Here is a 72,089-nt window from a genome sequence, read left to right on the forward strand (position 1 = left end):
CTCACCCACCCATCACTCCATCTCTTCTCTAGCCCGTGCCACTCACCCACCCATCACTCCATCTCTTCTCTAGCCCGTGCCACTCACCCACCCATCACTCCATCTCTTCTCTAGCCCGTGCCACTCACCCACCCATCACTCCATCTCTTCTCTAGCCCGTGCCACTCACCCACCCATCACTCCATCTCTTCTCTAGCCCGTGCCACTCATCCACCCATCACTCCATCTCTTCTCTAGCCTGTGCCACTCACTCACCCATCACTCCATCTCTTCTCTAGCCCGTGCCACTCATCCACCCATCACTCCATCTCTTCTCTAGCCTGTGCAACTCACCCACCCATCACTCCATCTCTTCTCTAGCCTGTGCCACTCACTCACCCATCACTCCATCTCTTCTCTAGCCCGTGCCACTCACCACCCATCACTCCATCTCTTCTCTAGCCTGTGCCACTCATCCACCCATCACTCCATCTCTTCTCTAGCCCGTGCCACTCATCCACCCATCACTCCATCTCTTCTCTAGCCTGTGCCACTCACTCACCCATCACTCCATCTCTTCTCTAGCCCGTGCCACTCATCCACCCATCACTCCATCTCATCTCTAGCCTGTGCCACTCACCCACCCATCACTCCATCTCTTCTCTAGCCCGTGCCACTCATCCACCCATCACTCCATCTCTTCTCTAGCCTGTGCCACTCACCCACCCATCACTCCATCTCTTCTCTAGCCCGTGCCACTCATCCACCCATCACTCCATCTCTTCTCTAGCCTGTGCAACTCACCCACCCATCACTCCATCTCTTCTCTAGCCCGTGCCACTCATCCACCCATCACTCCATCTCTTCTCTAGCCCGTGCCACTCATCCACCCATCACTCCATCTCTTCTCTAGCCCTTGCCACTCATCCACCCATCACTCCATCTCTTCTCTAGCCCGTGCCACTCATCCACCCATCACTCCATCTCTTCTCTAGCCCGTGCCACTCATCCACCCATCACTCCATCTCTTCTCTAGCCCGTGCCACTCATCCCACCCATCACTCCATCTCTTCTCTAGCCCGTGCCACTCATCCACCCATCACTCCATCTCTTCTCTAGCCCGTGCCACTCATCCACCCATCACTCCATCTCTTCTCTAGCCCTTGCCACTCATCCACCCATCACTCCATCTCTTCTCTAGCCTGTGCCACTCATCCACCCATCACTCCATCTCTTCTCTAGCCCGTGCCACTCATCCACCCATCACTCCATCTCTTCTCTAGCCCGTGCCACTCATCCACCCATCACTCCATCTCTTCTCTAGCCCGTGCCACTCATCCACCCATCACTCCATCTCTTCTCTAGCCCTTGCCACTCATCCACCCATCACTCCATCTCTTCTCTAGCCTGTGCCACTCACCCACCCATCACTCCATCTCTTCTCTAGCCTGTGCCACTCATCCACCCATCACTCCATCTCTTCTCTAGCCCGTGCCACTCATCCACCCATCACTCCATCTCTTCTCTAGCCCGTGCCGCGCCCCGTTTAGCCCCCTCGATCCGGCTAAACACGCACACCAAGATCCCCGTAAGAGACCGCTCGGGGCAAGTGCTGTTAGCGAGGGGGGCGGGGCGAGTACCGTTTGTCGCAGGTCCGAACGGGTGGTTGGCCAGCACCACGCCCGGCCGCCTTTGTCTCCCGAGTGGAGGTGTCGACCTAGGGGAGGCCCAGGACCGGTTCAGATAATCGTCACCGGTGTTGGCCGTGAGCGGGAATCGACCTCGGGTCGGCGTAGCGCGAGTGCGCTAACCACTGCGCCACCACTCCCCACACTATAAAGACAAAGATACCCGTATAGCCTAAACAGACTTGGGGCAAGTTCTGTTCGCGAGCAATTCTTATTGAGTGTGTGTGTTATTGTGTGTGTGTGTGTTAGTGTGTTATTGTGTGTGTGTTAGTGCGTTATTGTGTGTGTGTTATTGTGTGTGTGTGTTATTGAGTGTGTGTGTTATTGGGTGTGAGTGTTATTGTGTGTGTGTGTGTTAGTGTGTTATTGTGTGTGTGTGTTATTGGGTGTGAGTGTTATTGTGTGTGTGTGTTATTGGGTGTGAGTGTTATTGTGTGTGGGTGTTATTGTGTGTGTGTGTTAGTGTGTTATTGTGTGTGTGTGTTATTGAGTGTGTGTGTTATTGTGTGTGTGTGTTATTGAGTGTGTGTGTTATTGTGTGTGTGTGTTATTGTGTGTGGGTGTTATTGTGTGTGTGTGTTAGTGTGTTATTGTGTGTGTGTGTTATTGTGTGTGTGTGTTATTGGGTGTGAGTGTTATTGTGTGTGGGTGTTATTGTGTGTGTGTGTGTGTTATTGTGTGTGTTATTGTGTGTGTTGTGTGTGTGTTATTGTGTGTGTTATTGTGTGTGTTGTGTGTGTGTTATTGAGTGTGTTGTTGAGTGTGTGTGTGTGTTATTGTGTGTGTGTTATTGTGTGAGTGTGTGTTATTGAGTGTGTGTGTTATTTTGTGTGTTATTGAGTGTGTGTGTTATTAAGAGTTATTGAGTGTGTGTGTTATTGTGTGTGTGTGTTATTAAGAGTTATTGAGTGTGTGTGTTATTTTGTGTGTTATTGAGTGTGTGTGTTATTAAGAGTTATTGAGTGTGTGTGTTATTGTGTGTGTGTGTGTTATTGAGTGTGTGTGTTATTGTGTGTGTGTGTGTTATTGAGTGTGTGTGTTATTAAGAGTTATTGAGTGTGTGTGTTATTGTGTGTGTGTGTTATTGTGTGTGGGTGTTATTGTGTGTGTGTGTTAGTGTGTTATTGTGTGTGTGTGTGTTATTGAGTGTGTGTGTTATTGTGTGTGTGTGTGTTATTGAGTGTGTGTGTTATTGTGTGTGTGTGTGTTATTGAGTGTGTGTGTTATTAAGAGTTATTGAGTGTGTGTGTTATTGTGTGTGTGTGTTATTGTGTGTGGGTGTTATTGTGTGTGTGTGTTAGTGTGTTATTGTGTGTGTGTGTTATTGAGTGTGTGTGTTATTGTGTGTGTGTGTTATTGGGTGTGAGTGTTATTGTGTGTGTTATTGTGTGTGTTGTGTGTGTGTTATTGTGTGTGTTATTGTGTGTGTTGTGTGTGTGTTATTGAGTGTGTGTGTGTGTTGAGTGTGTGTGTGTGTTATTGTGTGTGTGTTATTGTGTGAGTGTGTGTTATTGAGTGTGTGTGTTATTTTGTGTGTTATTGAGTGTGTGTGTTATTTTGTGTGTTATTGAGTGTGTGTGTTATTAAGAGTTATTGAGTGTGTGTGTTATTTTGTGTGTTATTGAGTGTGTGTGTTATTAAGAGTTATTGAGTGTGTGTGTTATTGTGTGTGTGTGTTATTAAGAGTTATTGAGTGTGTGTGTTATTGTGTGTGTGTGTGTTATTGAGTGTGTGTGTTATTGTGTGTGTGTGTGTTATTGAGTGTGTGTGTTATTAAGAGTTATTGAGTGTGTGTGTTATTGTGTGTGTGTGTTATTGAGTGTGTGTGTTATTGTGTGTGTGTGTTATTGAGTGTGTGTGTTATTGTGTGTGTGTGTTATTAAGAGTTATTGAGTGTGTGTGTTATTGTGTGTGTGTGTGTTATTGTGTGTGTGTGTTATTAAGAGTTATTGAGTGTGTGTGTTGTTGAGTGTGTGTGTGTGTTATTGTGTGTGTGTGTTATTAAGAGTTATTGAGTGTGTGTGTGGGTGTTATTGTGTGTTATTGTGTGTGGGTGTGTGTGTGTGTTATTGTGTGTGTTATTGTGTGTGGGTGTGTGTGTGTGTGTTATTGTGTGTGTTATTGTGTGTGGGTGTTATTGAGCAAAGTGTTGAGTTCTCGTTCTCGCTATGAAGACGCCTGTGCATAGGCGATGGATACAAACAATGGCCATGCAGCTCGTGGTGGGGTGGGCATTACCTGGTCAAATAAAATAATAATAATTATTTTTAAATCCTTTATATTAAGTTCACTTGCTTGCTTGCTTGCGCGCTTACGACCGTGCAAATCTTTCGGTCGTTTTTTAACCCAATTCCCGTGATCCAATCGAGCTGACATTTTGCACACAGACTCGTTGTGCGTGACAATTTATTTTCGTGAAAAATTTTTCCCAAAATTTTACACTTTTAGGAAAAAAAAAATTCATATTTTATTTAAAATACCAATGTGATAAAAAATGAAACTCTTACTTAAGAAAAACAGAAATGAATAATAAAATAAAACCGATGCCACGCATATAAAGGATTTATAGTGAAAAACTTTGTTTTTACGGGTTAATTTTTTACAAATAATAAGTGGATAGCAACCCGATCGTGGCCACGAGGTTGGAAGCCGGCGAGAGGTGAAACGGGAGGAGAGACTCCACGACACTCCCTAGACGTCGCTAGATGGCAGCAGGGCCCCGAGGCTTCAATCTCAATCCCATCTTAGTGACATGTTCATAGCGATGATGGTGAGCCCACGATCAGAGGTGGGTTGTTTTGGGGGGGGGTTAAATCGCGTAAATATAAAATGTGTGTCGTTAAACCCGCCGCCGCCACCACCCGACACACAGATCGTCACGCAAAACCAAACGAGGCTAATTCGTGACACGTTCGGCACTTAACCGGTTGTGTGTTGGAGACTTAAACCCACAACATTTACAATCACCTGGTAAAATAAAACCCATTTCTGCGGAGGGAGCTGGTAGGAACGTTGGGTTGCTCGGTCAATGGCCTGCAGGGTCAACGGCGGCGTGGTGTATTCCGCAAATATGCCCGACTGTGAGGGCGGGCACAAGCCGGCGTGAGTAGGTTAAACGTTGAGTTTTATAAGGGCACCACGGGGTGACCAGCCCCTTCCCATCCAGCCCACCCCTCCCACACCCCACCCAGCCCCCACCCAGCCCCTCCCCACCCAGCCCCTCCCCACCTTCCCCACCCTCCCCACCCTCCCCTCCCCACCCAGCCCCTCCCCACCCAGCCCCTCTCCACCCTCCCCTCTCCACCCAGCCCCACCCCTCCCATTTTTGGATTCACGACGGACGGACGGACACAATAATCCCCTGTGGGCTGGTGTAACCAGGAGGTTCCTACCAGTAACAATTGAATAGCAACTGAGAAACATGGTGCGGTGTGCAATTGTCAACGTTGTCGTGGCCGCAGTCTCCGACGCACACCCGATTAGTGCCGCACGAGTAACGAGTTGGCCACCTCACTAATTGGCCGTGTCGGGTGGTGGCGGGTTTACCGACACATTTCTATGTTTACGCGATCTAACCCAAAAACATACCTCTTGTGGTTAATATTGGGCGCGAAAGCCTCTTCCTGCGTGTTAAGATGATGACGATGATAGCGGTGGTGGCGGCTGTCAACAGCAGTGGCGATTATATGAACCGGTCGTGGGTCTCCTCTAGGTCGACTCGGCCTCAAACGAGTACCTGGTGCGGTGTGTAGATCTCACCACTGGGGAGACAAAGGCGGCCGGGCGTGGCGTTGGCCACCCGCCCCCTCGTGTGCCGTGCCGGCCTTCATTGGTGCCGCTCGCTAACAGCACTTGCCCCTACAGTCTGGTAAAGGCTAAACTCATGGGGGATCTTTTGTCTTTGTACCAAGCCGTAAGCCGAGAGGCAAGTGCGGAAAACGTGATAAATATAAATAATTATTACGATTCATAATAATTGAATCTTCTTGGTTCTTTCGGTAAAGTCACGTAGAAGGGAAATAATAAAATAAAAATAAAACATAATAAAATAATTCTCACGACGTTTCGGCCACAACGCAAGCAGCCGTCCTCAGGTGAAGAACAGGTCTGTCAGAAAGCCTGGTGGTGTTTCATTCAGACGCTGTCTTTCTGACAGACCTGTTCTTCACCTGAGGACGGCTGCTTGCGTTGTGGCCGAAACGTCGTGAGAATTATTTTATTATGTTTTATTTGCATTATTTTATTATTTCCATTCTACGTGACTTTACCGAAAGAACCAAGAAGATGAATCCCTGCAGGCACGAAAGCTTTAAAATGTTTTTTGTAAGATATTTGTAAGATGTTTTTCGTAAAATATTTGTAAGATGTTTTTTGTAAGATATTTGTAAAATGTTTTTTGTAATATATTTGTAAGATGTTTTTTGTAAGATATTTGTAAAATGTTTTTTGTAATATATTTGTAAGATGTTTTTTGTAAGATATTTGTAAAATGTTTGTTGTAATATATTTGTAAGATGTTTTTTGTAAGATATTTTCAAGATGTTTTTTGTAAGATATTTTCAAGATGTTTTTTGTAAGATATTTTCAAGATGTTTTTTGTAAGATATTTGTAAGATGTTTTTTGTAAGATATTTGTAAAATGTTTTTTGTAATATATTTGTAAGATGCTTTTTGTAAGATATTTTCAAGATGTTTTTTGTAAGATATTTTCAAGATGTTTTTCGTAAGATATTTGTAAGACGTATTCAGCTCCTCCGCTTAATGACGAAGCCGCGTCATTCATCCGCGTGTGGTTGGAGGAGGGCAACCGGAGCACCCGGAGAAAAACCCCACGCCTCGCGCGAGGGAGCAACACTCAATCCCCCATACAACATGGAATACACAGATGCTACATTGCCTTCTGCCGGCGAGTCAGAGTGCGGGTCCTTTATGGGCCGTCCAAAGCGCGGGACCCGGGGCTGTCGCCCCAATTCACCGTACCCCGAGGGCAGAGGTCGCAAACGAGTTTTTATTCCTTACCCGTACCCGTACCCAACCACACCAGGGTCGCAAATGGGTACCCGTACCCGGCCGGGTACGGGTACAGGTTCCCTACCCGTACTCTACCCGAAATGAGTGACAAACAGTTACTCACCAGTGACTCACGGCCTACCCGTACCCGGCCGCACCAGGGTAGCCGGGTATCGGGTAGAGTACGGGTATCGGGTACCCGGTTGCGACCTCTGCCCGAGCGACGGCTCTGCTGTTCCTCGCCACCGACAGGAAGAGAGGTTTTGACCCATCTTTGTGTGACCCACCAACCCTCGCTGCTGCTGCTGCTACTGCCTCCAGAGTCAGCCACGTGCAGCACCACTGCCACCACCAGGCCGGATCAGAGAACACACGCAGGCTGGACACATGGGCATTGAAAACCGACAACTACTTATACTCTTTGCTTCTATCGGTAAAGTCACGTAGGTAAAAAAAAAAAATTGATCACTGATCTATTATTATAATAAATCACTGTTTTATTATTATTTTTTCTACCCACGTGACTTTATTAAAGAACCAAATAGTATGGATTCCTGCAGTCACGAAAGCTTCAAATCAAGATTGACAACAATATAAACTAACATTTTTATTTCACCAGGTAAGGCACCTCCCCCACTGAAATATGCAGCTCTCTTTCAGAAGCGACCTGGCCACGAATGATTGCGCAACGCAGTGGCTTGTCCTCGTGTGGAAACGTCGTGGCAGCCAACTATACTCTTAAACGCGGCGTGATGTTGATTCTAAATGCAGAGGGAAAAACCGGGGGACCCGGAGCAAAAGCCACGCGACCACGGGAAGAGAGATGCAAACTTCTAATGTACAGCAGGCTTCGGGGTCGGGATGGAACACACGAACTCCTGCATACCAGGCGAGGTAGTTAACATCTCCTAACCACCGTGATGATGATGAGAGAGAGACACGCACACTCCAAATATACAGCAGCAGGCGTCAGGGTCGGGATCGAACCCACGACCTCCTGTACACCAGGCGAGGTAGTTAACATATCCTAGCCACCGTGACTGCTAAGAGGGACTTGGGCAGCATAAGTCACGGCCAGAAGTGACGACGATGTGCAGTGGTGGAGACTAACAACGGAGTGACAGCCAAGGGAGGGAATGTGCCCAACACAAAATCCACCGAGATGATGGAGCGATGAAATTATGGGGCACCGCGGTGGCTATGAGATGTTAACTACCTCGCCTGGTGTGCAGGAGGTCGTGTGTTCAATCACGACCCTGACGCCTGCTGCTGTATATTTGGAGTTTGCGGTGTCTCTCACTCTCATCATCACGGTGGTTAGGAGACGTTAACTACCTCGCCTGTTATGCAGGAGGTCCTGGGTTCCATCCCGACCCCGACGCCTGCTGTACATTACAAGTTTGCATCTCTCTCCCCGTGGTCACGTGTCGAATCAACGTCACGCGGTCAGAGCAGTTGGCTTCTGCTCGAGATTCCCACAGAATAACCACGTTCAGTCCACTTCGCCGAGCCGTCATTCGTGGCCAAGGTCACTTCTCACCTGGAAAAATTAAAAGTACATCGTTTCTATTAATATCGGATGAGACCGATAATCAGCAGATATTTTACGAAATAAAAACCTTTTTCTTATTTATGTTTGTTGTTGGAACGTTCTGCAACTGCCCCTGCTAGGCATGTTAAAAAATTAACCCGTAAAAACAAAGTTTTTCACTATAAATCCTTTATATGCGTGGCGGCTAGAGTCCACTCGTCCTCTGGCTTGAGATGGCTGCCACCTATGGGTCAAGATGATTGCATTGCACCATTAAGCAATTGGTAATTAAATATAATATTTTTGTCCTAAAAAGTGTAAAATTTTGGAAACAATTTTTCACGAACATTAATTGTCACGCACAACGAGTCTGTATGGAAAATGTCAGCTCGATTGGATCACGGGAAGTGGGTTAAAAAACGACCGAAAGATTTGCACGGTCCTAAGCAAGCAAGCGAACTTAATATGAAGAATTTAAAAAAGCTTTGCATCTCATCGGATTCCTCCAGAACCTCCGATTTTGCACAGCTGACTACGTGCGGTGCGAGAGAAGTTCAACACACACGCAAACTAAATATTCCGATTAGGATGTAACGGGCATTCTTGCGACTGCCGTACCGAGCCGAGGCAGCATCGCCCAGGGAGGCTGGCACGGTGGTGGTGGTGGTGGTGTGGGGCAGCCGATCGGAGATTGCCATTCGTGAGGTCGCCGGTTCCAGTCAACCTCCTGGCGCGGAAGTTGACACAAATAGGGGGCAGAGTTTTTTGTCGAAATCGCGAGCCATGAGACGCGATCGTTTTTCTTCCAAAGACCGCGGGAAGAGAGATATGGCGATGAGGGGGAAGCCTTCTGTCAGCAGTGGATGGATCGTAACGACACCCACAGCCCCTGCAAAACCTGGGTTTGAATGCATGGTCGTGATTAAAACCGGGTCCTCCAGTACAGGAGATGTGATGGTCTCTCCTCGGTCAGCAACGCAGTGACTGCACACACAAGCTATGTTACATGATGAGACCTCCTTTGCCAGTAGCAAGATAGTGACATGTTTTTATCATTTTATCTGGCAACAAAACTGACTCCTTTTACAAGGGATAATGTTTGCCTTGTCTTTGAGTTGTGCGCCTTTTGGCGTCATCTGGTCCAACACCATGTGAGACTAGGCTCTAAGAAAAGCTGTCTCGGGTGTGGACCAATACATTTCAAGGACAGTGCATACATTATCAGAGTTGTGTTTTTTGTTTGCATTTTGACCGCAAGTGTTGTGGTTAATGCAAACATGATCCCTTGTAAAAAATGTCAGTTTTGCTGCCAGATAAAAACCTATTACTAGAAGCCATATTACGGTGAAGCGTTGCCGGTGTGAGCTTACCTGCGGCAAATCGAACTTACAATGGAGCACTCTGCTACCTGTTGCTATCATTGCTACGGAGAGCCTATCGCCTTTAAAAAAACATTTCGATAATAAATGTAGGCAATGGTGATCAGAGATAGGCCGCAATTCACATTTGGGGGCCGGACTCCCTGCCAAGGCGTTTGTGTGACGCGTGCAGGGTTGATGTCGGTGTGCGTCTGGTCACGATTGGAGGCACGAGGGTAGCCCTCGGGAGGGACACTTGTAAATCGAGCGTTGTTGCCGTTTCACAAATCTATGGTGCTCATCTCTCGTGGGAGGAGTCGTCCCACTTCTCGGGAGGACAGCACAACAACGCAGAGTTATTTACCCATCGTCATCGTCTCCGAACTTTTAATTTCAACGTGTCGCCCCGGTGAGGGTTCGCGTGAGGAGACGGGGCCAGGGCGGACCCGCTAACAAAAGTTGGCTCTGCACTTAAAATTGGCCAAATTCCGGCTCAGGAGAATAAAAAACAACAACAGTTTGACCAGCACCCAAATAAACACATTCCTCCTGCGGAGGGAGCTGGCAGGAACGTTGGGTTGCTCGGTCAATGGCCAGGGTCAACGGCGGCGTGGTGTATTCCGCAAATGTGGTGGGTGGTGGGTGGGCGGTGGTGTAAACCGGAGCGCCGGGCAAAACAACAGAATCCAGTCTTTTATTTTCTGAACGGGGGAGAAATACAATCGGTGACACGGCCGTTAATGAAGCGACGGGTGAGTGCGTGAGCGGGTGGCACGCGTGCGCTCAGAAATGAGAGGAAACTCCAAGGAAGCGTGATTATTTACACGGAACGTACGGGGGGGGGGGGGGGGGGGGGGGTCCGTTCCCCGCGATGGTGAACGGCCGAGCAGCCGAGAGCAGCGCCAGGACGGAAGATATCCGCGAGGACGCCGCGTGGCTGCGTCACTGCGACGGACGGCGATTCCACGAAATGAAAACTGAAACTAAAATTAACCCCCCAACCCCTTCATCGAGGAGTAAGCGGTCGTGTTAAATGAGTACACACAAACACACACACACGGCGCAACGACACGGGAGCGTGCGCAAAAAAAACATGCAATGATGTTTAATAATTGTTAATTACAAACTCTCCTCCTCCCTCCCTCCCTCCCCCCCACGGACGGGGTGAGCTACGATCGATAGGAGTAGCGCGCTACCGATTCACAATCGTCAGCAAATTTAGAATTTTCACCAAGTACTTAACACCACGATTAACAACAGCCAAGATTTTTTTTTTTGAAACAGCGAAATTAGAAATATTTTTTTTCACACCCCGGCCGCTTGTAATCCGAATGCGTTTTTGTTTTAGTGCGGAGTTTTTATTTTTCTCAACAATTATTTTTTATTTTGCCAGGTAAGGCGCCACTGAACTGCTATACGCAGCTCTTTCTCAGAAGCCACCTGGCGATCACAAATGATAGCTCAACCAAGTGGCGTTATCGTCATCGTGTGGAAATTTAAAAGCAGTAGCCAAATAATGTAAAGGCGTGATGTCGAACCTAAATGTGGAGGGGAAAAATCCGGAGAAAATTCCACGCGACCACGGGGAGAGAAAGACACACGCACGCAAATTCTAAATATACAGCGTCAAGGTCGGGTTCGAACCCACGACGTCCCGTATACCAGGCGAGGCGACACCTCGTCACTGTGGCCGCCGAATTAAAGATTGTTGAACCCGCCGGCGGCCGTCCTGCTACATCCACACGTGGACAGCGCAAAAAAAGAAAAAAAAATAATCTCTCCGCCCTTTGGAATCCAACCCATCGTTAAAATTCTCTTCGCAATCTCTTAACGATGGTGGGCGAGGGGGTTGGGGGGGGGAGAAGGCATGCAACGATATAACTTTGTTAAATCACACGCTTCGACGATCACAGTCATGCACCAACACAAAAGGATAAGCTTCTTCTACGGAGACAGAGCGAGTAATTCAGTAATTCGTGGGACGGCAGGAAAGAAATGGCACACCCCCCATTACAACGACGACACGGACACGCGCGCGTTACGTGGAACGTCGACTTTGCTATTTTGTAAAAACTGCACGCACTCACGCCACGAGGTGGGGGGGGGGAGCGCCAGCGGTCACGTGACCTCGCAGAGCCTCTTCCCCCTGGCGAACGGTGAGACCGTCCCTCCTCGTCACGAACAGCAGGCGTCGTGGATCCGGGGGGAAACACGTGCCGAGCTGCAACGCGCAGAGGTGCGCTGCTGCTGCTGCTGTGCCCACAGGGTGCGTCATGTGACCACCGCGCTCAATGTGCCTTGCCCAGATCACCAGGCTCAAAAGCCGACTGTGTACGAGACCTTCCCCTTCTTTATGCGGTCAGCGTAGGACCGTCGCGCCAAACGTGTGACCTTCTGCGACCGGATTCGCGTGAGCCGCCCTCCCGTACGAGACCCAACGACCGCCAAGACAAGCCCGGATGGTATAGGGGGGGCGGTAGCAGCAGCGGCAGCAGCGGGCATTCGCGAATGCCGTGCTTTATCGACGAGCCCGTTGGGGGGGGGGGGGGGGGTTGGCGGTCTCAACGACGATGCGGCCGGAAGGTTCGGCTCAGGGGCTGGTGGTCTGGACAAGGCCGAGAGGGGACCTCGGCGCCTGCGGTGTTGGCAATCGCGCTGCCAGCGTGGACGGGGAGTCGCACCTCCGCCCTGCGGCACGCTGGCGGCGGCACCGTCGGCGCAACCTTGGCGCGGTCAAATCAACGAGCGGCACCACCAGAACGGCTTCAAGCATTGTTCACCGACCGCTGGTCAGCGAGGGACCCCCCCCCCCCGCCCAAGTTCGTGATTTTCCAGACCCCAAATTCCTGCGAACGTTTTACAAAATGTTTGCAACGTAAAGGCCGAAGGGTGTGTTGGGGGTGGGGGGAGGTGTACCGAAGGAAATTGAAGGGCAAACCCTTTCCGCAGTCGCCGATTGCGATGGGAAAAAAATGAAACAAAACTCGTGTGCCTTCAAAAGTAACCTAGTAATGCTTCACTGGCCCAAAAAATGTTGAACGGATCCCACCGCAGCGATCCGTCGCGAGCACAACTGGCGATGGCAACTTTCAGCCGTGGGGCGGCCCAAACGATGACATCAAGCCCCATCCTCTCCGTTAGAGAAAGGGCCGATTGACGTCCGGTGCGTGCGATGTGGGCAGGTGAGAGCGAGATAGAAAGCCCGTCGTGCAGTGAGTTGTATTGATCAATCTGTTACGCTGGGTGGGATGTGTGTGTGTGCGGGAAAGGCAAGGGCCGATTGCCGAGACAGACTTTGGGGGTGGTCTGCACGGGGACCTGGGTCTCTACGCGAGTCCATGGGTCTCCGTTGGGAGCGCGAGTCTACGGGTCTGTCTCCTGTACCATTCTGCAGATTTCTACGGGAGTCTAAAGCCAGATGGTCGGATGGGCGAGTGTGACTGTCAGGGCAGACTGACGAGTTTGTGTGTGTATGGGTCTCTACCGGTGTGCGAGTCTATCGTCTCCGATAGGAATCTGCAGATCTCTATGCGGCAGCTGCAGCAGCCGCAGCAGCCGCAGCAGCCGCAGCAGCCGCAGCAGCCGCAGCAGCCGCAGCAGCCGCAGCAGCCGCAGCAGCCGCAGCAGCCGCAGCAGCCGCAGCAGCCGCAGCAGCCGCAGCAGCCGCAGCAGCCGCAGCAGCCGCAGCAGCCGCAGCAGCCGCAGCAGCCGCAGCAGCCGCAGCAGCCGCAGCAGCCGCAGCAGCCGCAGCAGCCGCAGCAGCCGCAGCAGCAGCAGCCGCAGGATCTGGTGGAGAGGGGAGACTTCGTTGGACAGGAGCGTGCGGGAGTGCCGTGAACGTCCTTAGTCGCGTTGCCGTTGTGATCTTGTACTGACCGAGCGGTTGACAATCCCCCAACGAATTCTGCTGCCCTGCCCAATTTGCCCATGGTTGCCCATGGTTGCCCATGGTTGCCCACAGTTGCCCATCGTTGATTCCTTGCCGGCCAATGATTGCCGTAAAACTATCCCCCACGGTGGGATCACGTTGTTAAGTTATTGCGCCAGTGAGCTAAACATGCTAAGCCCGCACGAATGCGCGCGAATAGGGATGGGGAGGGAACAAGACGTTTGGAAAGGGAAATAAAAATTACACGTAATACTCAAAATTAGAACGATTATCATTATTATTATCATCACACCTACACATACGTTCGTTCAATATAGAATTGTGTGCGTGCGTGCGCGTGCCCTCGCGTGTATCTTCGAAAGCAGAGGGTTGGTGATGGTGGTGTCGTTGTGGTGGTGGTGGTGTCGTTGTGGTGGTGGTGGTGTCGTTGTGGTGGTGGGTTGCCGATGGAGCTTTGAGCAGGACAGAAGCGGCTGCCACAAGCCGGGCAAAGGAGGAAGCGGCAATGCTAAACCTGGGGGGGAGGGGGGCGGGAGAGAGGAAAAATAACGGAGGAAATCGGAATAAACATTGGGGACAGACCTCAACAGGCACACAATAGCTCCAACCAACAGGACTGGCGTTCCCTTTCTATACCAAGCACAGATTCGGACGTAGCGTGAAATCCTGCTGCGGTCACATCTAAGGGGTGGATCACCCCAGTTAGTTCACACCTCTCACTGCTGCACCCGACAGGGTCCCGAGTGGAGCACCTCCGATCAGCACGGTTGGCTACGTACGGTGCGGAAAAAGTTAAACATACGCACTTGCCCATAGACTCAGCACTGCCCATAGACTCAGCACTGCCCATAGACTCGACACTGCCCATAGACTCGACACTGCCCATAGACTCGACATTGCCCATAGACTCAACACTGCCCATAGACTCAACACTGCCCATAGACTCGACACTGCCCATAGACTCAACACTGCCCATAGACTCAACACTGCCCATAGACTCAACACTACCCATAGACTAACACTGCCCATAGACTCGGCATTGCCCATAGACTCAGCACTGCACCTCCGATTAGCACGGTTGGCTACGTACGGTGCGGAAGAAGCTCAACGCACGTACGTACAACACACACAGGGGTTGACCGATGATCCAGCCCTCACCGATTCACTCGCGTCAGGGATGAAAGCACGTAGGAACGGACCCCTCCCCCCATGTGTGTTTATGTTGGGGCGATGGCGGACCATGAGAGCCGTTTCATTGTGAGGCAGATGGCAAGTTGTTTTCAGGGTCACCGCAGCTAGCGTCGTGTCCGGCAACTTGTAAACGGTGTAAAGGTGCTGCAGAGGACCTCTTCTAAAGGGGTACTTGGCCTAGTCTTCCGCGCAGGTCAAACTTCTCGTTATGCGTGCGTGTGATTAACTTCTTTCGCACCGTACGTAGCCAGCCATGCTAATCGGAGGTGCAGTGTTGAGTGTACTGGCAGTGATGAGACTATGGGCAGTGTTGAGTCTATGGATCGTGTTAGTATTTGTGCAGTGTTGAGTCTCTGGGCAGTGTTGAGTCTATGGGTCACATTGGTCTATGGGCATCACGTATGTGTATTGAACTTCCTTCGCACCGTACGTAGCCAATCGCGCTAAATCGGAGGTGTGGAGACAAGCCACCCACACTTCACCCCACGCAACCCGCTAATCGCAGCCGCACTGCGGTGACCCCGTGTGACATCGCTGGGTGTGTGGCCGGAGTGGGGCCGAGGAGATTTGAGAAAACCCGCTTTCATAGTTGACCGCTGGCGTGCCAGGTGGCAGCGTTAAACCCCGGTGTGACCTCTGGCGGTCCACCGTGAGAACCATTGGACCCCAACGGGAAGGGGGGGGGGTGGTAAAAAAATAAACTCGCGCATTTAACGCTCTGATAGAGTCTCTTATTTTTTGGTTGGAACGCTCCTGGCGAGTATTGTTGATACTAGCCGCCGGAGGGGTGGGTGGGTGGGATGATTCAAATCGCAAGACCCGCTTAGTGGGGGGTGGGGGAGGCACACGTCTGGCACACGGCTTGACAAGAGGATACAAAAATAAACTGTCGCTCAAACGTAAACACAAACGCGGGAGACGTTAAGCCACCTCGGCAACGCGATGAACCCCGAGCGGGCGGGCGGGCGGGCGCGGGATGAAAGGCGATCGCATCCCGGGGGCCCCACACTCCGTGTGCGCGTAAAGCGACCGCATGGAAAACCGCTCGCGGTCACCGCACGCCGGCGACACAGGATACCGGCGACGGTTAACGGCCACGACGGCGCGTGCGGCCGCGGTCATAACCGCGGCAAGCAGAGCGAGCCGCGGTTACGACAACGAGAGATGTCTGACGATCGGACATTTTGGCATTTTAATTCGTGTAGGAGAACGGTTGCGGTGTGGCCCCGACACAATCCCTTCATTTGCAAGCGTGTCCTCGCTTGCAAGGGGGTAGGAGGAGGGGGTTGATGGCCAGCATCACACCCCAGTGCCGATGTCTACCATACACTTAAATGCACCGGGTATTTGGTTGGCGGTCGAGTCAAAACAAGGCGAGGCCCAGGACCGGGCTCAGATACTCGTCACTCATGCACTGTCACTGTTGGTGGCGAGTGGGAATCGAAATTGCATCACCGGGTTCGTGACGCTGCGCCACCGCTTACACAAAGACAAAGATCCCCCGTGTAGCCTGGAACAGACTGTTGAGGCAAGTGCTCTTAGCGTGGAGCACCTATGAAGGCCGGCACGGCACACGAGGTGGTGGGTGGGGCCAAGCACTACACCCGGCCACCTTTGTCTCCCCAGTGGCGATGTTTACACGCCGCACAACAGGTACACTCATGAGGAGGCTGATTCGACCTAGAGGAGGAGGCGGCCCAGCAGGGGTTCAGATAATGGTCACCGATGTTGGCAGTGAGCAGGAATCGAACTCGGGTCGCCGGGCTCGGAGCGTGGCACAATGACCGCTTGACTACTGCTTCCTAGTACCAAAGACAAAGATCCCCCGTGTAGCCTTAACAGACTGTTGGGGCAAGTGCTGTTCGCGAGCACCTATGAAGGCCGGCACAGCTCACGAGGGGGTGGGTGGCCAACAGCACGCCCGGCCGCCTTTGTCTCCCCAGTGGTCATGTTTTATACAACAGGTACTCATGAGGCCGAGTCAACCTAGGGGAGGCCCAGGACCGATTAAGATAACCGTCACTGTTGTTGGCCGTGAGCGGGAATCGAACCTCGGTTCGCCGCGTTTGAGGAGCAGCGTGGCAACTGCTACACCACCGCTCCCCAAACACGCGCACACGCACAGGGGCGCCATGTCCACACTCACAATCTCACACACTGCACAGACAAACCCACCTCGCACACAGCCTTACCTCCGTATACTAAGTTAATTAGTATTGCGCTGACGAACCTTCTCCTTGTGATTGTTGGTGGAGTTGCTCTTCCTGCCAAGACAACAGGGACACAAAGCAGGAGTCACGCGCATGTCTGTGTGTGTCTGTGTGTGTCTGTGTGTGTCTGTGTGTGTCTGTGTGTGTCTGTGTGTGTCTGTGTGTGTCTGTGTGTGTCTGTGTGTGTCTGTGTGTGTCTGTGTGTGTCTGTGCGCGTCTGTATGTGTCTGTGTGTGCGACTACGACGACGAGGTTCAACTTAGCCGCAGTTACTATATTGTACATCAAGTACAGCCTGGTTCTCCTATAACGCGGTGGGAGGTGCCTTCCTAAAGAACACCGCTTGATGGAATAAAAAAAAAAACGCGTTATAATAAACAATGGAGGGGTAAAGCACATCTTCTTGGTTCTTTCGGTAAAGTCACGTAGAAGGGAAATAATAAAATAAGAAAAATGACTATAATGAAAATTGGTTATTTATTTTATTATTTCCCTTCTACGTGACTTTACCGAAAGAACCAAGAAGATGAATCCCTGCAGTCACGAAAGCTTTAAATCGAAAGGGTACGCGGGCCGAACAAAGACTGAGGGTGCGTGGCTAGCATCTAGAAGCATCCAGCAGCATCCCAATGCCTTGTGCGGATGTTATGCAGAGGCAGCCGTGACATCCACTCGTTCCTAATCGCGCGACGCTTTACATCAAATTCACGTCCCGTGTTACAGAAAAACCGTGTTCCATAACACAACATTCAACATCGCGTCATCTACCCAATTCGCGTTATGAAAACAATACGCTGCGTTATAGGAGAACACGTATGTTGAACTTCTTTCGCACCATACATATTGGCGCTCTCGTTCTCATACACGCAGCGCCGCTGATTTTCAAGAACACGACAAACGACTGCGGTAGCTACACGGCAGGCGCCCACGTTGCCTCGCGTGCGCGATCCCAACCCGAGACAAATTTGGCAAATGCGGTACCGTGACGCCGGCAGGCACACACGAGCGGAACCCTCCCCCCTCTTTCCCCAACGACGTCGCGGGGGATCTTTAACGTCCTCTGGCGCGTGGCGGCTACGATTAACACGCCACGCACAACGTTCACCAGGGCGGCCTGCCGGGATCGAATGGCTTGGCCCGACGTGCTCTTACCGCTCGCCACGTCAGCGCGGTGGTATGCACCCTTGGATGATATTGGTATTATGGATGATATTGGTATTAAGGAGGATATTGGTCACGAAGCCTACGTATTAAACTCACTCTCGGGGATCCTGATTACGATCCGAGATCGAATATCCGGCTAATGTCAGTGGTGAGAAAAATATCGAAAAAACGGTCCTGAGCCTCCCTACCACCATCATTCATCCAACTGCTACCGGGGATAAGATGTTGACTACCTCGCCTGGTACACAGGAGTTTGTGGGTTCGATCCCGTCCCCGACGCCTGCTGCATATTTGGAGTTTGCGGTCTCTCTCTCGTCGCCGTGGTTAGCGTGGAGTTTTCTCCGGGTCCTCCAGTTTTTCCCCTCCACATTCAGAGTATTTGGCTGCCGATATAAATGTTCACATGTTGGATGATCAGCCCACTTCGTTGGGATATCATTTGTGATCGCCAGGTCGGCTCTTGAAAGAGAGCTACGGAGCTCAGTTTAGGCCTTACGTGGTGAAACAAAAACGAGTTTAGTTAGTGTGGCAAAGTATGGTTAAAACAAAGAACCCCCCCCCCCCACGCCCACGCCACATGACCCCCCAAAACCGGGAAGTGCGACCGGAAGCAATACTCACAGGGGAGCTGGGTCGTCATCTGTTGAGAAGGCGGCCGCGTGGGCAAACGTCACCGTAGGAGAAAGGAGGAAGAGGAAAGAGAAGGAAGAGAGTTAGCACCGTCCAACTCGTGCGCGCGTAACGACATCACGTGCCACGACGACTTCCCGAAACAATTACAACGACGAGAGTCACACTCGGCACGAGACGCGGGGCGCGCGAACGACGCAGTCGTGCCGCCCGCGCGTTGCTTTCCGGCACGACTCCCGAGGTCTTCGCCGTGCGTGCCGGAAAGGGGGGAGCGGGGGCAGGGTGGAAGCCGATTCTTCGGAAAGTAAACTTCCCGAAGAAGCAGCGGCAGCAGCAGCAGCATAGCAGCAGCAGCAGCAGCAGCATAGCAGCAGCAGCATAGCAGCAGCATAGCAGCAGCATAGCAGCAGCAGCAGCAGCAGCAGCATAGCAGCAGCATAGCAGCAGCATAGCAGCAGCAGCAGCATAGCAGCAGCATAGCAGCAGCAGCAGCATAGCAGCAGCAGCAGCAACACGCGCGGCGGACCCGTCGGGACATCGCTCTGAGCAAGTGCGCGTAGCGGGTACGACACCCGAGACCGGCGTGGTACGACAGTCCAATCGTCACATCCACACGATTCGTGGGAGGGGGGGGAACGATGGAAAGGTCGCTGGGTCAGAAATGGATTTTGCTGTCAAATTTTGCTCGTTTAGGCAAGGCCACTTGTCCGAAACTGGGCAACGCAGGGGAACCAGAGGGCGTCATCGGTTAATACGTGTGCGACGCGTCACGGCGGGCAGGCCGCATGGGGGATCGAGTTGGATACCAGGGGTATGGGAGATCCTCGGGATTTATACCGTAGACGAATAACTCGGAGGTGAAATCGAAGAGGTGTGTGTGTGTGTGCGCGCGCGCGCGTGTGTTCCCGTGGCCACGTAGAGGAGAATGTAAAGGATGGGAGTAGGGTAGCAAGGAAGATCGGGAAGAAAGCCGGCAATTTCGAGATTGATTTATTTTAAAAGTGGCAGATGCCGAGCGGCGTCTTTCACGGCAATCGGTGGCGGCTTGACACGCGGTGACTTTTAGACGCTGCGGATTGTAATTGTGCCCTGTGACTGTTTAATTAGAATTTAATTGAGCTGAACGAGTTCATTAAAATTTAGGAACTTGGCTCAACTGTTCTTAGTTGATTTGTACAAATTGTTCTTAATTAATTTGTACAAATTTGTACAATAGATTTCGGATTCATCAGACTTTGGATTCATCATCATCAAAAGGCACTAGTGGATGTAACATTAGAATTTACATGGCTTCTAAAACGCAGCCGCATGCATCTCAGCGTAGCGTCTTGTTTTTTTCACGTACCGACATTCCGGGGTCCAACGATGGATAATTATAATAATCAACGACAGAGGCACCATCGCAATTCGTCCTTGGTGGATGCCCGTTGCTAAAATATTTCAGTTTAGCGGGACGATCAGAATTCTTGCAACGGAAAGTCCTCGCTTGCATGATACCCGGGGGGGTGGGGGGGTTCAATTAAAAAAATCGGGTCGTCACCAATTAATTACAAGAACAGTGTAGCCATCATTGGCGATTTCAACGGAACAACGTCACAGTAAATTTGAAGCATAATCGACCCCCGGTGTGATGTTGTTTGTGTGGCGGCAATCTCGGCGGCCTATTTGGGTTGAGTGCAAGTGGTGGTGGTTCAGGTTGGGGGCCTCGGTCCGTGTTAGCGCAGGGGGACAGATCGCAGGAAAGCACGGCATGATATTAAACACACGCAAGGACAAACAAAACCACAGACGCACACACACGCGTGCTAGCACACGCGCGAACACGCACGCACAGAGCCATAAGCAACGCGCAACAACATCCGTGCACACACACACACACACGCCGACACACAGAATAGATAACACGGCGCAAGCGCGCGCACACACACACACACAGACTCACTTCAGCAGTGGTTAACAATTCACAAACGCAGCTGTTTCGCTTGCTTTGCCTTAACTGTTGAATTTTCCCCAAAAGATTGCATCCCGATTGCATTGTCGGCGTCCGAATCGTCGCGAAAGACTAAGTGCCCGCACTGTACCCCTCGCAGAGCAGCGCGGGACCGCTGGGAAACCCACGGAAGCGGAGGTCACAGAGCTACTTCTGAGACTCCTTCTAGTAGGGTAGCACTGTCCCTCCCGCTCTGCCATACGGGAGGAACCTTTGCCGCACAACAGTCAAACCCGTACTCTAATTATCGGAGCCGGAATTTAGTTCAATTAAGCGCAGAACCCAATTTAAAGTGTTGGGTTATTTTGCCGTTTTTGTGTTGCTGTTCAGTCATTGGGGGACCGGCTGTGAGACCAATCAACCTCGCTAACATTTGAGACAATCCGGTGTAAGTCTCGGTCGGTGGCTGTAACCCAGATTGGAACCCGTGACCCTCAGACGCCTCCTGCTCGACGTCCTGCGACCTCCCGATCCAACCCGGCCACCTCCCTGCGTTTCGTAAACTTTGTGCGGTCAAACAAAAGCGACGCGGCGCGAGGGAGGAACAAAAACACAACCGGCGGCGGCGTCGCGCGGAAACAAAAACAAAGAACTCTCACAGCACTGGGCGCCGGGCCCACACACACACACATGGCGTGCGCACACACACACACGCACACACATGGCGTGCGCACGCGCGCACACACACACACACGGCGTGCGCACGCGCGCACACACACACACATGGCGTGCGCACGTGCGCACACACACACACATGGCGTGCGCACGTGCGCACGCACTCACACGCGGCGTGCGTACGCGCACACGCCTCGCCGTGCGCAAGCAGAATCGACTCATCGCCCTGGAATTGGAACTCAAGATGACCCAAAAAAACTCCCCCACACCCGATTGTGGCTTTTTCGATTGATGAGGGGGTGGGGTGGATAAAAAAAAACCCGGGGAACGGGCCTGCACGTGCGTGCTCGCGTGTGCTTTTTTTTTTAAACCTAATTTTGGTTTGTCGTGAAACCCGTAATAATTATAGCGGAGCTTTCAGAACCAAAAGCCGAATGCTTCCGACGGCAACGTCGGTAAATTGACCGGCGCCGTCTCGGCGATTCCAACAATTCCAAACGGGCATCAATTTCTGCTTTGCCGGGACGATGTCACGTGTAAGGCATTTGGGGGGCGGTGGTGAGACACGCACACACCACACAAACCTGGACAGGTGGAAAGAACACAGAGGACAGGTGGGTGTCAGAATGTTTATGTGTACACCAGTGGCGGTGGGGGGAACGGGCTAAAGCGTATGACTATCAACATTGTCGGCTTGAGTCCAAACGAAACGGGAGGCTGCGCAAGGAACCGAAAACCAAACCCCAAAAAATCCTCCGCTGAAATTTGTCGCGTTTTTTTTTTGTCGCTAAGGTAGGACGCCCCTCCTGCACCCTCGCGACGACGACGTAATTTACTGAATGCGAAAACGCACCGCTCGGGAGAAAGCGGGCGTCAGCGGCTCACATTTCTTAAGCCACCCCCTATCAGCGACAATGTGGAATGTGGAAATCCCAGTGGCGTAGGGGACGCGCCGGTTCGTCGACAGCCAAACGAAAAAGACGAAAAGGCACCGGTGGCGAGTGCGGGGATAATCGGAGATGATGGCCATGGAGTTTGGGGGCGGGGGTGGGATAAGAAACCTTTAAAAAGTTAAATAATAATAAAAAATGCCGTTGAACTGAACGGGACTCTCACGGTACGATACAAACGGAAGACAAACGACAAAAGATATAGAACCGAAAAAAAAAACGAGAAGAAAAATAATAACTTTGGACACTCCAGACTTTAACCACCACATCACAAACCGGCATGCGTTTGTAATAGGTCGCACTTACCACCAGATATAAGACAAGAGGCAATTGAGGGGAAGGAAGAAAAGGGGAATTTCATTAACAAAAATCCCAAGGCAATGGCATAAAAAAATATATTAATATTATTATATCTATGGGCACTTTTGAGCAGCGTTAAAATTTCACTTTTGGAAGAAAAAAAAATGTTTTTTCTTCTCCGCAACTAAAAATCCACGCAAGTCACAGCGTTCAAGAGTTGTATCATTTTGCACGGGTCTCGCGTGTGCGCAGAGTTAGCAGCAACTTCACTCGCGGGTCGCAGACGCCAACGCCTGGCGGACTTCCCCACGCGCGCACCAATTACCGGTAATCAGCCCGTGACATTTGAGCACTCACTCTTGGCTGTTAAGTATGGAGGAGGTTGTGGGTTCGATCCCGATGCCTGCTGTATATTTGGAGTTTGCGTGTCTCTCTCTCTCGCTCTCCCTGTTGTCAAGTGGATGTTTCTCCGGGTCCTCCGGGTTTTTCCCTCCACATTTAGAATCAACATCACATGTTTAGAGTATTTGGCTGCTATAAATGTCCACGCGATAAGCCACTTCGTTGACCTATCATTTGTGATAGCCAGGTCACTTCTGAAAAAGAGCTCATTGGGCCTTAATTGTAAAAATAAAAGTTGAGAAATTGTTTTCCCATCTTGCTGGTTGACACCTCGCCTGCAAAGCATTCTCGAAGATATTTTTACGTTAACGTTACCTGGCTCACTTAACCAGACATCGTCCCTTGCAGCACAAGAGCAAATCACATTTGCATTTGACGTACCCAAATTTAACACAAGAGACCCTCACCTCGTCATAGATTAACGTCTCGTTTACTCAACACCAACGACAATGCGTGTTTTTAGCTCGGGGAGGAAATCAGAGAAGCCACCAAAAACTCTTCCATCGCTACGACCACGGTGACGGTTCCCGCAAAACTTTGCTCGCCGATTCCTCCACTGCCCATGTTGAGGACAGTCTCCACCAGACACGGACTGCTTCATCTCATCTACCACCACACTACCACCATCCCCTGCACATCACAAAAACTCACCCGCCCACCACCTCACCTCCACACGCACCCATCCTCTCACTCACCTACTCGCAGACCCACCACCTCACCCACCTACTCACCTCCACACGCACCCGTCCCCTCACTCACCTACTCGCAGATCCACCACCTCACCTGCCCACTACCTCACCTCCACACACACCCGTCCCCTCACTCACCTACTCGCAGACCCACCACCTCACCCACCTACTCTCCACCAGTGCAGGTCACCTCACTTCTTCCATCACACTGCCCCACTCTGGAATTCAGCTCCCATGATCGTCTCCCCCCCCCCACGCCCCACCCCCTCTAAACTCTCATAACCTTGCTCGATTCAAGAAACCTACTATGCCGGTTGACCTATTACTCCTTCAAAGAGTGCTGTTTGTTGCTGACCGCTCAGCATTCTGGGCCTTTGCTCTGCTGAAGAGGTGCTGCTCTCTTTTTCTCTTGACAAATACGCCGTGAAATTGGCGCGAGTGGCAATGCCAGCGAGGTGCCGGAAATCCTTGACAAGAGGAGTGAGTGGCGGCGGCGGCGAAGATGGAATCGTTTATTTCCGGGGCCCTGTGCTGAAACGCAATTTAATTCAGTTTGGGCGCCTCCCCGCTCCCTGCTCCCCCCTCCGTATCCACGACGCCCCTACCCCACCCCCCCCCCTCCGTCACCAACGCCGGCTTCTACCCACAGGGAGAACACGGTGGCGAGATGTAACGAACTCGTCTGGTATACCCCGAGTTTGTGGGTTCGATCCTGACCCTGATGCCTGTTGTAGATTTGGAGTTTGCAAGTTCTTCCCGTGGTCACATGGCTTTTTCTCCAGGTGCTCCGGTTTTTCCCTCCACATTTAGAACCCAAATGACGCGTTTAGAGTGTTTGGCTGCTATACATTTCCACGTGGTGATGATGATAAGCCACTTCGTTGAGCTATCATTTGTGATGGCCAGGTGCTTTTGAAAAAGAGCAGCATAGCTCAGTGGGGCCTTATCCGATAAATAAAAAATATGTTACGCTAATAGTTTAGTTTAGAATGAGATCCCAGCTACCTAAACAACAGTCATGCTTCTAGAGCGACTGCTGTTGGCCGGCGTGGTGTTGGCCACCCACCCTCTCGTGTGCCATTCCGGCCTTCATAGGCGCTCGCTAACAGCACTTTCCCAAACAGTTTGTTGCCGGCTACACAGGAGATCTTTGTCTTTGTTTGTTGTGTGTGTGAGAAAGCACACCAGCCTTTTGCCAGGCACAACAACATTTCCTTTAAACATAAAACCGCTCATTTAAAAAAACCGTGTCTTCCACGCCTCTCTATCCTCCGCACCGTGCCAGGCGACAGACTAACGCATGCCAGGTGCGGCCGAGGGGCGGTCTCAGGCTACGCAGCGAGTGGCTATGGCTAAACAAACGGCCACTGTTTACAGATGCGCCACTGACACCTAAACAAAAGGTAAGAACACCGGAGGCCGTAGAAATTCACAACACCACTTCTTCGCCACGATCTCTCTACACTTCATCGTGCATCCCCAGCCGCTCACGGAATCCCTAATATACCACCCGATGCTAATCCCTCAAACCCCTCAGACGTTTTTTTAGGTGTCCGGGTGGGGTGGGGGTGGGGGGCAGGCTAACCAAGCGGCAGGATGCCACCTTCCACACAGTAAACAAAAACCCAACACAAAATGCTCGAGCGCAAGGCGGTTCCTCCCGGAGGCCTGCACCGGGCGCCGTCATGCGTTTAGCGGCGGCGCGTGGCGACGCGTGGCGACGCGTGGCGACGCGTGGCGACGCGTGGCGACGCGTGCGTACCGTCGGGCACGTCATCGGGCTTCTTGCGCTTCTCGTAGATGAAGATGATGGCGATGAGGATGACCACCTCGGCCACGATGCCCAGGAAGGGCCACAGGGCGGCGAGACGGCTGCGCACACGCAGCAGCAAGGTGTGCGTGGCGGTGCCCTCGCTGTTGGCGGCCTGGCACGTGTACTCCCCGCCGTCCGTGTCCACCACCAGGCCGTGCAGAGACAGCACCGTCTGGTTGCCGGTGCTGGCGATGGTGAGCCGCCCGTCGCGCGAGCCGTTAGTCACCGTCACCACGTTCTGGCGGGTGTCACCCACACGTTGGTGAGCGAGCAGAGGAGAGAGAGCAAAATAAATAAATACACAGGAACTCCTCTGATATTTCCTGTGTTTAGTGTACATGCCGTACAACGTGTTTGGAATAGACAGGCGTAAAGTTGGACTTAAGAACAGATTGACTTACGAACAAACCTGGAACCGAACTTGTTCATAACCAGAGGAGTTCCTATACACCATTGGAACCTCCTTTGCCAGTAGCAAAATATGATAATTGATTTTTTACCCTTTTATCTGGCAACAAAACTGACACCTTTTTTTACAAGGAGTCATGTTTGCATTGACCACAATACCTGCAGTCAGAATGCAAACAAAAAAAAACAACTCTGATAATGTATGCACTGTCCTTGAAGTTGATTGGTCCACACCCGAGACAGCTTTCCTTAGAGCCTAGTCTCACATGGTGTTGGACCAGATGACGCCAAAAGGCGCACCTGTGTTTTTTGTTTGCATTCTGACTGCAGGTATTGTGGTCAATGCAAACATGACTCCTTGTAAAAAAAGGTGTCAGTTTTGTCGCCAGATAAAAGGGTAAAAAATCAATTATCATATTTTGCTACTGGCAAAGGAGGTTCCAATGGTGTATAGGAACTCCTCTAGTTATTAACAAGTTCGGTTCCAGGTCTGTTCGTAAGTCAATCTGTTCTTAAGTCCAACTTTACTCCTGTCGATTCCAAACACGTTGTACGGCATGTACACTAAACACAGGGAAGAATGGCTTTAAATGCTGTATAATCTCCTGCAGATGTCACCACCGTCATCTATTGCGCAGCAGTTGACCTTACGACTCTTGGTCAGAACAGGCAACTGGACATACGGACAGGTTTGTTCGTTTCTCTGAATGTTCGTAAGTCAAATGTCCGTAAGTAGAGGAGTCTCTGTATAAAAATATATACCAGTTAAGTAGTCACCGATTTATGGGCGCCGTCCGAAAATGAAGCGAAGCATCCTGGGAAACGGTAGAGGGAAGAGACCCCCGTGGAAAATTGTGAATGAGGTCATAAACTAAACTAAAAACTATTTTTATTTTATCAGGTGTAAGGCCCCACCGACCTACTATATAGCTCTTTTTTAAGAAGCAACCTGGCTATCACAAATGCTAGCTCGACGAAAGTGGCCTACCATCTAAAAAGTTACAGCAGCCATGTACTCTAAACGCATTCTAAACGAGCAAAAAACCGGATCACCCGGAGAAAAATCCACGCAACCACGGGGAGACACACGCCAACTCCAAATATACATACAGCAGGCGTCAGGGTCGGGGTTAAACCCACGACCTCCTGTATATGAGGTGAGGGAGATAACATCTCACCACCGGGGCATCCGTGATTGAATAAGCGAGCGAGTGGTGAAGCGAGTGTGTTGAGTATTTGGCTGCTTCTTCTTGGTTCTTTCGGTAAAGTCAGAATAGGTCTGTCATTCAGACCCTGTCTTCTCGACAGACCTATTCTTCACCTGAGGACGGCTGCTTGCGTTGTGGCCGAAACATCGTGAGAAAAATTTTATTATGTTTTATTTTTATTATTTTATTATTTCAATTTTCTACGTGACTTTACCGAAAGAACCAAGAAGATGAATCCCTGCAGTCACGAAAGCTTTAAATCGAAAAACACTTGGCTGCTATGACACGGCACGCGCACGCCACCGGTGGCGTGCGCGTGTGGGGGAGAGAGAGGAGACGCACACTGACATCATTGTCTCTGGGCTTGTAACTCCAGGTCCAGTCGACGTCCGGGTAGCCGTTGCACTTGCACACCAGCTCGGCGGCGTCGCCCTCCCCGTGGTTCTCGGACTTCTTGTGGGTCGTGATTTCTGGCCAAGCTGCACACGCACACACACACGCACACACACACACGCACACACACACGCACACACACACGCACACACGCACACACACACGCACACACACACACCAACCTCCAGTCATTCTCGCAGTAGCAGCGGCGGCGGCGGCGCCTTCCGGCTAACCTTCGAACAAAGACGGGTCACCGCATCGCGCGGCGCTTTGGGATGCGCTTCTGCGGCCGTCTGGAACACTTTTCCTTCCGACATGAGGAAGCTTACTGGAGCGGTGAACTTTTAAATCACCTAGATTGAAAACGCATTTCTTTTGAACTGCGTTTTGTGTTAAGTTTGATGTCCTTCCTTTGCACCTCCAATAAGCACGGTTGGCTACGTACGGTGCGAAAAAAGGTCAACATACATACAAACACATGAGCATTCAAACACACAAAAACAAAGATCCCCCTATAGCCTTCACAGACTGTTGGGGTAAGTGCTGTTAGCGAGCGCCTATTAAGGCTAGAACGGCACATGAAGGGGTGGGTGGCCAACACCACGCTGGGCCGCCTCTTTGTCTCCCTCTTGCCAATATTTGAATACATTGTATCAGGTACTCAATTGAGGTCGAGTCGACCTAGGGGAGGCCCATGACCGGTTCAGATCATCGTCACCGATGTTGGCCGTGAGCGGGAATCGAACTCTGGGTCGCCGCGTTCAAAGCGCAGCGTGCTAACCGCTACACTAGCGCTCTCCCGCTATGCACAGGTACACGTACACAAACGTGTACATGCATATATGGCCACTACGCACACACACACCAGTTACAATGCAATGGTTTATCATGAGCTATGGGAAGAAACGAGAGAACCCAGGAGGAAACACGAGGGCACACGAGCGCACACACACAGACACACGCACGCAATCGCCACTCAATCGCCACGCAGAAAAAGGAGCCCGAGGTCGGGAATCGAACCCGGGGCACCTCTTGCTGCGCGGATGTTTTTCGGCGTGCCGCCAGCACCACCACGCCGCCAACACCACCACCCTGCCGCCTGCCCGCCCGCGCGCGTCATGCCGGCCCCACCACGCCACACGTACATTTCACGGTGATGTTGCCCTTGGCAAGGGGCGAGGTTTGGAAGACGCAGACGTAGACGCCCGAGTGCTCGGCCTTGGCTTTGGCGATCCTGCAAAGGAGAGAGAGGAAGGAGGGAGGGACGACACAAGAAGTTGGTTGCTGTGGGTGGCATGGGGGGCAAACGCCGACCAGGGGGTGGGGGGCGGGGTCTGGTAGTCGATTTTCTTCAGCGAAGCCGGCTTGCTCCACCCCGACATGGACAAACTAATATCTTTAGAACTGTTTTTTGTCTTCAGTCTGTTGTCCTTCCCCCCCCGCACCTCCGAATAGCACTGCTGGCTATGTACAGTGCGATAGAAGTTCAACGTATATACGTAATGCCTGAAGCGACTGGAGGCCGCTACATTCACAAAAGAATGAAAGCAATTAACTGGGAGATCCCCGGGTTTAGAACCCGTCCTAGGCAGGAAGTTGACCTTCAAATCGTTCCATCACAAGTTGCGCAATGATTCACCCCGCCAGCATTCACCCCGCCAATTGTTCCCCACCACGTGCCGCCGTGCGCGTTACCAATCGATTCGGTCTTTCCCCCCCGACCCCAAATAAAAATAGTTCCCAAACAAAGGAGCGCTGTTGGTGATCTTTCCCACAAAGGAGCTTCTTTGTTTAACTCGCAAACACGCGGAGAGGCGAAGTCAAGCCAAGCATTGAAAATCGAACAACCTTTGATCCCGCGTGACTTTGTTGGTAAATAACGTGGCAGGGGAGGAGGGTAGTGGCTGCCTCCGCAGTGGTGACCACAATGGACCATCAAAGCCAATGACCCCAGCTCGATTCCCAGATGGGAGAGGCAGCGGGGGCGGTGTGTCACAAACCACCACTTTAACAGCTGCTGCTTCTGGGCATCGCAAACGACGACGGTATGGCACACCCAACATATACATCTATGTTGAACTTCTTTCGCACCATACGTAGCCAACCGCGCTAAAATCGGAGGTGCGGAAGATGGAGCTAGACAAATGCAATGGTGCAACCCTGCAATTGGCTGCTCAAGCCGCAGTGCCGGCGACAATATTGGAGGGACCACCACTGAATTGAGCTCTTGAAAATGTCCTCTCTCTCGGAGGAGGTGGAGGAGGGAGGGCATTCTGCCCATCTCTTCTTCTTTCACTCCGGGGCGGGTAGCGATGGGGAGGGGGGGCAGATGTAGGAAAGTCCAGTCGGACGCTGATCGTTACACACAGCAGGGTGTGCGGCAAATTGTACATCACTAACGGGCACGAGGATTGCATGGCACGCTCGCACAGCACGACGCAAACGAAATGGGACTCGATAATTGGTTTTTTACCCTTCTATCTGGCAACAAAACTGACACCTTTTTTACAAGGAGTCATGTTTGCATAGACCACAGTACCTGCAGTTATAATGCAAACAAAAAACATAAGCATTATGACTGCAGGTATTGTGGTCTATGCAAACATGACTACTTGTAAAAAAAGGTGTCAGTTTTGTTGCCAGATAGAAGGGTAAAAAAACAATTATCATATTTTTTACTGCCAAATGAGGTTCCAATGGTGAAATGGGACTCGCCACAAAATGGTCATGCAGGGCTTGACACGAGCGAGCAGGCCACAAACATTTTCCGCTCGCACGGCATGCGCACGGCACACCCAGCTAAACTATTCTGGAAAGGGCAAAATAACCAAAAAAAGTCCCTCAAACGATTGCAAGCTGTGCTATTGGGGCGCCACGGTGGCTAGGAGATGTTAACTACCTCGCCTGGTATACAGGAGGTCGAGGGTTCGATCCGGACCCCGACGCCTGCTGCTGTATATTTGGAGTTGGCGTATCTCTCTCTCCGTGGGTCCCTCCACATTTAAAATCAACGTCATGCGTTGACAGCATGTGGCTGCTGCTTTATATTTTCACATGAAGACAAACCACTTCGTTGAGTTATCATTAATAGCCAGGTTGCTTCTGAGAAAAGAGCTAGAAAACAGCCGAGTGGGGCCTTACCTGGTAAAATAAAAACAGTAGTAGGATATGAACCACGGCTAACATCACAAAACACGCACTGACCAGGGTGGTGATGTATGGTCAAAAAAATTAAACGATCAAAGTGCGAACCTATTCATATCATTGGCGGATTGACAGATAGAGAAATGGTGGGAATAATTGTTTTAATTCACGAATTTAATTGTCATAATGCGACTGTACGCCCCACTCTCATCCCCCCCCAAAGACAAAGATCCCCCGTATAGCCTCAGACTGTTGGGGCCAAGTGCTCCGAGCGAGACACACCTACGAAGGGCGGCACGGCACACGATGGGGGGGGAGGGTGGGTGGCCAGCACCACACCCGGCTGCCTCTGCCACCCAAGGTAGCGATGTTTACCCACTGCACTAGGTACAGGCCGAGTCGACCTAGGGGAGGCCCAGGACCGGGTTAATATAATCGTCACTGGTGTTTGGCCGTGAGCAGGAATCTAACTCGGGTCGGTGGGTTCGTAGCGCAGCGCTAACCGCTAGACTACCGCTCCACACATCCCCAACGAACACCCACAAAAACGCAATGGCAACATCGATTTCGCCATTGCCACGATTCTTCCCCTAATTTTCCGCGGGCAATTTGTGGCGACAACAACAACAAAAAGGCACCCGGCTTGTTCAATCGGCCGCACGCACTCCTCCTTGCCGCCAGCCCAGCGGAGTGCCAATGTGGGAAGCGCCATCGCTTGTTGCGCGTGGCAGATTCATGGATCCTCCTGCACGGAGGAAATGGTACGCCATTTTGTGTCGTCAAGGGCGTTCCCAAGGGCACGGGGGGAGAAATAAGCGATGAGCGGGAAATGAAGCGGGGAAAAAAATATTCACGCGTACAGCATGGATTCGGGAACGCTTCCAACGCATTTGTCCTCAGGAAGGGTTTGGTTAGTGTGGTGGGTCGTTTCTGATTTCCACCCAGACGGTGGCTAGGAGATGTCATCTCCCTCGCCTGGTATGCATGAGGTCGTGGGGTCGCCCCAGACCCGAACGCCCCGATGTATATTTGGAGTTTGTGCGTCTCTCTTTCCCCGTAGTCGCATAGATCGCTGGAGGTTGACTTAATAATGTCAAGGGCGTTACCAATGGCACGGGGTAAGACACAGCGACGAGCGGGAGAAGATTCATGCGTAGAGCGTGAATTGTCTAATGCTTACATTGTGCGTTTGTCCTCAGAAGTGTTTAGTTAGCGTGGTGGGTTGTCACGGGTTTGATCCCGACCCTGACGCCTACTGTATTCTTTGGATTTTGCAGGTTCTCCCTGTGGCGATGAGCCACTTCGTTGAGCTATCATCTGTGGCCAGGTCTGTTCTGAAAAAGAGCTGTACAGCTCAGTGGGAACTTACTCTTGAAACGTCCCAAGCCCACTTACATTTGCAAACAATGACCGATGCTAGTAAAACTATGTAAGTTCTGTAATCCACGTGTGCAATTCAAAATGTAAGTTTGTATTATTAAATTTAGATTTAATCAAAAGGACTTTACCGAAAGAACCAAGAATATATTTGTATTATTAGTTTCATTAAAACATTCCAGGGTCAAGAGATTGGAGAGGAGAATCGTTTTGAGGCCAGAACGCTTTCCCCGCAGGTGATGACTTAATAATTAACGAGCCGCACATTAGACAGTCAGCATCCATGGATTTGGGTCACAGCGAGGACTACACATCAAAGAAACAAAGATCCCGCATTAAGACTGTTGGGGCAAGTGCTGTTCGCGAGCACCTATGAAGGCCGGCACGGCACACGAGGGGGTGGGTGGCTAACACCACGCCCGACCACCTTTGTCTCCCCAGTGTTGATGTTTTACACACCGGACCAGGTACTCGTCGAAGGCCGAGTTAACCTAGGGGCTGCCCAGGACCGGTTTAAATATTTCGCCACGGTTACTGGTCGCGAGCGGGAATTGAACTTGGGCCACCTGGTTCATAGTGCAGTGCGCAAACCACTGTGCCCCTGCTCCCCCCGTCTCTCTCACACAAAGTTAACGACCTCGCCTGGCATACAGGAGGTCGTGGGCTCGATCGAGACCAACGCCTGCTGCATAGTTAGAGTTCGTGTGCGTCTCTCCCCGTGGTCGTGTGGATTTTTCTCTAGGTCCTCCGGTTTTTCCTTCCGCATTTATAAATAAACACGAGTTGCGTATTTGGCTGCTGCTGTAAATCTTCCACGTGAAAAGTCGCAACGTTGAGCTATCATTTGTGGCCAGGTCGCTTCTGAAAAGGAGCTATATAGGAGATCAGATTATCTGGCGGATTCGGGGTGGGGAAGGGGTTTGCCGTATTTTCAAAAAACGCCGGATAATCACTCATCATAATTGATAAAAAATAGCAAATTTTTGCACATTCTTGTATAACATTATGTTTGTATGTGTTGTTTGTATGTTGTTTTCAGTGTTTCACATCTGTTTGCTATTTGCAATTGGCATAAACATAGAAAAACAAAAATAAAGATTCAATCGTAAAGTTACCGCATTTTATTAATTAGTAATGTGGCAATGTGTGCGTATATATATACACACACATGCAGTATGTTAATTGTTTAAGTTGTTCTATGTAATGTATAATGTACCGTATACAATCTATGAACACCGAAATCGAGCAAAGCTACGTTTGTTGTCACGCCCATGGTGCCGATCGCCGGACCGGTTGGTTACAGCCTTCGGCCGATCGGCCTGCGGACCACCAAATAATGTTGGAAGGCGGATAATCGCGCGCCAGATTATCGATGATCAACTGTAAAAATATATATAGCTCAGTTGAGGCCTCACATGGTATAGAGAAACAAAATCATAGCTTAAGTAGTTTAAAGCGTTAGCTTTGACTCACGTGTAGTCCAAGGTGGCGATGCGTGAAGCGGTGATCTGCACCGCTTGCTCCGTCCCGATCTTTTCTCCGTCCTTCTCCCAGTGACAGTTGATCTCGTTCGCCGAAAACGACTGGGGCAGCGTGAGGTTGCACTGCAGCCTCTCCTCCGTCGTTTTGTTGGACAGGGTGATGTCGGGCGACGTTTTGATATCGTAATCTGTCGTTTGTGGAGGGGGGTGGTGGTCGGGTGGGGGTGGAGGAGAGGTATGGACTCATGTTAAGCGAGCAGTAGTTATGTTTTTTTTAAATCCTTTATATTAAGTTCACTTGCTTGCGCGCTTACGACCGTGCAAATCTTTCTGTCGTTTTTTAACCCACTTCCCGTGATCCAATCGAGCTGACATTTTGCACACAGACTCGTTGTTCGTGACAATTTATTTTCGTGAAAAAAAAAATTCCAAAATTTTACACTTTTTAGGAAAAAATTAATTATATTTAATTACCAATTGCTTAATGGTGGCAGGCAATCATCTGACCCGTAGGTGGCAGCCATCTCAAGCCAGAGGACGAGAGGACTCTAGCCGCCACGCATATAAAGGATTTATAGTGAAAAACTTTGTTTTTACGGGTTAATTTTTTTCACCTCTTTTTGCCACTGGCACACAATCCGAGCCGTGCTGGCCATGTGCCGAACCAACGTGGCGCTGGTCCGGGAAGGGCACGAGTTTGGTTGTTTCAAACGCGCGATCCCCACATCATGCGCGTAATTCGTGATATCAAGACGCACGTAGATGACGTCGTTTAACGTGACATCACGCATTGTGCAACGTCACTAGTCGCACTCCCCCCCAGGGCCAGAGACACGGCCGGCGTAACAGGACAGGTAAAAAAAGTGCCGGTGGGAAAAAACCCGTTACCGTGCTGGCACGGCTCAGAAAGTGCAAGTGGACAAAAGGAGATATTTGACGTAACCCTCCACAAGGCGAGACCCAGCAGCGGTTATCACTTGGAAATGTACTGCGGCCAGATGCTCTAAAAGGTGTGATGCTCATTCTCAATGTGGAGGGGAAAAACTGGAGGACCAGCATCAAAAATCCACGCGACCACGGGGGGAGAGTGAGAGACACCACAAACTCCACAAATACAGCAGGTGTCAGGGTCGGGATCGAATCCCACTACCTCCTGTACACCAGGCGAGGTAGTTAACATCGAACCACGGTGTGGCACCACTCGGGAGTCCGACTAAATTTACGATGGACTTCATGAAACCCCACCGACTGAGACTCGACTAAATAGCCCACCTGTGGATTGACGGACCAGACTGAGACCGAAGACTACTACGATGAAGAACACCCAACTGGGTCAGGGAGCGGGGCAGGTGTGAGCAGTGTTCACCGAGCGAACCGGTTTTGTCGAGCGACCGTGCAGTTTTCTGCACTGGATTTCATTGGGGATGTCACGTGGAACGGCGGGTGCGTGCACTCTTCTCACACCAAGCCCCGGCTATCCTCAGGTCGAGCGATAAAGGCAACGATGATCATGATAATGATGCTGCTGCTGATGATGACGGCGACAACGATTAGGATTACATTCCTGTTGGTATGTGAATTACGATTTGAAAATTAAAAATATTTATTTTTGTCCTCAAGTAAAGATGTGGGGGCTAGCAGCAGTGGGTAGCGCAGAAAAAAACAACTGTTGTACTGTACTGCAAAGCTCCCAAGTCCTATGCTCCTCGTTTTCGCCGAACTTATCGTACGGTCAAAAAACCCCACCCACAACCCGCAAGGTCTTGGTGAGGCCTTCACCCAGCAGTGAAATGACACAGCGGGTAATTCTTCACGGATGTACCCCAGCTTTCAAGGCAGATCTTCACGTATAGGTTTTTTTTATTTAAAAAAATCGGTTCGCACTTTCGACGTTTCGACTGTGCACTTTTGTTTCGCTGTTCATCACTTGGGTCCGCTAGCCGGACGACTGCTCACAAAACGACGTAAAAGAAAAACCTACAATCAGGAAAACACACACACAGTTGGGGGTTCTTCCATCAGCAGTTGGTAAAACCTAAAAATCATAAATGAACAAAACTAAAACTACAACTTGACGCACAACAAAGGGAAAGGATTGAGGGTACCAGACAGTGCAAACTAATAAGCACAAAAGTTATTTTGATAAAAACAACAAAAGATTCGTCTAATCCAGGGCTCTTCAACTCGATTGCATACGGTGGGGGTCAACCCGTAAAGCTGGCGCGGTGCCGTCGAGCCGCGACCCTTCAAAGCAGTCTGTTCTCCTACAAGACAGGAGTAGTAGTTGTGGCGTTCCTGAAGAACACCGCGTTAGAATAAAAAACTACGTAACATAGGGGGGGGTACAGCACGGTCTGCGATAACGCGCGAGACGCGTAACCGCAGGGCCGAACAAAGACCGAGGTGGGTGGGGTAGCGTCTAGAAGCATCCAGCAGCATCCCAGCGCCTTGTTGTGATGCTACGCCGGGAGGCGGCGGTCACAACCGCTCATTCACACTCGCGCGGACGTAGTTCCGGTCACTTGATCGTGTTCATATGAAGCCAATTCGCGTTATTAGGAGAACAGACTGCAGAAAAGTCGTGATGTCACATTGTGGCACTGCGACATCACAGCATCGGTACGGGTCACCCCTCTCTGGTCTTTACATCTCGCTGCCCTGCTCTTTTCGTAGCTCTCTCTCGCTCACTTATCACATTTTTAAATCGTGCATCTTCATCTCCCCCCACCGGCACCACCAATTAGCATGGTTGGCTACGTACGGTGCAGAAAGTTCAACACACAGTACATACTGCCCATACACTAACACTGCCCATAGATTTCGATTTAAAGCTTTCGTGACTGCAGGGATTCGTCTTCTTGGTTCTTTCGGTAAAGTCACGTAGAAGGGAAATAATAAAATAATAAAAATAGAACATAATAAAATAATTCTCACGACGTTTCGGCCACAACGCAAGCAGCCGTCCTCAGGTGAAGACCAGGTCTGTCGGGGAGACAGCATCTGAACGAAACAGCACCACGCTTGGAGCATATATTTAAGCTGGGTTGGAAGGGGGCGATTTCGATTATTTTATTATTTCCCTTCTACGTGATTTTACCGAAAGAACCAAGAAGATGACTGCCCATAGACTTAACGCTGCATCTCTGCTTAGCACCGATGGGTACGTACGGTGCAGAAACAAGTTCAACATACATGCATACAACATCCATAACTTACCTTCCACTAACCCCGCCTCTCCCCATCTGTCCAGGTGAACTATAGAGCTCTGCGCGAGTCACAACAAAGACAACCTTCATGGGCCAGATGTCGCCCGACCCCCATGAGGTCCCCTTTCATTGAAGAACCCTTGGCTTAGACCAACAACCACCAAACAACAAACACAGCGACGAACGGGACGACGGACGGGGCTTGGACATAAACGGACGAGCGAGCGAGCGGGAAGACAACGGGAGCGGGGAGAAAGGCGGCTTGGACTTAAGGGAGTCAAAAGCAATCGTTGAGGGGATCATTTTTCGGCAGGAACGGCCCGGAAGGAACATGGTTGGCGTCGACGGGAGGAGGAGGAACGTCGGTTTTCCGAGGGGAGGATCGTCATCTTGCCGAGGAGGAGGATGAGGAGGAGGAGGAGGACGAGGAGGACCACGTTGAGGGAGAAACTTGCTGGGGAGGTTGACGGCTACGCGTCGCAGGACGACCACCGTGGAGAGAGGGGGAGGTGGCAGTGGAAGAGATTCAGGAGCTGTGCTACTTAAAAATGACAAAATACTCAAGCAAAGGTGGAAGTGGGCGATAAAATAATAATAAATGGCGATGATGATGATAATAAAATAAATTAATTAAACAAAATTGCTTTGGGAAAAAAAATCTTCCCGCGGCAGGCATTTCCACGAAAAGTTAAAAGACGTCAAGGCGCGACTTTAAAAAAAAACGGCGAATTGCATAAAATCTGCGCCCCTGGTCAATAATAGCGAGCGAGGGGGGCGCGCTCGCTAGCCCCCAGAGCCGGCACCACGCCGCCGGTTGCGCCAACTGAACTAAAACTAAACTACGTTGTTGTTTTTCATCTCACCGGGTAAGGTCCACCCAACTGTGTCTACGTAGCTCTTCATCAGAAGTGTCCTACCCATCACAAACGGTAGCTCACCACGTGGAGATTTACAGCAACAGCCGAATTACGCTCCAGAACACCGCAAAAGTTGCCTGCGATTTACTGAGAAAATGGTTGAACTGAGGCGGCAAATCGTCAATTTTGGTGGTCACGAAAGAGCCGTGGCTCTTTGCGTTTAGTTTTATTGTCCCCCCCTCCCACCCTAACGCCGCACCTCGCATGTGGCACGGTTGGCTACGTACGGGCAGTGCGAAATAAGTTTAGCGCACGTGCATACAACTAAGATTACAGTTCGGGACAATTGTTGCCGGCAATCATCACCGGCAATGTATTTTGCGACGAGCAACTGTACGGGCTACTTAGCAGGCAAATGGCAAAGTGTTGTGGTCAATGGCAAAGTGTTGTGGCAAATGGCAAAGGGTTGTGGCAAATGGCAAAGTGTTGTTGCAAATGGCAGAGAACGAGAGGAATTCCTTAAAAGCCAATTAAAAAAAATTGTTCGCCGAGACGTCTCTTTGATGCACAATGGTTGGTCTATTGAGAGTACAAACCCCCGTTAGTCACGTGACCTCTGCAAGCAATCCGATTATGGCAGTTGTTTATTAGGTTGGAGGGGGGGGGGAAGAGGCAGCGATTGAATTCGTCCAGATTTAGGCAACAATGTTTTTGTTGTTGCAGCAACAACCATCACCGAAGCAACAATCGCCGGACACGAGAGCCCTAGATGTTCATTTACTTAGTTTTGTTATTGCATTATCGCCCACCCTGGTGCATCGCATCAGCCTCCTGGACACCAGCACAGCTCGCAAACCGGTTCCACGTGCCGACACCGTCTCACGCCCCGCGGGGTCGTCTTGCGAGCGGCGAGCGGCGACGCCGTCGCCCAGCGTCGCCGGCACACCTCTCGGCGCCGGCAAAAGCGCGGGAGAGGCGGCGTCGTGGGGGGGGGGTCACTCACGCGGGACGACCCGGATCGTTGCCTGCGCTCGGATCCAGCTCATGGCCGGGTTGCGGCGAAAGTCGTTGCGCTGCGGAGCGTTGCTGGCGCGGCACTCGTACACGCCCGAGTCCTCGAGCGTGAGCGCCGCGATGCGCAGGGCGCTGACGCCGTTCGAGCCGTAGGCCGTGGTCACGGAGATGCGGCGCCGGCGTGCGCCCTCCCACAGTTGGCGGAAGGCGTCCATGTGGTTGGTCTCGGCGAACCACCACTGCAGCTCCGGCACCGGCGAGCCCACCACCTCGCAGAACAGCTCGGCCGAGTCGCCGGTGAACTTCGTCTCCGACATGGGCGACTTGGAGAAACCGACTGGGTGCCGCCATTGTTGTCGTTGTTGTTTTTTTTTCCAATGTGTGTGCGCGGCGCGCGTGTGCGTGCGTGAAGACGAGAGGTCACACACGCACGCAGAAGCTCCTCGCACACCGCAGTCGGCGACACAGCTGCTAGCTAAACTCAACGACACTCCTCTCAGGCAATGGTTTTTATCGCCCAGCTTTCTTTTGAACTCTGCGATCGATTTGGACTGTTTTCTACAGGGTTAAGGTTTCAAAGAACGAAAAACAATTTCTGATAACAGGAGACGCACACGCACGCGCGCACACACACATGAAGCTTACACATTGCATCAGGCTCACTTACTCAACAACCATCAACCCTCCCACCCACCGGAAGGAAAGTCTTGGTCCTTTCTTTACAGCTTTCCAAGGCTTCGGGGAGACTGCCGTGGTTGTAATGGTTAACTCACCAGACTTGCAATCCAGAGGACTGTCAGTTGAAGCAATGGAGCAAGTTTCTTACCCCCCCCCCCCACCAATCCCCCCCCATTCCCACCTCCAACCGTCTGTGTCCACCCAGCAGAGAGGAGCATAAACCATCACGCAAACTGCGGTCATCCTCGCTTGCAGCAGCTTTTGTCTGGCTATCAAATAAAGACGGTGGTCACCGCATCGAGTGACGCTTTTAGATGCACTTCTTAGGAAGTTATGAACCTTTAAATCATTGTCTAGATTGACAAGCTTGTTTTTTTACAACTGTTTTGTTGTCTTTCGTTTGTGGTCCTTCCCCAGCCCCTCCGATTAGCACGCTTGGCTACGTACGGTGTGAAAGAAGTTCAACATACATACATGTGTAGGGACAGTGCGTGGGTGGAGACAGTGCTTGGCCCAGTGGTCACGAGGGGAAAATCGCAGAAGGAGAACCAACTGGGAAGTTTGGGAATGGGGTAGAAGGTTTGAGAAAGGGGGAGTGGCCGGGGGCAGAGTGAGGGCGACGCCGGGAATAAAAGGAGGCGAGAGGCAAGGGTCGGGGCTGCCGTGGGATCGGGGTCGACTGTCTTCACATCGCTGTCTTCACGCCGTCGCTAGCTGCGTGCCATCCCTGTGCGTTATCCCTGGCACAAGTGGTCTGTGCGTTATCCCCGTCTAAGTTGAGTTTCTTGCGCGAAGTGCCATAAATAATAAAGAGTCACTATACATACAAACAAACAAGTGTGGGTAAGCCCACCTCTTCCAAGGCATTTGACCGGCACGGAAGAGTAGACAACATATCCTTTAGAGAGGGGCCCTTTTTACGAAACGAATAAAATGCAGTTGCCAAAAGTATTGACATCTCGCTGTGCGGCTGAGAACAGAATGTTACCGTGGCCAAATTAAACGCTTCTGAGGACAAGCGTGCGTTGCAAATCCATTCCAGGATATGCATTCATATACATGACTTATGAATCCCAGCTCAGGGTTCAGTCCAACTGCACACGGAGGAAAAAGAAAACACTCCGGATTTTGGACTTACGCGATGCGCGTGTGCGTATACGTGTTAAACTTCTTTCGCACCGTATATAGCCAACCGTGTGAATTGGAGGTGCAGTGTTGAGTCTGTGGGCAGTCTATTGGTAGTGTTAGGCTATGGGCAGTGTTGAGTCTATTGGTAGTGTTAGGCTTTGGGCAGTGTGGAGTCGATTGGTAGTGTTAGGCTTTGGGCAGTGTGGAGTCGATTGGTAGTGTTAGGCTATGGGCAGTGTTGAGTCTATTGGTAGTGTTAGGCTATGGGCAGTGTTGAGTCTATTGGTAGTGTTAGGCTTTGGGCAGTGTGGAGTCGATTGGTAGTGTTAGGCTATGGGCAGCTTGTGTGTGTGTTGCACTTCTTTCACACCGTACGTAGCCAAACCGTTCTAATCAGAGGAAGGACAACACGACATGTTATACTGGAAGTGGTGGTGCCGTGGTTAGTGTGCTGTGCCGTGAACCGGGGGACCAGAGTTCGATTCCCGCTTGGCAACCAAAAATCGGGCGATGAACATCTGACCGAGGTCATGGGGCCTCAGGAGGGGGCGACTTCAAAAGGAGCACCTGCCGTGATGTGTAAACATCAGCCACCCACCCCTTTTGTGCAAGGCCGGCCTTAGACACTCACAAACAGCACTTGTCCCCAATAATCTGTTAAGCCTATAAGGGGGGGGGGGGTAGTCTGTGTGTGTGTGTGCACACGAGGTAGTGTAGCGGTTAGCACGCGGTGCTACGAACCCAGCGACCAGAGTTCGATTCCCGCTCACGGCCAACACAAGTGAGGATTATCCGAACGGGTCCTGGGTGTCCCATAGGTTGACTCAAATGAGTACCTGGTGCGGTGTGTAAACGTCGCCACTGGGGAGACAAAGGCGGTCGGGCATGGTGTTGGCCACCCCACCCCCTCGTGTGCCATTCTGGCCTTCATTAGGTGCTCGCTAACAGCACTTGCCCCAACAGTCTGTTCAGGCTACACAGGGGATCTTTGTCTGTTTGTTTTCGTGTGTGCACGCAATAAGGGCCATACTTTATTGATTCTCTGAACAATTAATTGATTTGCGCTCTCCCTCTCTCTCCCATTTGTTTTTTGTACGAAGTCTTCTACCCAGGGCTGGCCGCAGAGAAGCGTGCACAGAATATGAATTACCCTCGGCTCGCCCCACGTCCCCGTGTGCAACAAACGGTGCGATTATCCACAGAGGTTTTTTTGGGGGCTTCGATCTTGTAAATATAAATGTGTTGTTAAACCCGCCACCACCCAACACAGCCAATTAGCAAGGTTCGTCAAGGAAAACAAAGCGTACCGATTCGTTACTAGTTCAGCACTAACTGGTTGTGTGTTGCAGAGTTAAATCCACTACATTTACAATTCAAGTACCGTGACATTTCACCGGTAATTATAACCAGCGTCATGAGGCTATAGCCAGAGGGCTGTGGAGAAATCCTCCTCCTGTTTCGGTCTGAAATAGAGCGGGGTACAAATGCGACGTCGTCACTTGTGAGCAAATCAGGTGCGAAGACCAGAGGGGGGTGGGGGGGCGACGTTTAATGGATTCACATAAATTACAATGGGATATCTATTATTGGTTGGGTTATTAGTTGTGGGTGGGGTTTAACGGCACGTTTATATTTACGCGATCTGACCCCATAAAAGCCTCTTGCTGTGGATAATATTGGTCGCGAAAGCCTCCTACTAAGTGTTAAAATGGTGGCATTACAAGCGAACACCGCAAGTGGTACAGCAAAGTAAAAAAAACATATTTACGAAATGATGAACGAAGCAAAATGCCGACTACACCGAGCATCTTCTTGTTTCCACTGATCGTAAAAAAAGAAAAACACCAGGAGCGGAACCACCACCCACTGGCATCGGTTTGCTCGCGGTTGTGCCGCCCTCTCCAATGCGATTGTTGGGGTCGTGCCGTAAGGCGTCGTTAAAAATAAACGCGACAGACTAAACTAAGATATTTTTTTTATTTTACCCGTTAAGGGCCCAACGAGCTAAATAAAAGGGTTCTTTTTTTCAGAAGCGACCTGGTTATCACAAACGATAGCTCAACGAAGTGGGCTTATCATAGCATGGAAATTTAAAGCAGACAATAACTCTAAAATGTGTGATGCTGATTCTAAATGTGGAGGGAAAACCCCGGAGGAACATCCACACGACCACAGGGAGAGAAAGAGACACGCAATCGAACCCACGACCTCCTGTATACCAGGCAAGGAAATTAACATCCACTAGCCACCAAACGGTCAACTAAAACGATAAAGGTGCAGCCCCGCAATTGCTTGCTCGCACCGCAAGATAAGCGCTTTAGGAGGGCCCAATCACTAAGGGGAGTACTTGGGCCTACTCTTCTAAACTGGCCGGACATCTTGGAAGAGATGAAAATAACCCATGGTGACCTGGCGATCGACTTTGTCCAGCTTGCAGCATCAACGGGTTCACCAGAGGCGAGGAGGAGCGGGGGGATGAAATTGAATCGAACCGGCAACCTCTGATTTGCAAGTCCAGCGTGCAAACCATTACACCACTGTGGCAGCAATCCACTATCGTAATTGACATCGTCTCATAGTGCACTAAGACAAGAGTTCCAGTGTCGGTCACAGCCGGTGTCAATCAACTGCTGGGCGATGGACTGTTGTCATACACCCCATGTCCAGAACAGAGTCTCGGCGGGTGAGCGGGCTGCCCCGTGGAAACCCAGACCCCATATGCATTGGATTCCAGAGCACGGCTAACATCGGCGGCACGTGACATCCAAACTGGCGGGCTGAACATTACGCCAAGAATAGGAAACTATATCCACACCGCCACTGCTGCCGCCATCACCGCGGACGAACGCGACAAATGGCTGTGATCGAGACCATTTTAAAAGCGACGTTTCAATGTGTGGCAGAACAACACAATTACATTTAATTCTGTTCCCAGTAGGGAAAATACAAGGGGTGTGTGTGCGTGGTGTACTGACAAACGGGGGGGGGGGAGAGGAAGCAAATGCAAGCGCCAACACTGACGGTGCGCTGCTGGAGAAATAATAAGCAGCATCATAACAGAACTGTCAATTTCGGCCTTCAGGGAGACCGAAATGGGAAAGAGTAAGGGAATCTCAGCGATTGCATCTTACGAATTGCACGGTTGGCTACGTACGATGCGAAAGAGGTTCAACATACATGCTTACAAAATTAAAGGGAAAAAAAACTGCTTTGAACCGCTTGGTGCATTGCAACAGCGTTTATACGGGTGCGAATTTGGAGACTCGTCAAGATATAATAATGGAGGAATCATCATGGAGGATCCCTCACATTCCTCATAGAGCAGCGATTTCTTCGCCATCGTCCATCCTTTGCTGGACTCGCCCTGTCGGGTTGCCCGCTCATCTAAGAATACGAAGGCGAATGTGCGGTCATCATTAAATCGCCCGAGCCGTTGATCACGAGGACATTTGGCATTTTGCAGCCGGTCTCACCACAGCGTAGCGTCATCACGCAGCGTTTTGTAAAAATAATCGTTTCTTCAGTGTAAAAAACACTAAATTTCCACGGTGAGGTTTTCCACCACATCCGGAGATAGCGACCGCCCCACACCACCCTTGGGGCTCATGCGCTACGGATAACAAAAAAGGCCAAGGGACTGGACGAATCGATACAATGCACGTCACCGTTTCTGGAACTCGGCGTGAGCGAGCGTGCAGGCGTGTGTAAGCACACGTAGGCAACTCGCTCAGTCGGCGAGGATGTGTGGCGAGGCGGCCGAAGGTGGGTAGGGTAGGAACGCGGGGAGGGGGGGGGGACGATGGAATCTAGTGGGGGAGCTTTTGGAAATCCGGGGGGGGGGGGGGGGGGATAAATTATGCTAATGGTAACTGGTGCCGCAAAAATCAACACTAGCATTTACTCAAACGCACGGCACTGAAGCACGTGCGGGTGGAAACGTTGATGAGCGGCGCGTGTTTGCAGCTCGTTGCAGAAGTTCGCGGTTCGATGCCCCCGCCGTGGCCACCACCCTGGTTAATACCGTCATCGGTGTGTATTAGAAAGAAAAAGATTCGGCCCCGTGTGTGCAGGTGTCAAGTAATAAATATGCTCAATTATAAAATGAACCACTAATTACCTAAATAGGTAAGACCACATTGCAACATTGGCCACTACTGGCAGACCATAATCCATCTGTGAAGCCGGGCCTCCTTGATATCCCTTGAGAGCTATACAAGAATGATGCGAAAACCGATTCACCGAATTAATATAATCGTAAACTATACCTGGCCGGGTGGCTCGGCTGTGGAGTGAGGAAGTCTTGCACCCCGGTTTGGAGGTTGACCTCAGCCCATCATCCCTATGGGGTCATTAAAACGAGCACCACTGTGGGGATGTCAACCGTGGTTGTCCAGGGGATAGATTCACCACCACCACCTCATGTCACAAAAATGTGGAATTTGTACCAATGGTTCAGGACTGTAAAAAAATATCTGAGCAATGCTTCTTCAATGTTTGTTTTGGGTGCTTCGGTGGCGGGATGTTGACTACATGAGTGGAATATCGCTTTGACCTTGATCAGTATTATAGCTCCAACAGACCCGTGAATGATTTACGTAGGCGGTGTCGATGCAAGGGGACTCTCGCTCTCTCCCTCGCTCGCTCTCCCTTCCTCTCTCTCATCTTCGTCGCCTACGCGGGAGAGCGAGCTGTTGCCAAGCGACGGCCCGTTTGTGGGCGCTAAACGAGAGGATCATTTTTTTTGTCCGTATCGCACCCCGCGCAAAAGCCATCCAACACAAGAGGAAAGCGATGACATTACACCAGCGGAGGGGGCTTCACAGTCCGCCGGGAAAGGTGGCAGATTGCGGGAAAATTACATTTGGTTTGCCTGTCATACGAAGTGTAAAGTACAGTAGAAGCCCTCTGAATGACGATAATTTGTTCCACGAAACCGGTGGTTAAGCAAGTATAGGAAATACACGTTAAAAAGGTATAATTCATTCCGATAGGATCGAAAGTTATCCACCCAAAAAAACGTACTTTATAATATTTAGATAATAGATATTAATACATAAAAGATACTAACAATATTATAAATACATAATATTAAAAGAAACATAGTTAATCAAAGCCTTAATTCATATTTACTGTACCTACAACAGCCTGTCGTTAACAGGGGAACGGTTGGTAAGCGAACACATTAGGCTCTATGGAGGCACTACACTATACACTACACTACTCTAAACTACTATATACTATACACTACACATTGGGCTCTATAGAGGCCTGTCGTTAAGCGATTAGTCGTTAACATGGGTGGTCGTTAAGAGGGGTTCTACTCTATTTAATAAGGTGATATGAATAAAAATGTATCTTGGTTTAGTCTTTCGGGGAGGGGGGTGTGTGGGCGAGATGGTTAGGCTAGTCCCCCCCATATATATAAAAGGAATGTGTTTAGCTTCATCCCATTATGGGCCCAGGCCATGACTGTAAAGAGACCGTAGTCTGAGAGGGCTCCTCGGACGGTAAAATAACGGCGACCAATCAACTTGGGGGAAGAACGGTGCCACGGCAGGTTAGCGCACCGTGGCTAAGAAACCCGGTGACTTGAATTGGATTGATGGCCATCAAATTCTTCTTGTTGTATGGCTGCTGGTGTAGATGCAGAACAACGACTACCATTTCATATTCAATGTGGTCAAAAGCCACAGACAACCACGTCAGGGGCCAGCGGAGTAGTGTATCATCAACATCAGCTATGGCTGCAGGGTTTTGGTAGTACATGTTTATGCCATTTATTGTGAAAATTCTGTCACAGTTCCTATGATCACCGTTTCATTGCTTTCATGGCTTTATTTTGGCGATTTCGAAAAGTGTATTGGATTAGCCATGTTTGTTTGTTGTAGTACAGAGTTAGACTGATGGCCTTAATCTAAGTTGTCTTGTGGTTGTTGTTGTTGTTTGACTTGCATCCCACTGGGATTTTTGCACACAGCGTTGGTGTACAGTGATTTTTTCTCTGCAATATTTTGCTGTCTTTTCTTGGATTTTCTGTTTGCACTTAGTCACATATTCACTTAAGATGTTTTTTGTTCATGTTTTTGTTTTTTGTTTGTTGCGGTTGCACCCGATTCAAGAGCCGAATGGCTCACAGGGCTACACCTAATAAATGAACATGAACTTGATGATGTCGCTTTCTTCGTATTTGTCGATCGGGGCATCGCGTTGCCGCACGTTGTGTACGGTCTTGTTCTGGATGATGACCCACATCATCAGGTGTCCCCATCTACTGCTGCCATGGTTTGTGCGGCGGGATGCGATTCAGGGTGGACGAGGAGCAGCTTCGCGGATGGTCAAACACAGAGGATCTTCCTGCACGAGGTAGTGTTTGCGAGTTCTGAACTAAATTCAGTTATCCAGGCTAGACATGACTTAAAACCAGTGCCGAGTGATATTTTAACAGGTGCTGGGGTCCCCCTGACTTCATTAATCTACCCGGACCAGCTTGACAAAGTATAGTCAAGCGTCCGCCATGACCGACGATGACGTGTGCGCGGCAGGGAGGGAGCGAGGGGCATTCATCCAGCAGTGGATTGAAAGAATATTTGGGAATTCTCACGACCTGCTTACCCGCATTAGTGCGGGGTTTTCAAAATGACATTTTGGTTTTGGGGCAAAACGTACCCCACGAGTAACCAAAAAGGCAGGGAATTGTTGAGTCAAAAAAGCCAGTGACCCAATTTGTTAAAATGTCTTCCCCCTATTTATTATTATTAAGGAGTTACGACTAAAAAATAACTTTCCCCATTTACATTGCAGGGCTACAATTAAGACTCGGTACGAAAGTCACTTTCACGCTGCCTTACTGAATTGTGATGAAAGTATATGAACGGGGGGGGGGGGGGTGACGTTCCATCGAGATGTGTGCGAGCCCATTTTTTTTGGGCCCAAAAAAAGTGCTCACGCAAAAATCCTTTAAGCCGTTTATAATTGAAACCGCATGATACAGACGGGCCCATTAGACCAATGAAGTTTGGTGAAAAAAACCCAAAATGCATAGTCCATTGTACGATTACTCTCATGAGTCAATTAATGGATTTTCATGCCGTTTTTTAAGCCCCCCCAACCCCCCGATAAAACCAGCACCGACTTGGCATGCAGCAATTCGCTGTCAAAATTAGCGACGTCCATTTCGCCTGGAGGCCCTCGACAATAGGATTGGGGGCTCCTGAACACACATTGCTGCCACCATGCGCAAGGATAGAATCCGTGGTCAAATAACTACCAAGTCCAACGTAGCTTGTGTAGGCCCTCATCCAGCAGTGGATTGCCAAGACAGCTGTACATCGACATCCACTCGCCCCGTGTGTGTGTGTCTCGGTCTTTCTCTCCATGCGTGATAATTAACGTCTCAATGTCCGTCTCTCTCCAATTCTCGGTGTCTGTCCCTCCGAGTGCGTCTGTGGGTTGGTCGTGTAGAGAGTTCACCGTGCTATGAATCGAGTTAAGATTCTCGGGAGTGACGGTGGAGCGACAAGTGCGCTGCGCTACAAACCCGGAAACCAGAGTTAGATTCCCGCTCGCGGTCAATACCGGTGACAAATATCCAAACCGGTCCTGGGTCTCCCCCTCGGTCGACACAGCATCAAATGAGGACCTGGTGTGGGTGTGTAAATACTGCCACCAGGGAGACAAAGGCAGCCAGGCGTGGTGCTGGCCACCAACCCCCTCGTGTGCTGTAATGGCTTTCATAGGAGCTGCTCGCTAACAGCACTTGCTGTTACAGTCTCTTAAGGCTATACGGGGAATCTTTGTCTGTTGTCTGTGGGGGATGGCGGTATCATGATGAGCACCCTGCATTACAAAACTTGCCACGGCTAATGTCAGTTGCAAGTAAAATGCGAACCAGTACTTTACCTCACCTAGGTCGACTCAGCCTGACATTATTACCTGGTAGTGTGTAGACACCAGCACTCGGGCAACAAACGGTGGTCACACCACCACCTCGTGTGCTGTGCCGGCCTTAATAGGTGCTTGCTAACAGCACTGACCTGAAAAGACGATAATATCTATACATGGGATCTTATGTCTCCGCTTGCCTCCTATCTCTCTCTGTGTTTCCATGTCAGACTTTCGTTGTCCGAATGCTTCTCATCTGTCTCTGCCTTGATCTCTCAATCGGTCACTCTGTGGTGGCGGACAAAGCCAGAGAGATAGACACCTCTCCCTGTGCCTCTCTCCACGTCATATTCCCTTGGTGTCTTGTGTCTCTCTGCGTCGTCTCTCTCGGCTCACCTCTAATCCAATGTGCTCAGCGCCACTATTTGGCCTCGAGGAAAACAAATATTTGTTTTATTTTACCAGGTAAGGCCCCATTGAGCTGCTACATAACTCTTGTTCAGAAGCGACCTGTGCCACCACAAATGATAGCGCGACCAAGTGGCTCTTCTTCTTGGTTCTTTCGGTAAAGTCACGTAGAATGGAAATAATAAAATTCTAATAATAAAACATAATAAAATAATGAGAATTATTTAATGTTTATTTTTATTATTTTATTATTTCCATTCTACGTGACTTTACCGAAAGAACCAAGAAGATGAATCCTTGCTGTCACGAAAGCTTTAAATCGAAATTCAAGTGGCTCTTCATCATGCGGAAATTTACAGCAGCCGTCAAATATCTCTAAACGCGTGATATTGACTCTAAACGTGGAGGGGAATATCAGAATCAGAATATTTATTTTTACTCGAGGAATCTGATGAGCTACAAAGATTTTTTTCACAGCTGTTCAGTTCGGGCCTGCGGCTCCGCCATCTGCGTCCGTGCGTGAACAGGCATTTCACAACGCGCACAGCCCGCATGAGGCAAGACCGCAGCAAGCTGCGCACGCTGGTGGAGGTAGGGCCCACAGTGACATCGGAGACCAGGGGGCCAGGTCTCGATTCATCGCAACTGCTCGTGTTCGAGAAGAAACGCAAACCTTTGCGCTTCCTGTTACAGACCGCGAAGGCCGATGTGAGGATACTTTATAAAGATGCACACACAAAGACCCCCCCAACCGTGTAGACTTCACAGAATGTTGGGACAAGTTCTGTTGGAGAGCACCTATGAAGGCCGGCATGGCACACGAGGAGGGGCGGGGTAGCCAGTACCACGCACGGCTGTCTTTGTCTCCGCAGTGGCAATGTTTACACACCGCATTACGTACACATTTTGAGGCCGAGTCGACCTAGGGGAGGCCCAGGCCCGTGTCAGATAATCGTCACTGGTGACGACCGTGAGTGGGAATGGAACTTGGGTCGTCAGGTTCGTAGCACGGCGTGCTAATTTCTACAAGCATCGCTCCCCCAATGTCAAACACCCTCGCATGCACACAAAGATAAAGATCCCACCTATATAGCCTTAACAGACTGTTGGGGCAAGTGCTGTTAGCAAGTAGCAGCAGCTATAAAGGGTGCTCCCCACACCGGCAAACACTCGACTCTACGCGATCTTGTGACCCATAACTCACGTGATTTTATTGAAACGCTGATGCCAATTTTGTTGACGTTGTAATGTACACCGACCACACTCACACTGCTTCGATATAGTCAAGGGGAGACACACCGTTCAGATTCTGCTTAAAACATCTCGTTAAATTTGGTCCCGCGCCTAATTTAGCTCTAATTGCAGGTCTAAGAACCGAGTATTACAGGTAGGAACAACAGGTTCCACACTGCCCACCAGGGATGATTTGTCTGTCGTGCATATTTGTCTGTCGTGCACGAATGTGCTGTCCAACCAAGCTCCTACCTGCCCACTCCGAAGGAACGTGTTATTTTGAGTGTCTTGGGATTAACCTCACTCTCGCATAGAGCACGTGGGAAAGCGCTGCATAGTGCCCACCAGAGGTGGGACAAAGTCATTGTTATGCAAGTCACAAGTAAGTCTCAAGTCTTTGCTCTCGAGTCCCGAGTCAAGTCGAGTCAAAGATGAGGCAAGTCCAAGTCGAGTCTGAAGTCATCAAAATCATGACTCGAGTCTGACTCGAGTCCAAGTCGCATGACTCGAGTCCACACCTCTGAGGTGGGACAAAGTCATTGTTGTGCAAGTCACAAGTAAGTCTCAAGTCTTTGCTCTCGAGTCCCGAGTCAAGTCGAGTCAAAGATGAGGCAAGTCCAAGTCGAGTCTGAAGTCATCAAAATCACGACTCGAGTCTGACTCGAGTCCAAGTCGCATGACTCGAGTCCACACCTCTGGTGCTCACTGTGAGGACCAGAGTCACTGGAATGGATCTGCTGCCACTAGACAGAATGGTGGTCTCTGGTCAGTGGGGAGCGGTAAGCCTAGCGGTTAGCGCACTGCGCTACGAACTCAGCGATCCCGAGTTCAATTCCCGCTCGCGACCAACACCACCAGTGACGATTATCTGAACTGGTCCTGGGACTCCTCTTGGCCAACTCAGTCTCAAAAACGAGTGCGTGGTGCGGTGTGTAAACATCGGAACTCGGTAGACGAAAGCGGCCAGGCGTGGTGTTGGCCACCCAGCCCCTCGTGTGCCGTGCCGGCCTTCATAGGTTCAGCACTTGCCCCTCCAGCCTATTAGGGCTATACGGGGGATCTTTGTCTTTGGTCTCTGGTTAGCGTTGCAGTGAACCATCGCTTCCTTCATCGCGGTCTCAGAACGCGCAAACGCGGCTCAAAATTACAAACCAAAAAAAATCACTCGACATCGAGCAAGCAGCGTTCAGTCTCTGGCTGGCAATGGAAAAATCCCAGAGCCGAGGGACAGAGAGACGAAGAGAGACAGACACAGAGACACTCATGGTGAGACGTGAAGAGAAATGCAGAGAGACACAGAGAGAATAAATGGAGAAAGAGGCACCCAATGGAAAGTTAAAGTTGCTTCCACATCAAATGAACGTGGGGGGAGGTGGTCACCGATTTTCGTTTAACATGCCTAAGATATTCTAGGAATTCCACATTTCTATGACGGGGTGGGGGTCAGTCAATGCATTGGCAGCCACGATGTTACATTTTTCACAACGTGGTACTAATTTGAACCTTGCGAGATGGCAAAACCCCACGTTTTAATGTTGTGTGTGTGGAATCACACCAGTGTGGCGTGTAATTAACATCACCACTGGGGAGACAAAGGCGGCCAGGAGTTGTGTTGGCCACCCACCCCCTGGTGTGCCATGCCGGCCTTGATAGCTGCTGCTTGCTAACAGCACTTGCCCCAGCAATCTGTTCAGGCTATACGGGGGGGGGGGGGGGGGGATCTTTGTCTTTGTGGATTCACACCGATAATAATTCACCGTTAAATTACTGTGAGAAGATGTAAATACGCACACACATCGGACGACAATCGGTCACTGGTGTTGGTAATCTACGGAAAACTAATTTCTTTAAAATAGATTTTCGTGTTTAATTTGTTGGCTCCCCCCCCCCCCGCAACTTCGATTATCACGGTGGGCTACGTACGGTGCGAAAGAATTTCAACACACATACATAGAATATTAATTACTTCACGATGCTCCGACAAACTGAAAGAAAAAGTGAGACACACACACGCGTGCTGGGACAGTCACTGAGAGACAAAGAGAGGAACAACACCAATTAGAGAAACACATCGCAATGTTACTGACAACATTCGCATTATTCAGAAATATCAGTCGGTGCCTTGGGCTTGACGAGGCGTCCTTCACACGACCAGAGGGGACGATGATGATGGACAGGCGATGATCGAGAATCGCAAAGGAGCGAACTGCCAAAGCGATGGATCCCTTCCCAAACTAAACATTTTATTTTATACTTTATACCAGGTAAAGGTTCCACGGAGCTATAGAAGTGACCTCGTCATCACAACTGACAGCTCAACGAAGTGGGCTTGTCATAACGTAGAAATGTAAAGCAGTCAATTCATCTGAACGCACGTCGATTCTAAACGTGGAGGGAACAACTATTTTTTATTTTACCAGGTAAGGCCCCACTGAGCCATGTAGTTCTTTTTCAGAAGTGACCTCGTCATCACAAATGATAGCTCAACGAAGTGGGCTTATCATCATCATCGTAGCATGGGAATGTATAGCAGCCAATTCATCTGAACACACGTTGATTCTAATTAAACTAATTTAATACGACCAGGTAACGCCCCACTGGGCCATGTAGTTCTTTTTCACAAGCGACCTGGCTTATCACAAATGATAACTCAACGAAGTGGGCTTATCATCATCAACATCATCGTAGTGTGGGACTTTATAGCAGCCAATTCATCTGAACGCACGTGGATTCTAATTTAACTATTTTAATACGACCAGGTAAGGCCCCACTGGGCCATGTAGTTTTTTTTCAGAAGTAACCTGGCTTTTCACAAATGATAGCAGTGGGCTCATCATCGTCATCGTATAGCAGCAGCCAAACACTCTAAAAACGCGTGATGTTGATTCTAAATGCAGAGCGGGAAAATATCAGAATCATATTTATGTATACTGGAGGAAAGAGCTAAAAATCTATTTCCCCCACCAAAAAAATATCCCCCGTGTAGCCTAACAGACTGTAGGGACAAGTGCTGTTAGCGAGCACATATGAAGGCCGGTACAGCACACGAGGGGGTGGGTGACCAACACCACGCCCGGCCGCCTTTGTCTCCCTAGAGGCGATGTGCACACATCGCACCAGGTACTCATTTGAGGCGGAGTCGACCTAGGGGAGGCCCAGGACCGGTTCAGATAATCGTCACTGGTGTTGGCCATGAGCGGGAATCGAACTCGGGGAGCCGGGTTCGTAGCGCTGCGTGCTAACCGCTGCGCCACCGCTCCCCACAACACACTCATGTACACACATACACACACGTACACACACACACACGTACACACACACACACGTGTACACACACACACGTGTACACACACACACACTCATCTACACACAAGACGCCCAGTAAAAACCGCAATAGACGGAACACGCGAACTGAGCGGGTAAATGAGATCTTGCGCGAAACGGCGCTGGGTATAGAGGCTTGTCAATATCGTAGAGCGTGGTGTGTCGTGTGGCTGGAGGTGCGGAGGCTTTGAGGGGGGAAGCCTTCATCCAGCAGTGGATCGAGCAAGACTGGCGGCTTGCACATCGTTAAGCATGCAGGGCGCATCGCACGCAACATTTACATTTTTTTCTCTCGCTCGCTCTCAAGATGACAAGCCGCCGATCTCACGAACGTCGTATCCAGACCACGCCGTCGCTACTGTAAATGTTTCCACAGTGTTTAAGGTAAATAAAAAAATCGAAATAAAAAGATTAAAAATGTTAAGGAATAAAAACGCCTCAGATAAAATACCGCGGGTTTACAATTCGCAGCACGAATAAGCGACGGCGAATCCAACACCGAACGCCATTGGCCGAGATCGCCTCACGTGACGCGCGACTGACCAACGGGGCGCGAAGAAGACCGTTGGGGTCGCTTATCCGCGCTACCAAATATAATCGCGCCCCGGCCGTGACATCTTCCTCCGTCGCCCGCCCCTCCCCTCTCACCGGGCTGAGCCGCCATGGAGGAGGACGACAACACTGCCAGGGCGACGACGAGCGCGACGAGGGGGAGCGCCATCGTCGAGGCGAGAGAGCGCGGCCGCCGAGAGACGCCCCGAGAACCACCGCCAACACCGTCTTCGTCAAGGGCGAAGTGCAGGATTATTAAAGCGGCTCCTTCTCGCACCCCATTGGTCCGCGCGCCGTCACGTGATCCGCATAAATTATGTTAAGTTGCATCAACGCCTCATTGGCTACCGCCCACTGAAGATTGAGGCTGCCCCTGTTTTTTTTAGAGGTTCAGAAGAAATCTTCAGAGCACGGTAGACGATGACGTCATGGCTTCCGTCTTCCGGAAGATGTATCTGTGTTTAAAAAAAAAGTTATTCTAAAAGTATTTAAAAAAAGTATCAAAACATATTCCTTGTAATTAATTCCTTGTTAAAATAAAGACACATTTTTTGAAAATAAACTCCTTAAATTGTTTTTAAAGAAAACGGTTTTATTTTAAAGTGCACTAAAAAGTAAAACAATTTTATTTCAGCCGTCATCAGCTGATCGGAATATTTTAGTACATTTGTAACAAATTTTTTTTTCAGACGTTCGAAAGAAATCTTCCGAGTACGGTATAAATAATGAGTCATGGATAATGTATTCTGGAAGATGTATCTGCGTTTTTTTCAGATGTTGATATGAATCTTCCTAGCACGGTAGACGATGAGTCATCGTTTGTCTTCTGGAAGCAGTGCTTAAGTTTTTTTTAAAGTTAGGAAGACATCTGCCGAGCACGGTAGATGAGCCATGTTTGATATCTTCTAGAAGATTTATCTGCATTTTATTTCGAAGTTCGGAAGATATCTTCCGAGCACGGTAGAAGATGAGTCATGACTTTCGTCTTCTGGAAGGTGAGTTTACGTTTTTTTTGTTTGGTTAATCTAGAATCAATGCTAGGCAGTTTTAACACTCAGGGGCCTTTAGCGATCAATATTAACCACAACGAGGGCTTTTTTGGTGGGTTAGATCGCATAAATGTATAAATGTTGTGTCGTTAAACCCGCCACCACCCGACACAGACAATTAGTAAGGTTTGTCACCTAAACAGAACGTTGCCAATTCGGAACTAGTACAGCACCACCGGTGTGTTGGAGAGCAAAGCCACAACATTTACGATTGTACTGGTAGGAACCACCTGGTTCCACCAGCCCACATGGGATTATTGTGTCCGTCCGTCGTGCATCCAAAAATGGGGGGGGGTGGGGCTGGGTGGAGAGGGGAGGGTGGGGAGGGGCTGGATGGGGAGGGTGGGGAGGGGCTGGGTGAGGAGGGTGGGGAGGGGCTGGGTGGGGAGGGTGGGGAGGGGCTGGGTGGGGCTGGGTGGAGAGGGGAGGGTGGGGAGGGGCTGGGTGGGGGGTGGGAGGGGTGGGGCTGGGTGGGGAGGGGCTGGTCACCCCGTGGTGCCCTTATAAAACTCAACGTTTCACCTACTCACGCCGGCTTGTGCCCGCCCTCACAGTCGGCCATATTTGCGGAATACACCACGCCGCCGTTGACCCTGCAGGCCATTGACCGAGCAACCCAACGTTCCTACCAGCTCCCTCCGCAGGAATGTGTTTTTGATTGTCATTATTAATTATTTTATTATTAAAATTTACTAAGGTCACCTTTTATTTATTCCATGAAGGAGCATTTTGCTTCTCCATGTGAGAATGGAGAAGCATACATTTAGAAATTTTTAAAAATTATTATTAAAAATCTTTATTCTAATGATTCTACCAGGGCTTTTCAGTCTGTAGAATGAATATATGATTGTTATAATTGTACTCTCCATTTTGCTTCGTTCTACTACAAAGTTAAGTATTTTTTTATAGTTATAATTACTTTTAATATTTAGTAATTACAGTACAAGATAATTTCAATATAATTTTCTGAACATCTGCAGTTTTAGTTCGACGTTGAATATTTTCAAGTGAATTTTATGCTAAATTTAAGCTTTCCAACGCCTCCTTTTTAATAAATGTTTTCTCCTACAACATCAGAGTGCAGCGCCACATTACATACGCACTACAATGACAATAGTTAAGCGATTTGAAGCATGTTTTATTTTCAAAATGGAAATATGGTTTGGGGGGGGGGGGGCAGAAATTTGTGACGTCATATTTGAGGGGGGGGGGGTCTGACTTTTTGTGACGCCGTGTGACGAGGGGGGGGGGGGGGTCAAAAATTGTTCAAAATCGCGTGACGTCATTTATGGACGGCCCAAAAGCAGTTCGAACGCAAATCATTAAATCCTTTATATTAAGTTCACTTGCTTGCTTGCGCGCTTACGACCGTGCAAATCTTTCGGTCGTTTTTTAACCCACTTCCCGTCATCCAATCTAGCTGACATTTTGCACACAGACTCGTTGTGCGTGACAATTTCTTTTCGTGAAATTTTTTTTCCAAAATGTAACACTTTTTAGGTAATTTTTTTTTATATTTAATTACCAATTGCTTAATGGTGGCAGGCAATCATCTGACCCATAGGTGGCAGCCATCTCAAGCCAGATGACGAGAGGACTCTAGCCGCCCGTTTCAAAGACCAATGTGGGCTGGGTTGTGGCCCATTGAACACGCATATACAGGATTTATAGTGAAAAACTTTGTTTTTACGGGTTAATTTTTTTTCACTCTCGACGAAGATGATTTTAAGGTGCACTGCTCCGGCGGCTTCTGAATATTGGAAGGAAGAACGTTCCAGACGGCCGCAGAAGCGCATCGGAAAGCCCCGGACGACGCAGTGACCGCCATCTTTGTTTGATGGCCAGCGAGAAGCTGCTGCGAAGATCACGTGATGGTTTATGCTCCTTAGGGGCCGTCCATAAATGACGTCACGCGATTTTGGACGATTTTTGACCCCCCCCCCTTCGTCACACGACGTCACAAAAAGTCAGACCCCCCCCCCCTCCTCAAATGACGTCACAAAGCTCTGCCCCCCCCTCCTCCAAAAATAAAACATGCTTCAAATCGCTTTGAACTATTGTCATTGTAGTGCGTATTTAATGTGGCGCTGCACTTTGATGTAGTAGTAGATAACTTTATTAAAAAGTATCTTTAATTAAGTAGAACGTGGTGTCTATATTTATTTAAAGTTGCGCATTTTGATGTGACGTCACATTTCTCAAACCCCTCCCCCCATCGTCATACCGTCACAAATGTCTGACCCACTCCCCCCCAGGTGCGTGACGTCATTTATTAAAGGCCCCTTATGTTGACAAAGCCGTTGACTTGTTGTATGTTGAACTTCTTTCGCACCGTACGTATCCAAGTGCTCATCGGAGGTACGGGGGAAGGACAGCCAACAACCAAGTAATTAAACTAAACACAAAACGCAGTTCTTAATAAATGTGTTGTTTGTGCACCATCACAGCCAATGGTGCAGCAGCAGCATCACTAAAATAATGTTTATTATACTGGTAGGAACCTCCTGGTTACACCAGCCCACAGGGGATTATGTAACTTAACCTCGCCACCTTGTGGACGTTTCACGGACGTTCACGTGTGTGTGTATTCTATTCTTTCGGTCTTTCGGTAAAGTCACGTAGATAAAAAAGAAGAAGAAAGTGAATAAAACACATTCCTGCGGAGGGAGCTGGTAGGAACGTTGGGTTGCTCGGTCAATGGCCTGCAGGGTCAACGGCGGCGTGGTGTATTCCGCAAATATGGCCGACTGTGAGGGCGGGCACAAACCGGCGTGAGTAGGTTAAACGTTGAGTTTTATAAGGGCACCACGGGGTGACCAGGCCCTCCCCACCCAGCCCCACCCCTCCCACCCCCCACCCTTCCCACCCAGCCCCTCCCCACCCAGCCCCACCCTTCCCACCCAGCCCCTCCCCACCCAGGAGGTTCCTACCAGTAAAATAATATCACGACGTTTCGTTCGCAACACAAGCAATCATCATCAGGTGCTTGTGTTGCGATCGAAACGTCGTGATATTTTTAAATTCACTTTGTATTTTTATTATTTGATTGTTCTATCTACGCGACTTTACCGAAACTCCCAACGAATATTAATTCCTGCAGTCATGAAAGCTTTAAGTCAAGATGTGTGAATTCTATTCACAGGTCGACTCAGCCTCAAATGAGTACCTCGTGGCGGTGTCAGTAACATCACCGCTGGGGAGACAAAGGCGGCCGGGCGTGGTGCTGGCCACCCACCCCCTCGTGTGCCGTGCCGGCCTTCATCGGTGCTACTCGCTAACAGCACTTGCCCTGAACAGTCCGAGGCTGTACGGGGGATCTTTGTCCGTGTCTATTCACAGCGGTGTTTAGTCAAGCAGCGATGGTGGTGGTGGTGGTGGATACGCTGCCTGTGGCTGCCTGTCATCCAGCGTCGTGGAAGGCAACAGTGAGGGTTGGTGGGTCACGCACAGATGGTGCCAAACTCCCAGGCGGTATAGCAAAGTGTGGACTAATCTACATCCCATGGCCGTCGTGAGGTGCAGCCGTACTCCCCCCCCCCCCCCGACTCTGCCAGGTACAGTACGGACGTGGACCCCGCCTGTTCCGTCAGTACGGGATCGAGCGTTGCCCCCCTCGCACGCGTTGGTTTTACGCCGGGGTGCTTCGGGAGCCTCCCGCACGTGCAAGCACCCGGTCACTGGCCGGTGACACCTGCACCAGACCCCAACCCTTCATAGAGAACCGCAGAACTTGGGCAAATTGTTGGTCGCCCTGGCTCCTCTCCGCGTGGCTGCTGGCTGCATTCCCCCGTGGGTCGGGGCAGGTCCAGACGTCAACTACCTCACCTGGTATGCAGGAGGCTGTGGGTTCGATCCCGACCATGACACCTGCTGTATATTTGGAGTTTGCGGTGTCTCTCTCCCTCTCATCATCATCATCATCACGGTGGCTAGGAGATGTGAACGACCTCGTCTGGTATGCAGGAGGTTGTGGGTTCGATCCCGACCATGACACCTGCTGTGCATTTGGAGTTTGCGGTGTCTCTCTCCCTCTCCGTGGTCGCTTGGATTGTTCATCCGGGTCCTCCTGTTTGTTCCCCTCCACGTGTAGAATCAACGCCACTCGTTTAGACCATTTGGCTGCTGCTATACACTTCCAGCTCATAAGCCACTTCGCGTTGAGCTATCGTCTGGGGCCGGGTCGCTGTTGAAAAAGAGCTACACCGCTCAGTGGGCCTTACCTGGTGAAATGAAACTAGTTTAGCCGTGGCCAAGAGTCGAGCGCTTGGGGTCTTTGTTAGAAGTGGCTCGGAGGAATCGCCGGACGGGACATCCTGCGTGTTGAACTTCTTTCGCACCGTACATCGCCAGCCGTGCTCATCGGAGTTGCGGTGTTGAGTCTATGGGCAGTATGTATGTTGAACTTCTTTCGCACCGTACATCGCCAGCCGTGCTCATCGGAGGTGCGGTGTTGAGTCTATGGGCAGTATGTATGTTGAACTTCTTTCGCACCGTACGTAGCCATCCGTGCTAATCCGTGGTGGGGGAAGAAAACTAAACGCAAAAAGCAGTTCTGAAGAAATGAGTTTGTGAATCTAAAGTGCGTAGCGCCCAGTGGCGTCCTAATATCGGAAGAGAGCGCGTTCCAGACGGCCGCAGAAGCGCATCCGAATGCGCCGCCGTCAAAAGCCGCTGCAAGGATGACCGGAGTTCGCGTGGTCGATGGTTATGATCGACGTAGCTGTTGACTCGTTCCATGTTGAAATGAATTTATGTAGACAATTCTAGATTTGAAGCTTTCGTGACTGCAAGGATTCATAATCTTAGGTATTTTCGGTAAAGTCACGTAGGTGAAAATTAAAATGAATAAAAGTAAAATAAAAATCACGACGTTTCGGAGGCAACACAGCAATCATGCTGTGACGGTTCCACCTGAAGACGGAAGCTTGTGTTGCCTCCGAAACGTCGCGATTTTTCATTTTACTTTATAAATTTAAATTTTTACCTACGTGGCTTTACCGAAAAAACCTAAGAATATTTATCTAGACGATTTAGCAATGCACGAACGTGCATACCCCTTCAGTGGCTTCCCAACAATAAAAATTGGTGAGGCAAGAGCGTTCCAGACGGCCGCAGAAGCGCATCCGAAAGCGCCGCGCGACGCGGCGACCCGTTCTTTGTTCGACGGCCGGCCGGAAGGCCGCTGAATGAAGGCCTCGAGTCGTGGCCACTCAACAATGTCGCAGCGTAGCGGACCCATCGCGTCTCCCCGTCGCGAATAACCAAGCACGGTGGGGCTTTGAGATTGTATTGCACACCTTTTATTGAACGTCCCCCCCCCCCCCCCTCCGGTACTCCCGTTACATTTGAATAATTTTCGTTTCAGTGCAAGCAGCGTGGTGAGAAACGCGGTCAACTCCTCCACCACACAGGCAGATCGCTTGCCAGCCCCCCCCCCCCCCCCCGACTCACACACACGGCAAAGCAACCAAACCCAACCGCACTCCCTCCCATGGCTCACCGGGCCCCCTTCACCGACGTCAGATCGCGGTGCCTCCTTGTTAATCACGTGGGCCTCTCATTATTTCGATTCTGGCGTTCGCCCGCCGTCCGGATGCCGAGATCTGGTGACTGTGGTGACAGCGGTGACAGGGGCGGTGACGCGGCCGTGTGCAGGCGGTGCGACTGCACCGGGGCGCACAGGGACTGCAAAGGAGGGAAAATGGATGGGCGACGACGATGACAACTACAAGGGAGGAGAGCGTGGCGAGCGTTGGTGGGGGGCGGCCCCCCCCCGGGACCCCCCCCACCGCACCAGGGGCCCTCACTCGGCGACGATGACGCGCATCGTGTTGGTGAAGCCGGAGCCCGGGCGCCAGCCGGTCACGATGATCACCACGCCGCCCTTGTGGATGAACTTGCGGTTCTTGCCTGCAGCGTGGGGGGGAAAGAACGGGGATCGACGGGGGATCAACTGGGCAGCATCATCAACGGGGCATCAATGGGAGATTGACCGGGAAAGAAATGGAAACCAGGGACTGACCGAGGATCACACAGGGATCAACTTGATATTTTATACGTTTCCTTTGGGGGGGGAGGGGGCGGGGGGGGTAGTGGGAGGTGGCGGTGTGAAGTGGCGACGTGATAGCGTCGTGGCGGTGGTGATGTGGCACTCTGGCGGCGTGCTGGTGGTGGTTTGGCAGGGTGGTAACAGGGTGGTGGTGTGGTCGGAGTGGCAGAATAGCAGGGTGGTTTGACAGGTTGGTGGCGGTGTGGTGGCAGTGGCATGACGGCATGGCGGTGGCGTGGCAGGGTGGTGGCGTGGCAGGGTGGTGGCGTGGCAGGGTGGTGGCGTGGCAGGGCGGTGGCGTGGCAGGGCGGTGGCGTGGCAGGGCGGTGGCGTGGCAGGGCGGTGGCGTGGCAGGGCGGTGGCGTGGCAGGGCGGTGGCGTGGCAGGGCGGTGGCGTGGCAGGGCGGTGGCGTGGCAGGGCGGTGGCGTGGCAGGGCGGGTGGCGTGGCAGGGCGGTGGCGTGGCAGGGCGGGTGGCGTGGCAGGGCGGTGGCGTGGCAGGGCGGTGGCGTGGCAGGGCGGTGGCGTGGCAGGGCGGTGGCGTGGCAGGGCGGTGGCGTGGCAGGGCGGTGGCGTGGCAGGGCGGTGGCGTGGCAGGGCGGGTGGCGTGGCAGGGCGGTGGCGTGGCAGGGCGGTGGCGTGGCAGGGCGGTGGCGTGGCAGGGCGGTGGCGTGGCAGGGCGGTGGCGTGGCAGGGCGGTGGCGTGGCAGGGCGGTGGCGTGGCAGGGCGGTGGCGTGGCAGGGCGGTGGCGTGGCAGGGCGGTGGCGTGGCAGGGCGGTGGCGTGGCAGGGCGGTGGCGTGGCAGGGCGGTGGCGTGGCAGGGCGGTGGCGTGGCAGGGCGGTGGGGGGCGTGGCAGGGCGGTGGCGTGGCAGGGCGGTGGCGTGGCAGGGCGGTGGCGTGGCAGGGTGGTGGCGTGGCAGGGTGGTGGCGTGGCAGGGCGGGTGGCATGGCAGGGTGGTGGTGTGGTGTGGCGTGGCAGGGCGGTGGCGTGGCAGGGCGGTGGCGTGGCAGGGCGGTGGCGTGGCAGGGCGGTGGCGTGGCAGGGCGGTGGTGTGGTGTGGCGTGGCAGGGCGGGTGGCGTGGCAGGGCGGTGGCGTGGCAGGGCGGTGGCGTGGCAGGGCGGTGGCGTGGCAGGGTGGTGGCGTGGCAGGGTGGTGGCGTGGCATGGCGGTGGTGTGTCAGTGGTGTGTCAGTGGTGTGGCGTGGCGTGGTGGCGTGGCGTGACGGCGGCTCACCGATGGTGATGGCGAAGTTGACGCGGGCGTCGACATCGTCGGCCCAGGGCTCCTTGGCAGGGAAGGTGTAGAGCAGCGGGAAGACGCCGCGGTAGAGGTGCGCCTGGCGCGCCGTCTGCGGCGTGCGCGTCACCGCCAGGATGGGGCAGCGGGGGCGGTACTTAGAGATGAGGTACGCAGACCTGCACGCGGGACGGGTGAGCGGAGCGGGGCGTTAGCTCGCGACGAGGTGGCGATGAGAACTGGTGATGGTGGTGCTGATGATGATGATGGTGGTGATTATGGTGGTGCTAGTGATGATGGTGCTGATGGTGCTGGTGATGATGGTCGTGGTGCTGATGGCGGTGTTGGTGATGATGATGGTCGTGGTGCTGATAGCGGTGGTAGTGATGATGGTGGTGATTATGGCGGTGCTAGTGATGATGATGGTGCTGGTAGTGATGATGGTGCTGGTGATGATGATGGCGGTGCTGGTGATGATGATGTTGGTGCTGGTGATGATGGTGGTGGTGCTGGTGATGATGCTGGTGCAGATGGTGGTGATGATGGTGATGCTGGTGATGATGATGGTGGTGCTGGTGATGATGATCCGAGACGCTGTTGCGAGCTTTCAGAAAACGCAGGCAAAGTGTTAGGGGTTCATCGACCAATCACCGGCGAGCCGCACGCAGCCAGTTAAGCGTCAGCGCACTCAAGCGCCAGCGAGGTGAGCGGCAGAGCGGAGCGACTGGAGAGTCAGGGGGGAGATGCAGGCGATGTCTCACACACACACACACACGCACACGCAGGTAGAGACACCAAAGATAAAGAGTCCCAGTATAGCATTCACAGACTGTTGGGGCAAGTGCTGTCCGCGTGCAGCACCTACGAAGGCTCGGCACGGCACGTGGCGATGTTTTCACACCGCACCGGGTACTCAATTGAGGCCGAGTGGACCTAAGGGAGGCCCACGAGCGGTTTAGGTGGCCATGAGCAGCAATTGAACTCGGGTGACCAGGTCTGTAGTGCAACGCGCTAACCGCTGCACCGCCGCTTCAACACCCAGGTGCACACACACAGAGACAGACACACACACACGGACGAGACAGACACACACAGAGACAGACACACACACACAGACGAGACAGACACACACACACGGACGTACGTACGTACTGAGAGTTGTCGAGCCGATTCCACCGTTAAAACGCGCAAGATGGAGGATGGAGAATTACTGAAGATGCGTTGGCAGAAGAAGTGTCGGGAGGAAGTCAGAGTTGAGAAGACCACAGGAAGGCGAAGATGACGCTGCTACGCCGTGAGAAATAAGCGTCGACTGTGCGTAAACCATCCCAGCACTCCCCACACCTATGCCGATCACAAAGCCTCGGCACTCCTCAATAGCCCTGCCATAGAAAGGAATACCTATATCTATAATTATATACGTAATGGCTGACGTTTCGGGCAATGACCCTTCCACCCCTGGATCAGCTGATCGTCTTAACAGGCACCTAGGGTCGCCACCTTGGTTGCCCGCCAGGCCGGGCCGGGCCAGGCTCTGACGATGCCTGCTGTATAATTTGAAGTCTGTGTCTCTCTCTCTGTCTCTCATATCTCTCTGTCTCTCTCCCCGTGGCCGCGTGGAATTTTAATCCGGGCGCCTCCGCTTTTTACCCCCTCCGCATTTAGAATCGACGTCGCGCGTTTCGGAGTCACGTGGCTGCTGCTATACATTTCCCCGTGACGAGCGACTTGCTTGAAGCCATCATTTGCGACGGCCAGGGTCGCTTCTGAAAGAGAGCTACATTAAGATTATCGCAGCTCAGGGTCGGGGGGGGGCCTTACACCCGGTGGAATAAAAACATCGTTTTTACCTTCCCGAATTGGAAATGGCTACGATGGCACTGGCGCGGCACTTGAAGGAGGCCTCCACGGCGCCCACGGCCGTGGCCTCCGAGGGGTCGCGAGTCTCCGGTGACAGGCGGCGGATCTCCTCAAACAGCTGGCTGTGGAACATCACCGCCTCCGCCTCCCGCGCAATCTATGGGGGGCCGCGCGGGGGGGGGCGGGGGTTGGGGGGGGGCGGTGGTGGTGGGAGGTGTTTGCCGATGATGATGGGCGGAGAGGGTGGTGGTGGTGATGATAATGGGCGGAGAGGGTGGTGGTGTGTCGGGGTGGTGATGATGATGGGCGGAGAGATGGTGGTGGTGATGATGTTCGTGGTGGTGATGATGATGGGCGGAGAGATGGTGGTGGTGATGATGTCCGTGGTGGTGATGATGGATGGGCGGAGAGGGTGGTGGTGATGATGTTCGTGGTGGTGATGATGATGGGCGGAGATGTTGGTGGTGGTGATGATGTTCGTGGTGGTGATGATGGATCGGCGGAGAGGGTGGTGGTGATGATGTTCGTGGTGGTGATGATGATGGGCGGAGATGTTGGTGGTGGTGATGATGTTCGTGGTGGTGATGATGGATCGGCGGAGAGGGTGGTGGTGATGATGTTCGTGGTGGTGATGATGATGGGCGGAGCGGTGGTGGTGGTGGTGGAGAGGTGTTGATGTGAGTATAATATTGACAACACTGCCACATTCCACTCCTTTGGGCAGAGAAGATGCTCCGGACATTTTTCTTTTCCTGTCCGACGACTTGAATTGTTTTTTTTACGCAGGAAAAATCAAACATGGCCGCCCGTAATCCCGGGCACGCGTCGCTTCACAGCGAGTGACGTCACTTCCCGTGGAGTCACTTTGGGGTGACATCACTTCCTCTCCAGGCAGCTGCAGGCACATGCTCGCGGCACCAACAAAAAACACAAAATCAAGCCACAAACGACGCAAACCAAAGGGGCAGCAACAACAACACAAAGCAACGTGCAAAAATAACACTCCCGCCCCGTGGCATCTCACACCCCCCCCCCCCCCGTGCATTGTCGGCAGCCGCCCCCCCCCCCCCGTCCCTCTCCCCAAACAACTGCACCAGCAGCACCAGCACCACCAGCAGCACCATGCAGCCCCGCCGCTGGGGGCGAGGGGGGGGGCGCTACCTTCCGCTGGTGGTGAGGACCACAATGGCCGAAGCGGTGCTCTTGAACGAGGCCTCGACGGCGCCAATAGCGACCGTCTCGGTGGGGTCGTGCGTGGCGTGCGTGGCGTGACGCAGGTCGTCAAACACCTGGCGGTGGTACATGCAGGCCTCCGCCTCGCGGGCAATCTGCCCCAGGGGAGACCCGCCAACCACCACCACCGCCACCACCGCCAACAACCGCCGCCAACCACCGGCCACAACAGAAGCAGCCGGGTTAATCGTGGGGGGAAGACGACCGGGAGAAAATCGGTTTCATGAGATGACGATTTGGTTGCTCGTGTGGCTGTGCGAGCGAGCGGCATGCTGCGAGCTCCGATGTCCGAGTGGCATCTTCGTCACCCCACTTCACTCACTCGCCCACTCAACCACCACACGACTCAACCACTCACACAATTAGCCTCCACCCACCCACCCACCCACGCAGAGACCCACACACCCACTTGCGTGCTCACACATTCACACTCTTACAAGCTTACGGATCTACCAGTGATACACCCACCCACCAAACCCACCCAACCCACCCACCAAACCCACCCAACCCACCCACCAAACCCACCCAACCCACCCACCAAACCCACCCAACCCACCCACCAAACCCACCCAACCCACCCACCAACCCACCCAACCCACCCACCAAACCCACCCAACCCACCCACCAAACCCACCCAACCCACCCACCAAACCCACCCAACCCACCCACCAAACCCACCCAACCCACCCACCAAACCCACCCAACCCACCCCAAACCCACCCAACCCACCCACCAAACCCACCCAACCCACCCACCAAACCCACCCAACCCACCCCACCAAACCCACCCAACCCACCCACCAAACCCACCCACCCACCCACCAAACCCACCAACCCCCCCACCAAACCCACCCAACCCACCCACCAAACCCACCCACCCACCCACCCAACCCACCCACCCACCCAACCCACCCAACCCACCCACCCACCCACCCAACCCCCCACCCACCCACCCAACCCACCCACCCAACCCACCCAACCCACCCAACCCACCCCACCCACCCACCCACCCACCACCCACCCACCCACCCACCCACCAAACCCACCCACCCACCCACCAAACCCACCCACCCACCCACCCACCCAAACCCACCCACCCACCAACCACCAAACCCACCCAACCACCAAACCCACCCACCAAACCCACCCACCCACCAAACCCACCCACCAACCCACCCACACCAACCCACCAACCCACCCACCCACCCACCAAACCCACCCACCCACCCACCAAATCCCACCCACCCACCACCAAACCCACCCACCCACCCACCAAACCCACCCACCCACCCAACCCCACCCACCAAACCCACCCACCCACCCACCAAACCCACCCACCCACCCACCAAATCCACCCACCCACCCACCAAACCCACCCACCCACCCACCAAACCCACCCACCCACCCAACCAAACCCACCCAACCAAACCCACCCACCCAAACCCAAGCCCATCCACACCCCGCCCACACCCACCACGTCCCACCCACCACGCCCCACCCACCCCCGCCCCACCCACACCCCACACACACCCCACCCACCCCGCCCCACCCACCCCGCCCCACCCACCCCGCCCCACCCACCCCGCCCCACCCGCCCCCGCCCCACCCACCGCGTGCTGGGTGCGCACGGCCTCCAGGGGGTAGTCTCCCTTGGCCGTCTCCCCGCTCAGCATGATGCAGTCGGCGCCGTCCAGCACAGCGTTGGCCACGTCGCTGCTCTCCGCGCGAGTAGGCCGAGGCTTCTTGATCATGCTCTCCAGCATCTACGCACACGCACACGGACAGCACAGCAAGCGTGCGTTATGCATTTGCTGGGTACTTGGATAGGGAGGAGGTGGGCAAGTTAACGAGCAAGTGAGCGAGCGACTGAGTGAATGAGTGGACAATTGAGCGAGCGACCGAGTGAATTGGCGAACAAGTGAGCGAGCGAACCGAGCGAATGGGGAGGGGCGAGGCGGGCACCTGGGTGGCACAGATGATCGGCTTGCCGATGCGGTTGCATCGCCCGATCATCATCTTCTGCGCGATGAAGACCTTCTCCGTGGGGATCTCGATGCCCAGGTCGCCACGCGCCACCATGATGCCGTCGCTCGCCTCCAGCACCTCGTCGAACCTCGGAGAGAATCGCCGACACACCCGCACGCACCGTCACTACAACTAAACTCGAACCGAGCGCTTTTTAGTTGCCCGCTAAAGCTCCCACGGAGCGACAGCTCCTTTTCAGAGGCGACCTGGCAATCATCACAAACGACAGCTCAACGAAGCGGGCTTATCGTCGTCATCGTCGTCACGGGGACGCGTGACGTCGATGAAAGAAATTAGGATGGAAATACCAGAGGACCGGAGAAAAATCCGTGCGACCACGGGCGCTTTTGTGGCCGTCTGGAACGCTCTTCCTTCAGACGTATCAGAAAGCCACTGGGAGCAATGGCACTTTTAAATCATCATCATCCAGATTGACAAACTAATTTCTTTAGAACTGCTGCTTGTTGTTGTTGTGTTTAGTTGGTTGTCCTTCACCGCCCCCCCCCCCCCCGCACCTCCGATTAGCACGGTTGGCTACGTAGGGTGCGAAAGAAGTTCAATGTACACACACGTACACGTTGCAATCGCGCTGCGATCGGGCAAGCTCGCGCCCCCGAGGAATTATCGTTTCCTAACGTCGATTTGTCTCCGTCAGATATTTTCCCCCGCTTCTCGTTTCACGGTGCGGCACCGCTTTGTCGCCGATTCAAAGCATTCCGCTTTGTCGCCCGCGCTTTTGAAAGCTATTCGCCGTGGAGATGAGCCGGCTCACTCCTGCGAAATAAAACTCTCCCACGCCCGTCTCTTAGAAGCGTTCTCAACCCCGTGGGACACCACAAACTTGAACCGCCGCCTCTCCCCCTTTTCATGTCCATCGGCACGATCGCTCACACGTTGGCCACGCTTCAGCACAACAACTCGCGATCTTGATCACATCGCCATCTTTAGCGCTCACCATCCCCGCTCACCGCCCCCGTGCATCCTAACTTGCACACCCACTCGCCACCCCCCACTCACGCCCGCCTCGCCAACCCGTCACCCTCGCTCACCACCCCCCTCACCCCCCGTCACTTATTCACCCCTGCTCACCCAATCAGCCCGCTCACCACACAGTCACCCATTTACCCCCATCACCACTCCATCACTCCCGCTGCTCACCAGCCCTGCCACCCATTGCACCTCCATCACCATCACCCCCCGCCACTCACCAGCCCTGCCACCCATTCACCCCCATCACCATCACCCCCATCACCCCCGCCACTCACCAGCCCTGCCACCCATTCACCCCCCGCCACCATCACCCCCCGCCACCATCACCCCCCGCCACCATCACCCCCGCCACCATCACCCCCGCCACCATCACCCCCCGCCACCATCACCCCCGCCCACCATCACCCCCGCCACCATCACCCCCGCCACCATCACCCCCCGCCACCATCACCCCCGCCACCATCACCCCCGCCACCATCACCCCCGCCACCATCACCCCCGCCACCATCACCCCCGCCACCATCACCCCCGCCACCATCACCCCCGCCACCATCACCCCCCCGCCACCATCACCCCCGCCACCATCACCCCCGCCACCATCACCCCCGCCACCATCACCCCCCGCCACCATCACCCCCGCCACCATCACCCCGCGGCGGCCTCACCTGCGCACGCCCTCGTGGTTCTCGATCTTGCTGATGATGAGGATGTGCTTGCCCCTTTTCGCCGAGCACGGCGCGCACGGCGTGCACGTCGGCCGCCTTGCGGATGAAGGAGGCGAAGACCATGTCCACGCCCTGCTCCACGCCGAACTTCAGGTCTCCGATGTCCTTCTCCGAGATGGCGGGCAGGTCGACCGCCACGCCGGGCAGGTTCCACGCCCTTCTTGCTGCCCAGCGTGCCGCCGTTCTCCACCTCGGTGATCATGAAGTCCTTCCCTGGGGGGGGGGGGGGGCGGGGGGTGACACGAAACGTCGGACGTCGTCGCGCGGATCCGAAGACGAACACGGACCGGACGAGGCGTCGCCGCGGGAGAGACCCGGGCTGCCGTGGACGGAGGTAGGGAGACAGCCGCTAAACTTTCACCGGGCAGTGGCTCATGGCGGCGGTGGCCTAGGTAGGCAAGGCCTTCGTCCAGGAGGTGGAGAGACCACGACTCTGATGATGATGATGATGAAGGCCTGCGTAGGCCTTCATCCAGCAGCGGAGAGAGACCACGACTCTGATGATGATGATGAAGGCCTGCGTAGGCCTTCATCCAGCAGCGGAGAGAGACCACGACTCTGATGATGATGATGAAGGCCTGCGTAGGCCTTCATCCAGCAGCGGAGAGAGACCACGACGATGATGATGATGATGAAGGCCTGCGTAGGCCTTCATCCAGCAGCGGAGAGAGACCACGACGATGATGATGAAGGCCTGCGTAGGCCTTCATCCAGCAGCGGAGAGAGACCACGACGATGATGATGATGATGAAGGCCTGCGTAGGCCTTCATCCAGCAGCGGAGAGAGACCACGACGATGATGATGAAGGCCTGCGTAGGCCTTCATCCAGCAGCGGAGAGAGACCACGACGATGATGATGAAGGCCTGCGTAGGCCTTCATCCAGCAGCGGAGAGAGACCACGACGATGATGATGAAGGCCTGCGTAGGCCTTCATTCAGCAGCGGAGAGAGACCACGACTCTGATGATGATGATGAAGGCCTGCGTAGGCCTTCATCCAGCAGCGGAGAGAGAGACCACGACTCTGATGATGATGATGAAGGCCTGCGTAGGCCTTCATCCAGCAGCGGAGAGAGACCACGACTCTGATGATGATGATGATGAAGGCCTGCGTAGGCCTTCATCCAGCAGCGGAGAGAGACCACGACTCTGATGATGATGAAGGCCTGCGTAGGCCTTCATCCAGCAGCGGAGAGAGACCACGACTCTGATGATGATGATGAAGGCCTGCGTAGGCCTTCATCCAGCAGCGGAGAGAGACCACGACTCTGATGATGATGATGAAGGCCTGCGTAGGCCTTCATCCAGCAGCGGAGAGAGACCACGACTCTGATGATGATGATGAAGGCCTGCGTAGGCCTTCATCCAGCAGCGGAGAGAGACCACGACTCTGATGATGATGATGAAGGCCTGCGTAGGCCTTCATCCAGCAGCGGAGAGAGACCACGACTCTGATGATGATGATGAAGGCCTGCGTAGGCCTTCATCCAGCAGCGGAGAGAGACCACGACTCTGATGATGATGATGAAGGCCTGCGTAGGCCTTCATCCAGCAGCGGAGAGAGACCACGACGATGATGATGATGATGAAGGGCCTGCGTAGGCCTTCATCCAGCAGCGGAGAGAGACCACGACTCTGATGATGATGATGAAGGCCTGCGTAGGCCTTCATCCAGCAGCGGAGAGAGACCACGACGATGATGATGATGATGAAGGCCTGCGTAGGCCTTCATCCAGCAGCGGAGAGAGACCACGACTCTGATGATGATGATGAAGGCCTGCGTAGGCCTTCATCCAGCAGCGGAGAGAGACCACGACGATGATGATGATGATGAAGGCCTGCGTAGGCCTTCATCCAGCAGCGGAGAGAGACCACGACGATGATGATGATGATGAAGGCCTGCGTAGGCCTTCATCCAGCAGCGGAGAGAGACCACGACTCTGATGATGATGATGAAGGCCTGCGTAGCCTTCATCCAGCAGCGGAGAGAGAACCACGACGATGATGATGATGATGAAGGCCTGCGTAGGCCTTCATCCAGCAGCGGAGAGAGACCACGACGATGATGATGATGAAGGCCTGCGTAGGCCTTCATCCAGCAGCGGAGAGAGACCACGACTCTGATGATGATGATGAAGGCCTGCGTAGGCCTTCATCCAGCAAGCGGAGAGAGACCACGACGATGATGATGATGAAGGCCTGCGTAGGCCTTCATCCAGCAGCGGAGAGAGACCACGACTCTGATGATGATGATGAAGGCCTGCGTAGGCCTTCATCCAGCAGCGGAGAGAGACCACGACTCTGATGATGATGATGAAGGCCTGCGTAGGCCTTCATCCAGCAGCGGAGAGAGACCACGACTCTGATGATGATGATGATGAAGGCCTGCGTAGGCCTTCATCCAGCAGCGGAGAGAGACCACGACTCTGATGATGATGATGAAGGCCTGCGTAGGCCTTCATCCAGCAGCGGAGAGAGACCACGACTCTGATGATGATGATGATGAAGGCCTGCGTAGGCCTTCATCCAGCAGCGGAGAGAGACCACGACGATCATGATGATGAAGGCCTGCGTAGGCCTTCATCCAGCAGCGGAGAGAGACCACGACTCTGATGATGATGATGAAGGCCTGCGTAGGCCTTCATCCAGCAGCGGAGAGAGACCACGACTCTGATGATGATGATGAAGGCCTGCGTAGGCCTTCATCCAGCAGCGGAGAGAGACCCACGACGATGATGATGATGAAGGCCTGCGTAGGCCTTCATCCAGCAGCGGAGAGAGACCACGACTCTGATGATGATGATGAAGGCCTGCGTAGGCCTTCATCCAGCAGCGGAGAGAGACCACGACGATGATGATGATGAAGGCCTGCGTAGGCCTTCATCCCAGCAGCGGAGAGAGACCAACGACTCTGATGATGATGATGAAGGCCTGCGTAGGCCTTCATCCAGCAGCGGAGAGAGACCACGACGATGATGATGATGAAGGCCTGCGTAGGCCTTCATCCAGCAGTGGAGAGAGACCACGACGATGATGACCGTGGTGATGATGGTGGCGGCGATGATGATAATTATAATTCCATGCGTATAGCAGCTTTTCATCAAGGATATATCAAAGCGCTGTACAGGACACAGCAGCAGCAAACACTCTGCATAATAATAAGATGAATACATTTTAAGAATCATTTACTCAACGAAAAGTTTAATAAGCGAGAACGTA

General features: G+C 52.1%; 2 protein-coding genes across 4 annotated transcripts in view; both read right to left on the reverse strand.

The window, feature by feature from the left end:
• Window positions 1-13,714: 13,714 nt before the first annotated feature.
• NPTN (neuroplastin) lies at window positions 13,715-54,006 on the reverse strand. 3 transcript variants are annotated; one of them, XM_078623529.1, is made up of 8 exons: window positions 53,798-54,006; window positions 33,413-33,608; window positions 28,564-28,652; window positions 27,374-27,504; window positions 25,359-25,647; window positions 18,642-18,660; window positions 16,839-16,910; window positions 13,715-13,969 (listed from the first exon to the last, which is right to left on the reverse strand). In XM_078623529.1, exons 1-7 carry the CDS (start codon window positions 53,868-53,870, stop codon window positions 16,853-16,855), a joined length of 855 nt encoding a protein of 284 aa, XP_078479655.1. In that variant the 5' UTR covers window positions 53,871-54,006; the 3' UTR covers window positions 13,715-13,969; window positions 16,839-16,852. The 3 variants fall into 3 exon arrangements, with proteins under 3 accessions (XP_078479655.1, XP_078479654.1, XP_078479653.1); XM_078623528.1 differs by lacking the exon at window positions 53,798-54,006 and adding an exon at window positions 38,487-38,829; XM_078623527.1 differs by lacking the exon at window positions 53,798-54,006 and adding an exon at window positions 38,487-38,829 and having other exon boundaries at window positions 27,368-27,504.
• Window positions 54,007-60,034: 6,028 nt separating this feature from the next.
• LOC144740810 (pyruvate kinase PKM-like) overlaps window positions 60,035-72,089 on the reverse strand; it is a gene marked incomplete at its 5' end in the record, with an annotated part of 15,217 nt that continues 3,162 nt past the window's right edge. Inside the window, 8 exon segments of the mRNA XM_078623526.1 lie at window positions 60,035-60,660; window positions 62,036-62,217; window positions 63,889-64,055; window positions 66,741-66,893; window positions 67,093-67,243; window positions 68,811-68,863; window positions 68,865-69,020; window positions 69,022-69,083. Coding sequence (XP_078479652.1) covers window positions 60,554-60,660; window positions 62,036-62,217; window positions 63,889-64,055; window positions 66,741-66,893; window positions 67,093-67,243; window positions 68,811-68,863; window positions 68,865-69,020; window positions 69,022-69,083 — 1,031 coding nt within the window.

This window comes from Lampetra planeri, unplaced genomic scaffold, assembly GCF_965212315.1.
Source record: "Lampetra planeri unplaced genomic scaffold, kcLamPlan1.2.h2 scaffold_305, whole genome shotgun sequence".
Taxonomy (NCBI): Eukaryota; Metazoa; Chordata; class Hyperoartia; order Petromyzontiformes; family Petromyzontidae; genus Lampetra; species Lampetra planeri.

Bases quoted from the DNA above. Each gene is read 5' to 3' on its own strand.
- NPTN (XM_078623527.1), bottom strand. From the start codon at position 38,814: ATGTCGGAGACGAAGTTCACCGGCGACTCGGCCGAGCTGTTCTGCGAG. The intron at 27,505-28,563 runs GTACGTGTGGCG...GTGCGTGTGCAG, and splicing joins GGGCAACATCACCGTGAAAT to CTTGGCCAGAAATCACGACC. The intron at 25,648-27,367 runs GTGCGTCTCCTC...GACACCCGCCAG, and splicing joins CCAGAGACAATGATGTCAGT to AACGTGGTGACGGTGACTAA.